Genomic DNA, 72089 nt, shown 5'->3' with positions numbered 1-72089 from the left:
TTCTGACAAGTCCCAGGTCTTTTCACACCACTCGTTTTGCAGATTCTTTAATACTACAGCACTTACGTTATTGGGGTCATTTTTGTGCAGTTTGCAGTTACATGATTTTTTATACATGTTTTTTTTTTAGGTTTGTCTTGTTATTACATCACATTCATCTTTTTCCTCTCTTGCTTTCCTGGAGTGAAGTAAACATATCTCCAAGTCACTCTGAGCTGTCGGCAGGAGAGATGGACCCTCAGGAGCCTCCTAGTCTTCAGAATCCACATGAAGAAGTCCAAGAACAAGAAAGGCCTCCGACAGCAGAGCAACCTGTCCGCCAAAAAGTCCCAGAAGAAGAAGCGATGGTCCCGCAGCTCATCTGTGTTTTTCCTAAATGTGGATTATACTTTTACTGATTGTAATTTTCTTGGTCGATACCAGATAAAGTTTTGGATGACAACTGTCTGGACTTGTGTCTTATTTTACATTTCTCCTTTTTTCTTCTTGCTTCCCCTCCAGTGAGATCTGGCTTAGGTGATAAAAGCCTTTCTCTATCCGGCATTTTTTCAGCAGGCTGGAGAAAGACTTTCTGGATGATAACTTGCCTTAGTCTCAGGTGCCCATACACTAGTTAGCTTTAGACCGGACGCTTGTCCACACAACACATCCCGACTCCCCCATATACATGAATGTGGTTATATGTGTGGGGGAGATGGCCCCATACACAGCACATGGTCGGCTGCTCCAGCAAAAATCCTTGGGTTTGACCTACCTTCCTGTAATATATATGGGGGGCCATTAGTTGGATGTTTGCAGGACCCCTCTTTGTCCGACAGCTTCCCTCCCCCACACATAGCAAGCAGTGTACAGACAAGCTCCCTTCCCGCACATATAGCATATATAGCATATAAAGAAAAAACCTAGAAGTCTGAACTGAAACACAAATTGATGTGCATGCAAAATGTAAATGCATGTTCACACAAGGCCACTAGACAAAGAAAAACCAAAGACAAGCAAAATACCCAAGTAACCGGAAGTGAATGGGTAAATCGCAAAGTGCAAAAATAATAAATAAGGAAGGGTATTTAGTTAACATAATTTTGATAAAAATAATGCAAAAGCTATACCGCCACATCACGGCAACCCTTATGGGACAGTCCTAACTCTAATATTAAAACCTTACCATTTGTCAAGTGACGTACATATGGATAAGGGCAGAGAGACTGACCCCCTAGTAGAAGCATAGACCTGAGGTAGATTAAACATTTCAGCTCAGACAAAGGGTGGCCACACCCTAATATGTACTAAAGCACACTACAAAGAAAAAACCTAGAAGTCTGAACTGAAACATAAATTGCATGCAAAATGTAAATGCATGTTCACACAAGGCCACTAGACAAAGAAAAACCAAAGGCAAGCAAAATACCCAAGTAACTGGAAGTAAATGGGTAAATCGCAAAGTGCAAAAATAATAAATAATGAAGGGTATTTAGTAGTGAAGAGCGAGCACTAAAATGCTCGGGTGCTCGAAGCTCGGGCCGAGCTCGCCATGATACTCGGTTGCTCGACCTGAGCCACGAGCCCAATGTTAGTCTATGGGAGACCCGAGCATTTTTGTGGCGGCATGGTGACAGCATGGGGATCGCCCCAGGAAGCATTTCTGACCCCCAGGTCACTGCTGTCAACAACGTGGCCAGAGGTATTAAGCCACTTTTAAGGGCTCACAATAAAACGTTCAAAAACTAAACTGAAACTGCTTTCCTGTGAAATATGTTAAGGAAGTTCCTTTCCAGAGTAAAGACTTGTGTATAAGGTAAAATAAATAACCAAAAAAAAAAATACTCCTCCACACCTTGGGCTATGTTCACAAGAAGCATTTTTAATGCGTTTTTGCACTTTTGTATTGCTTCAACCGTGACAAATGCATTCACCGGGAAATGTCATTTTAACATTTTACAACCTTATCTGGCCATGTGCTGTGTGACACATGCATACAGTGCTGAAAAGACATGGGGACAGCATGGGGAAGACCCCTGGAAGCATCTCTGACTCCCCGGTCACTGCCTAAAAGGGTGCCCATCAGAAGTCATCCTTGCCGCATCAGAAGATGCAGACTTGCAACTATCCCCGTGCAAGTTGTTGTCCCAGGGCAGGGTTCAATTGTACCTCCCCCATTCCTTGCAATGCAAGCGCAAATATGCAGCCAACCACCCACCCACCCCCAGGCTGCAATACCATACTGCTTGCTTGCACTTGAAATTGGGCCTTTTAGGCATGTGGAGGCGGAATCTGGCCACCATGTCATGGCAGCGTTGGCGGCCTGGTATCCATACTCAGTCCCCAGCCGCCCGGCGGCGGGGTGTCCACACTCGGTCCCCAACCGCCTGGGGGCGGCCGGGTGTCCATACTCGGTCGCCAGCCGTCTGGGGGCAGCCGGGTGTCCATAAACGGTCCCCAGCCGCCCCTATTTCTCCTTGGAACATCCCCCCACACACTTTTCTTAGCCCGGCCTGCTTTAGGGCAGCATTGGACGAGCCCACCAGAGAACCAGACTCCTCCGGTGGGCCCTGGCTTCTCCATCAGGGGAGTTGAGAGTGCCAAGGTGAGGACCATGATGATGATACAAGTTAGCATCTGCTTTGTTTTGTTGGAATGCAAGCGCATGTATGTAGTAGCGGCAAGGCCTGAGGTGGTCAGCGTTTTGGCGCATATCCTACCTCCTCCGAGGATTGCTGGATGTTTTCCTGCTACTATCCCAGTTCTATGACTCCCGTTAAAACAAAGCTTCAGGTGATGAATGATGGATGAGGTGGTGGCAAAGGAGAGCAGGAGGAACAGGGACCATTCACATCAATATCAGGCCAGTCAACCACATATGTCTTGTAGGATATGTTTCTGTAACAAAAGGAGCGGTTTGGCTACACAGTTATAGGGCATACAGTGAGTGCAATGCCTACCAAAAATTTCAAGGCACTCCAATGTACCTTGGAAATGACATGGAGGTCAGAGGGCCTTAACTAAACAGTTTTTTCCATTTATAGCAACTGGGTCTCCTGTACAATGTTGGCCTAAACAGTGAATGGAAGGCTTTCCAAAAATTATGAGGAACTGCAATGCCCCTTGAAACAGACGTGGATTACAGCGTACTAAAAACCTTCTACCCACTATTGGGGAGTGGGTCTCCCTTAGTATTCGCCTTTGCATTGAAAAGCAAAAGCTGACTAAAATTAGGAGGAAATGCAATGTCCATTGGAAGAGTTGTGGAGGTTAGAGGTAATTAAAAACAACATTTCAATGCCCCTAGGAAGAGCTGTGGAGTTCAGAGTGGCTTAAGAAGACTGTTTTAATGTCCCTTTGAAGAGACATGGAGGTCACAGTAGCTTAACAAGATGGTTTTAATGCCCTTCGGAAAAGACGTGGAGGTCCCAGTAGCTTAACCAGACGGTTTGAATGCCCCTCGGAAGAGGGGCTTTTAATGCCCCTTCCAAGAGCCATACAGTACAGCATAGTACAAACATTATTCCCATTATTGGGGAGTGTGTATCCCATAGTCATTGCTTATGCCTTCCAAGCAAAAGCTGCCAAAAATTGGTACGGAGGAACTTGCAATGCCCCTTACAAGAGCCATGCAGTACAGCATATTCCAAACATTATTCCCATTATTGGGGAGTGGGTCTCCCATAGTCTTTGCTTATGCCTTCCAAGCAAAAGCTGCCAAAAATTAGGACGAAGGAGCTTGCAATGCCCCTTACAAGAGCCATGCAGTACAGCATATTACAAACATTATTCCCATTATTGGGGAGTGGGTCTCCCATAGTATTTGCTTATGCCTTCCAAGAAAAAGCTGCCAAAAATTAAGAGGAACTGCAATGCCCGTTCGAAGAGTCGTGGAGGTTAGAGTTAATTAAAAACAACATATCAATGCCCCTTGGAAGAGCTGTGGAGTTCAGAGTGGTTTAACAAGACGCTATTAATGCCCCTCAAAAGAGATGTGGAGGTCCCAGTAGCTTAACAAGACAGTTTTAATACCCCTTGGAAAAGTGGTGGAGGTCCCAGTAGCTTAACAAGACGGTTTTAATACCCCTCGGAAAAGTGGTGGAGGTCACAGTAGCTTAAGAAGACGCTTTTAATGCCCCTCAGAAGAAAAGTGGCGATCCCAGTAGCTTAACAAGACGGTTTTAATGCCCCTTGGAAAAGTGGTGGAGGTCGCAGTAGCTTAACAAGACGCTATTAATGCCCCTCAGAAGAGACGTGGAGGTCCCAGCAGCTTAACAAGACGGTTTGAATGCCCCTTGGAAGAGACGTGGAGGATCCAGTAGCTTAACAAGACAGTTTTAATGTCCCTCGGAAAAGTTGTAGAGGTCACAGTAGCTTAACAAGATGCTTTTAATGCCTCTCAGAAGAGACGTGGAGGTCCCAGTAGCTTAACAAGATGGTTTGAATGCCCCTTGGAAGAGAAGTGGAGGTCCCAGTAGCTTAACAAGACGGTTTTAATGCTTCTCGGAAAAGTGGTGGAGGTCCCAGTAGCTTAAAAAGACGCTTTTACTGCCCCTCGAAAAAGTGGTGGAGGTCGCCGTAGCTTAACAAGACTGTTTGAATGCCCCTTGGTAGAGACGTGGAGGTCACAGTAGCTTAACAAGATGGTTTTAATGCTCCTCGGAAAAGTGGTGGAGGTCCCAGTAGCTTAACAAGATGCTTTTAATGCCCCTCGGAAAAGTCGTGGAGGTCCCAGTAGCTTAACAAGATGCTTTTAATGCTCCTCGGAAAAGTGGTGGAGGTCCCAGTAGCTTAACAAGATGCTTTTAATGCCCCTCGGAAAAGTGGAGGTCCCAGTAGCTTAACAAGACGGTTTTAATGCCCCTTGGAAAAGTGGTGGAGGTCGTAGTAGCTTAACAAGACTGTTTGAATGCCCCTTGGAAAAGTGGTGCAGGTCCCAGTAGCTTAACAAGATGGTTTGAATGCCCCTTGGAAGAGACGTGGAGGTACCAGTAGCTTAAAAAGACGGTTTTAATGCCCCTCGGAAAAGTGGTGGAGGTCCCAGTAGCTTAACAAGACGGTTTTAATGCCCCTCGGAAAAGTGGTGGAGGTCCCAGTAGCTTAACAATACGCTTTTAATGCCTCTCAGAAGAGACGTGGAGGTCCCAGTAGCTTAACAAGACGGTTTGAATGCCCCTTGGAAGAGACGTGGAGGTCCCAGTAGCTTAAGAAGACGGTTTGAATGCCCCTTGGAAGAGACGTGGAAGTCCCAGTAGCTTAACAAGACGGTTTTAATGCTTCTCGAAAAAGTGGTGGAGGTCCCAGTAGCTTAATAAGACGCTTTTAATGCCCCTCGAAAAAATGGTGGAGGTCGCAGTAGCTTACCAAGACGGTTTGAATGCCCCTTGGAAGAGACGTGGAGGTCCCAGTAGCTTAACAAGACAGTTTGAATGCCCCTTGGAAGAGACGTGGAGGTCCCACTAGCTTAACAAGACGTTTTTAATGCCCCTCGGAAAAGTGGTGGACGTACCAGTAGCTTAATAAGACGCTTTTAATGCCCCTCAGAAAAGTGGTGGAGGTCCCAGTAGCTTAACAAGACGGTTTGAATGCCCCTTGGAAGAGATGTGGAAGTCCCAGTAGATTAACAAGACGGTTTTAATGCTCCTCGGATAAGTGGTGGAGGTCGCAATAGCTTAACAAGACGCTTTTAATGCCCCTTACAAGAGCCATACAGTACAGCATTTTAAAAATATTATTCCCATTATTGGGGAGTGGGTCTCCCAGTCTTTGCTTATGCCTTCCAAGCAAAAGCTGACAAAAATAAGGACGGAGGAACTTTCAATAATGGCAACACGGACCACGGTCACCCTGGTGGTATAGTGGTGGTGGAGGCTGAGGATAAGGAGAAGAACATAAAACAGCCGAAATGAGGAAGCGTATACCCATGTGTGGGTGTGAAGCGGTGCATGTGAATACACCTTCCGAAATAACACAGTGGATTTGACTTTATGTTACTCTGCTGTCATTTGGTGGTGATGAGAAGTCTGGCCCAATCCAGCTACTGTTCATTTTGATAAGGGTCAGCTTGTCAGCATTGTCAGTTGACAGGCGAGTGCGCTTATCAGTTATAATTACCCCAGCAGCACTAAAAACACGCACCGATAACACGCTAGCGGCAGGACAGGCCAGGACCTCCAAGGCGTACAGAGCGATTTCATTCCAAGTGTCCAGCTTGGATACCCAATAATTAAAAGGCACAGAGGAATCAAGGAGGACGCTGGTACGGTCGGCAAGGTACTCCCTCACCATCTTTTGAAACTTTCCACTGCTTTTGAGAGTACCCCGCGCCTCAGGGCCTGTAAGCTGGGCAGGTCTCAGAAAACTGTCCCAGAATGTTGACAGTGTTCCCCTGCCTCTGCTGGATTGGAGTTGCCTCTCTCTCGCTTGTACGCCTTGGTTGGTCAACGAACTGTGACCTCTGCCGCTAGCGTGTTCAGATGGGAATTTTTTTTTAACAGTTCTGCAGCAAGGGCCTTCTGGTACTGCCCCATATTCGTAGACCTCTCCACCTCAGGAATAAGAGAGTGAAAGTTTTCCTTGTAGCGGGGGTCTAAAAGTGTCACCAACCAGTAATGACTGTCACCCAACATTTTGACAACGCGAGGGTCACGGTTAAGGCAGAGTAACATAAAGTCAGCCATGCGTGCCAGACTGGTAACGGGCAAGACTTCCGTGTCCTCACCAAGATGACGACTGACCATGCTCTCCTCCTCCTCCTCCTCCCCCCCCCTGTCCTCAGGTCACCCACGCTGAACTGACAGTATGACAGTTGTACAGGTACTACCGTCTACAGCGCATGATACAAGCTCCTGTTCTTCCTCCTCCTCCTCTCCCTCATTGTCCCCCAATGCACGTTGGGATGAGATGAGGCTGGGCTGTGTGTAATCGACCGCTACGGCTTCTTGATCCATTTCATCATACTCTGGCTGCAATGCCTCCTCTTTAATTCTCTGCAGAGAGCATTGCAAAAGACAGACAAGTGGAATGCTGACGCTAATGATGGCGTCATCGCCACTCACCATCTTGGTGGACTCCTCAAAGTTTGTCAAGATGGTACATACAGTACAGACCAAAAGTTTGGACACACCTTCTCATTTAAAGATTTTTCTGTATTTTCATGACTATGAAAATTGTACATTCATACTGAAGGCATCAAAACTATGAATTAACACATGTGGAATTATATACTTAACAAAAAAGTGTGAAACAACTGAAAATATGTCTTATATTCTAGGTTCTTCAAAGTAGCCACCTTTTGCTTTGATGACTGCTTTGCACACTCTTGAGAGACTGCCATAAAGACTGAGAGGAGGGGGCATCTTTGCATGCAGTATGGACAGGGGATTGCCATGCACACACAACAGGTGACACCAGCTGACACTGGTCATGGACCCTGGGGTTCGCCCCACAAAGTCGGGTGCTTTGCTGCCATGTGCCTGATCATGCTGGTGGTGGTCAGGCTGGTAGTTTTGTCACCCCTGCTGATGCTGGCATGGCAGGTGGTACAAATGGCCTTTTTGGGGATATCAGCAGAGTCTTTAAAAAAATTCCTGACTCTGGAAGACCTACAGGTTGTACTGGCAACGTCCCTCGTGTTGGTGTTACGGGGAACTGTTGCCGGCCTTCTGTGTGCGGCCACCACACTGCTTTTTTCTGCCTGTTGGGGTACTCTGCCTCCCTCACCCTGTCTGCTGCTGGCCTCGCTCTGCATGTCCTCCTGCCACATTGGGTCAGTTACTAGATCATCCACCACCTCCTCCTCTTCCACTTGCGCACCACGATCCTCCTCCTCACTTCCTGGCAATTGTGTCTCGTCATCGTCAACCTCTTGTGACAAATTGCCAGCGTTGACTTCCTCTGGCCGTGGCTGTTCAAATATTTGGGCATCTCTACATGGGATCTCCTCTTCCACCACTTCAAGCGGAGCAGGCGAGGGGCACAAATCTGGAAATGGACCAGTGAACAGCTCTTCAGAGTGTCCAAGTGTGGGATCAGTTGCTGTCTGACGACACTCGGCATGGTGGGAGGGAGGAGCATCAGGGTGAGGAGGAGTATGCGGTCGAGACTCATGGCTACTAAGAGTTGACCGTGTGGAAGACAGACCGGAGGTGGTGGTGCCCAGGTAACTGGAAGTATTATCTGCTATCCAATTAATAACCTGTTCACACTGATATGGTGTTGTTCTGTGCTTCCCTAGTAATTCGGTCAAGAAGTGGGAGCGAGAAGATATGGCTGTTGGTTGTGGCACATTTTCACCTTGGCCACGGCCCCGTCCTCTGCATGCACCATCACCAGAACGTCCACTTCCATGTCCCTTGCCACGCGCCTTGCCCATTGTAAAGTAAGTAAAATAGCTTACACTCGCACCATCAGTGGAAAAAGGGTAATAAAGTAGATTAGAACCGTGGAAGAGGAAAACCACAGTTCTATTTCTCTGGCCTACACCCGACTCTTTTAAACAATCTGAACAATCAGGGAGAAACTATTACTGTTTTTCTTTACGGAAAAAATACCAAAAGGTGAATAATAGAGATTTTTTACCGTGGAATGGCAAAACCACAGTTATTGTTTACTGGGGTATACCAGAAAATTTTAAATAGATATATTTGTGTCTGAACAATCAGGAGACACTACTACTGTTTTTCTTTGCGGCAAAAAATGCCAAAAGCAGGATAATAGAGATTTTTTACCGTGGAACAGCAAAACCACAGTTATAATTTACTGGTGTATACCAGACTATTTTCAACAGATATATTTGTGTCTGAACAATCAGGAGACACTATTAGTTGTTTTTTTTTACGGTGACACATATTACTATAACTTGCACCCATAGTGCAAAAAAAAAAAAAACCCTAAAAAAACACAATGGGTTCAACCGTACTCAAATTGTTAACTAGGAGCAATGATTAGTGTGAATAATATAATATTTTGATTGGAGATGATCCAACCTCTGGTTCCACCACTGATCCTGAGAATGAAGGAATGGGGAACCTATCAGCTTTTTTTTTTCCTGCACAGCTGTGCTCCCAACCACCCACAGTGCAAAAAAAAAACCCTAAAAAAACAATAGGTATAACCGTACTCAAATTGATAATTGGGAGCAACGATTAGTGTGAAGGATATAATATTGTGATTGGCGATGTTTCATCCACTGATTCTGAGAATGAAGAAATGGGAAACCTATCAGCTTTTTTTCCTGCACAGCTGTGCTCCCACCCATTGCGCAAAAATACCCTAAAAAAATGCACGTACTCAAATTGTTAATTGGGAGCAATGATGAGTGTGAAGGGATATAATATCTTGATTGGCGATGGTCCGACCTGTGGTTCCGCCACCGATCCCAAGAATGAAGGAATTGAGAACCTGTAAGCTTTTTTTTTCCTGCACAGCTGTGCTCCCAACCACCCACCCATAGTGCAAAAAATAAAAAAAACAATAGATCCAACTGTACTCAAATTGTTAAATTGGGAGCAATGATGAGTGTGAAGGGATATAATATCTTGATTGGCGATGGTCCGACCTGTGGTTCCGCCACCGATCCCAAGAATGAAGGAATTGAGAACCTGTAAGCTTTTTTTTTCCTGCACAGCTGTGCTCCCAACCACCCACCCATAGTGCAAAAAATAAAAAAAACAATAGATCCAACTGTACTCAAATTGTTAAATTGGGAGCGTGAAAAAAATAATGCATCCACTTCTTTCTAAATTAGGCTGTCAGACCCCCAAGAATGACATCCTAGTAATATGCCATGACTTATACCTCTTTAAATGTATGCAAAGGATAAACCTGGATATCCAGGTATACGTTCTATTGATTGATTTCTATAAGGGCCTATTTACACATGTAAATGTGTATCTGCTACGGACATGAATGATCGGCTGCAGCCTTTCCACGTGCCAATTCAATGGATCCGCAAATCACAACAAGTAATTCAAGGAAATGGAAAAGTAAAAAAAAAAATTCTAGTAACATTGCATAGCGTACCGGTGATTGCGCTATTTAACTTGCCATCAGTGATTGACGGCATATAAATGGTTAAACAGCAGTGATTGACGCTTCGCTCTGGCCGCTGCTGTTACAGCAAGATGTCAGCTATGTAGGATGGGGGCTCTGCTCCTGAGCCCACCTGAAACAGCAATCCAATGGACGGTTTCACACACCACATTATCCAGTGGTGTTTAATTTGCTTTTCTATTTAGGAAACAAAACCGTTTTAATAACGTTTTCCTTCTCTGGTATCTAGGAGCCATTTCAGCTATTTGTAAAGGGAATCTGTCAGCAGGTTTTTCTTGGCTATTCTGAGAGCAGCATGATGGGGTGAGCGCCACACTAGGAGTAGGACCACCGAGCCCAGAGCTATTGCAAGACGTGCAGACAATATATACCAGGTATGAATGAATCCAATACAACATTATTGTTACTTGGGAATGAACCTACTTGGATATAATACATCCCTTGATATATATATACCAAAAGGTCATTATCTTGGGAATGCCTATATTGGCTTTTATTATTTGGGATTATATCCTTTTACTATGTGACCTAGGATATACTATCAGTATGCATTAGCACAATTGGAGCTACTACTATTTAGCCCTGGTGTCTCTGCAATTCAAATATTTACATTATACCTCCTCACTATTATATGGTATTACTATATATATGTGTGTGTGCTCTTTTCTTTCCCGCCATGTACCCAAATTGTTATAATAAAGGTCTTTTTTAACACATTGACCCCTTGTCGGATGTACTATATATTGGTTGTTGTTGAGAGCAGCATGATGTAGAGACAAAGACCCTGATTCTAGGGACGTCTCACTTACAGGGCTGCTGGTTGTAGTTTTGATAAAAATCACACTTTTATTAGCAGAAGATTATCACTAGAGGACTAGTAAACCTGCAGCCAGGTAGTCCAACCACGCCCCCCACCACTGATTGGCAGTTTATATACAGTGTACACAGAAAGCGGCCAATCAGTGGTGTGGGTGGGGTTATTATACAGAGCTCAGCATTCAGAGATCTGCATGAGAAAAAAAAAACTGCAATTTTATCAAAATAACACCAAGCAGCCCAGTAAGTGATACATCGTTGGAATCAGGGCCTCGGATTATGCTGCTCTCAAATGGGATAGCAAAAACCTGCTGACATATTCCATTTAAAGGGGCAGCTGCTACTAAATCCAGACATGGTGCAAAATGTAAATTCTGCTGCAGATTTACTGCTGTAGATTTTTAATTCCTAAAAATCCCTGTAGATTCAGAGGATCTCAACCTTTTCAATGCAAATTATTTTCAAGACTTATTCACAGATATTATGAAATATTACAGTAGAAATAAAAAAAAAAAAAGCACAATACCTAAACCCCCTCCTTGGGAAAAATATACGGCAAGTATAAGAAAGACAAAAATTTATTCTGGAGTCATATTGAAGTGTAAATAGAATTGTAACCATACAATGTAAACAGCAGCGAATGTAAGTAGGATCCACTGGATCTATATAAGAGGAACGTTTTCCAAAGCCGATCTTCTGAGCCCACCGCTATGCTGGCTGGACCGGCAATGTGATCGTCAGCACCTGGAATATACGTCACGTTTTACTGCAGCTCATAGAACCAAATGATAAGACGCAGAGCAGTGCGAGGCTTGTGACTGGCTATACACAAAATATACGACATGTTTGATGAATGGCATAAAGGAAAGCCGATGCATTCAGATGTCTCTGGGCAACTATATGTTGTGATAGATAAGTTCCTGTCAGGGTGAGGGGCAGCATCCTATCTGCTCACTCATCATGACAGGTTTACAACATGTTGACTCATGGACGTGATCAGTCAGTCAATCGATGACATAGATGCACGTTCTTGATTCCGACAGGTAGGTCAGAGAAGTCCGTCTCAAACAGTTTACTTTCACCCATCTAGGATGGATGGCTGCTGACATCGTTGGCCATTATGTCCATACACAATTATTATCCCCTAATTGTGATGTACAATACAAATTTATATTGTGGTACCGTGTTAGCCAGAAAATTTGATGGAAATAATTTTATGCCCAAAAATGGCAAAAGTATTCTCGGAGTGATCCCTTTATTGGCTAACCAGAAAAAAATATATATATATGCAAACTTACAGAGCACAGAGGCTCCTTCTTCAGGCAGGATTACAAATGTTATGAATTCATTTGTAATATTGCCTGAAGAAGGAGCCTCTGTGCTCTGAAAGCTTGCATATATATATTTTTTTTCTGGTTAGCCAATAAAGGTATCACTCCGAGAATACTTTTGCCATTTTTGGGCATAAAAGTATTCACATAGAATTATTCACTAATTAAAACAATTTATTTTTGCTAAATAAATGTATACATTTTTTAAAATTTTATTTTATACATTTTCTCAGAGAACCTCTTTAAGAAGGAGATTTCAGAATGGGGTGTAAGACATGTCCAGCTTTGCTTAATTGTCTCACCTTACTGTCCTTGTTGAACTGAGCTCCACTTTGTTCTTGGATGATATTGTAAGAAATGAAGACGTCTAGATGATACAAATCGGGACGTCCGACTATTCTGTCTTCACCCAAGTCCAACACAAGAGATCTAGCAGAAGACTGTAAAGAGAAGACCAGCGTGGTAACGACGCTTATGTCGCTGAATGCTTCTGTACGGGAAAGAAAGTTGTAACCAACAAGTGCACAAAAATCTAAACTTTTATCTTGATACGTGGCCAACTAGAAGTTACTGTGTAGCTCCACACGTCTCCTACATTAAATCTGACACGTGGAGGAACTGCTCACAGAAAAGGCTGAAAAATATTTTTTAGGATTCACACTGCATTAAAAGGGGTTGTCCACCACTTTAATACTAATGGAATATCCTTAGGATAGGTCATCAATATTAAAGTGCCAGGCAACCCCTTTAAGTGAGGCATAATGAATGGTACCAGAATTTCACATAATGTAGCCTTCATTAGGCAGAAGGCCCACTCGGTTATATGAAGAAATCTGGGGTCCCCAAAAGCAAACCCCGTAATCACCAGATTCCCGTGTGGTGACTACTTAATCTGCTTTTTGGGAAGACCAGAACTGACCCCTATATTTAGCCAAGTGGGTCCCCTCAAGCTACATTATCCTGTCTGATGAAGGCTACATTAGCTGAAACATTCTTAATCTTCATTATGCCTCATTTAACGCAATGTGAATCATGGACATGAGAAAAATCAAATTAAAAAATAAATACATTTAAAGCATTTTCTGTGCGATTCCTCCAAATGTCGCATTAATATAGAAAAAATAAAGAGCGGCGTGTTCTACACTATTGCAACAAGCCTCTTTCATCATTTATATCATCATTATAACATCATTTATATGCACCAGCACCATGGAATCAATGGCACTATACAATTAAATAATAATAATAATATATACATCTTCCCACCAGCTTGTTTTCCCTCTATCTCCTCTCTGGATCTATGAAGCCAGAACTGTCAAAGAAGAGGTGATGGTGGAGATGGAGGGGAAACAAGCAGGGGGGGAGGCTTATATAAATGACTGGTCCCGCCGTGAAGCACTGGGCGTCTGTGCTTGGTTTGAACAGTCGTTCTCTGCTGACAGAGTCGTTTACAGAGATCTTCTTTCCCATTCCAACAGCTTGCAAACAACCCACCATGGTATGAAAAAAAAATTAGATCATCATCATCCAGCAAATGTGTCACAGCTGCCAGCGATTGGCTACTGTGGACACATCAAAGCTGTGATGATAAAAGTTGGCAGAGGAGGACCGGTAGCACGAGGTTGGCACAGACTTTTAATAAGGGAAGACTATTGGAAATCACATGAAATACAAAAAGGTCACAATCCTAAACCACATCTGAGGGTCTCACCACTTTAGGTAAAGAGATTTCAGCCACCAGAAAACTTGGGTGTCCTACAGGAGGTTCCGCCACAATCATGTAATCTGGTTTCACGGGTGAACTGATAAAAAAAGGAAGGCAGCAGTATATTGCAAGGGTACACCATCAATTTATGATCTGTTGGGGTCGATCTCTAATATAATAAAGGGGCACTGATGCTGGTAATGAGGAACAGCCCCTTTCACAGTCATTCCCTGCACATTGGCATCATGGCCTCCACTGTGCAGCGGAACGACAGCATAGATCCAGCAAAGTGAATGGGCTTAGCTGCAGTTCTCCTGCATAGTGAATATCCGGGTAGCTGCCCCACACCAGCATATTCTTTAAAAAGGGCAGCGGGGTTACTTCCAGGCTGCAGCCCCCTTATTCTTGGAGTCCAAGAAGTTGGATATCCTATATCTTTTGTAAGATGGGATTCTAAAAAAAGTAAATGCATGCATTAAACCTCAAAGAAACCCAAACCTTTCAACTTCTGAGATGAGGGACTTGCTTGGAGTTAGCTGGGAGGGTCTGTAGGAAAAAAATAAAGAACATAAAGGCATAATAGTTAAAACAAAAACAAAAAAAAACAATGTCCACATTGTTCTTGCACCATAACAAGCCAATCTGCAACTTCCCCCATCTGTTGGGTTTAACCCATCACCACGAGGAGTGGGGCTCCCCCATCTGTTGGGTATAACCCATCACCACGAGGAGTGGCACTCCCCCATCTGTTGGGTATAACCCATCACCACGAGGAGTGGCGCTCCCTCATCTGTTGGGTATAACCCATCACCTCAAGGAGTGAAGCTCCCCCATCTGTTGGGTGTAACCCATCACCACAAGGAGTGGAGCTCCCCCATCTGTTGGGTGCAGCCCATCACCACGAGAAGTGGCGCTCCCCCATCTGTTGGGTATAACCCATCACCACGAGGAGTGGCGCTCCCCCATCTGTTGGGTATAACCTATCACCTCAAGGAGTGGCGCTCCCCCATCTGTTGGGTATAACCCATCACCAAGAGGAGTGGAGCTCCCCCATCTGTTGGGTGTAACCCATCACCACGAGGAGTGGCGCTCCCCCATCTGTTGGGTGTAACCCATCACCACGAGGAGTGGCGCTGCCCCATCTGTTGGGTATAACCTATCACCAGGAGGAGTGGCGCTCGTCATACTTTGTGTCCCTAGGGGAAATGTGGTATTATAAGATATCCAATCAATTGAATGGCTGACTATGTACTGCATGGATGAGCGAGGAACATCAGAGAAGAAGCCGTCGATGCTCAACAGCACCCTACTCTGTCGTCTTTTACAGACTGTATGCCATAGACTTGTACCTTAGAGTTGGGACTTACCCCTATTATGAATCATCGGTTTTGATTTGGTTCTGATATTCTGTTCAAAAATGGATCCCAGGAACTTCCGATTTTTCAGCATTTTCCACTCTGAAGGGAAACCATAGATGATTAACAGGGTCGGACTGGAACTGAAACTCAGCCCTGGCATGTGAGAGGACGCAGGCCCGCCCGACGCGCGTTGAATGTGAAATATTTTCATGAATGATTTGGGTATATGTCACAATAAAAATTGCTGCAAACTGCACTTTATCATCGATAGACAAAAACTGACATAATGTAAAATATAAACTTCCCTCCAGGAAAATGTTAATTTCTTTCAACTGGAGGGACGGACATATTTGTAATATAGAGCTCCAAGTTCCCAAAAACGCTATGCTTGATAGTACCAGGAAAAGCAGGAAAAGTGAATCCTTGCAGATTTGAAGCAGTTTCATGTCTATTCTTTCAGTATTTTTGCAGCGTTTCTAAAGAAAGGGAAAAAAAAATCTCAAAAAATGCAACATCAACGGGATTTTCCTGCCGAGCGACACGTTTTTTGTGCAGAAATGTTCTTTCCTTTCTTTTTTGTTTATATTTTGTGTTATACACTAGTGGCCAAAATTGAGGCAACACTTTCAGTTTTTCACCATCACCAATATTTAATGGAGGATTTCACTGACCTACTTACTTGTACACACGCCCTCTTCTGCCATATGTATTCTATGTTGGTTTATAGTGACCTGGGTGTGGGTTGTAAGACAGATATTGTGCGATTAAAATGCGGTTTTTATATTTTAAAGCCAGTTTGTCATCAGAAGGTAAGCAATTACATGTTTTCGTTCTCAAAGTGTGTAAGCGGTTTCAAGAGACTGGTTCAATAAAGAATAAAGCAGGTAGAGAAAGGAAGAAGGCTACAACTCCTCAGACTGATAGAAGAATTGTTAGAATCGCCCTAAATAACAGGGAATAAACTGCTGTTAACATCAACAAGGAGCTTGTCAACACCGGAGTGACAGTGTCTGATCGGACGGTTCGACGACGATTGGTAAATGCAGGGTTAAGAGCCAGAATACCAGGTAAAAAGCCATTTCTGAATGCCTCACAGCGTCAGAAACGTCTGCAGGGGCCAAAGAACATTGTAAATGGACCATTGAACAAAGGAGAAATGTTATATGGAGCGATGAGACACGCATATCCATCTTTGGCAGCGACGGTGTCCGCTACGTTCGACGACGACCTGGAGAGGACTGGTTGCCAGAGGGTACAATACCCACCATGAAGCCTCCTCTGAGTGTTATGGTAGGGGGCTGCGTGTCCAGAGATGCAGGTGGTCGGCTGCAGGTAATTGAAGGAACAGTTAATGCTGAAAAGTACATCAAGGACGTCCTTCAGCCTAAACTCATTCCTTCGGCACGTGATGTATTTGGTGAAGGGACACCGTTTATTTTAAGATGGAGCCCCATGCCATACAGCTAAAAAATGTCTCTCTTGGTTCAAGGACAAAAATGTCCAGCTATTGAATTGGCCAGGAAACAGCCCAGATCTCAATCCTATTGAGAATCTCTGGGCTCGGCTCAAAAGAGCGGTGTCAAAACAGCGGGCTTCACACAAGCAGGAACTCATTGCAGCCATCATCAAATCATGGCTTCATATCATCACACCATCTGATTTACACAAACTGGTAGATAGCATGCCAAGTAGATGCCAGGCCGTCATCAAGGCCGAGGGCTGTCCAACTGAGTATTAACATTTAGTGTTAGATATGAAAATAGGACAAATCAATGGCTTTTCTCCCACAGTCATCTGAGTGACAATAGTGTCCAATTTGTTGACAAATGAACAAATTTCCTGCTAATATTGTGTTTCTATATGAGATTTTATTTCTACTTAAAAACTTTACTGTGAAATCAAAAACATTCATGAAATTTGTATTTGTATTGGCAAAATGCTAAAAATTCATAAATCTTGGGGGTGTTGCCTCAATTTTGGCCACTAGTGTATAGAGTTCCTCAGTATATTTATATGTTGTCCCCCATCACCTTTTTCATCTCTCCTTACAAGTATGCCTTGTATCTTAACTAAAACATGGTAGTAAGTAGCATATGAAACCCTTTTATAATGGGTAGTGTAGAATCGCTGCATATTTCAGGGTTATGCACTCCTGAGGACTCATTAGTGCTGCCCTCCTCAGGTCGAAACCTGGTTGTGACCTTGTATAATATGGGGCTAGCCGGTCTCACCTACCAGTTTGGGTCACAAACCCTTTTTCGTTTGCTTTGATGATTTACTCATTGTTTATTACGTTTACACCCCAAATCTCTCCTAATCCTGGAGATCAAACCTATGAAAGCAATTTATGAATGATCATAACACCTCTATGAAGGGTAATTATCATCTCCTTCATAAATATACATTTATATGTATAAATACATATGTGGTCAATGCATAGTACTGGCACATGACTTATCACTTTCCAGGACCTTACAAAGCACCAGGAACATTTATAACAAGCGGAGGAGAAGCGATTCTGGCAACTTAATAGGAAAGGATTCTTTACAGTTAGAGCAGTCAGACTGTGGAATGCCAACCACAAGATATAGTAATGGCAGATAGTATAACAGCATTTATAGAAGGGCTGGATACTTTTTTAACAAAACATGACATTGTGGGTTATAAATAATCTAGTAATAGAAAATGTATAACTTTGGAGATAGACCAAGGACATTAAAGTTAAAACTTTTTCAACCTATGTAACTATGCAAGTATGCAGAATGCACATTAGGAAAATGCTTGAAATGCAATTCCCTATAATATTATTTTACAAGTAATTTCCTCTTAATTTTCCGCTTTGTAAAGTGCTAGTTATAAGCCCAATCTATGGATCTAAAAAGTGCAAAACACTCCTGAAACACTTGTACGTATGTTCTATAATCTTTATTTCTTATGGTGCCTAAGGGAAGCCGTAATGATAAGACTCCTGCTTGGTAACAAGTGCAGTTATTTGCCTCCATAATGAAAGTGAATTACCAATGATGAAAGGGTTAATACTTGGACCCTGCATCAGTAACAGCCCTTGTAGTAACCATGACAACTATTGTGAGGGCATAAACAAGTGTCATAAAGAAGATTCCATAAAAGAATGCCGCGCTGCCATGATCAGCGCCATTACTGATGATGCGCCTGAGGACCTTGAGCTTGACCACCCCACGTAATGTGCCAATGTTGGTGTAATTTGGAGGTTCTAGCAGGGAAAGGGGTTGTCTTCTTAGACACCCCGGGGGGAAGGGAAGGTAACAGAGGGGGGGTCCCCAAAACAGGATCCCCTTCTGTTACTATGTACAAAGAGCTGCTCTTCTTTGGGAGTTCATAGATGGATCCTTGACTTTAATGGGTGATAAATTGGGAGGGGGAGGGGATACTCATCCTATTAGGGGTTATCCATAATGAGCAACCCCTGTAACCAAGTACCCAACATCTTGAGAGACGGAGCTGGATCTGTAAGGGAGAAGTGGTAGATCCACCTGGGAAATCAGATCAACTAAATTCGTTCCAGCAATAAATGTGGTGACAGATATCGCAGCCAGATCTCTCCCACATCCAGTTTATCACATTAATAGTCTATATTTGTTATGTCGTTCTCTGTAAATATGTAGAAATTCTAAAACTCCGTCATATATCGGCACTAACTCTCTAAGCCCAAGGGAAGGGCAGCCCTCCAGCCATGGTTCCCTAGAGGTTTCCTCCACAGGGGGTTGTCCTCTCCTGAGAGCTGGAGGGTGACTCTTCGTGAGTCGAGGGTTGTGCCATTTTCGGTGTCATGTAAATTTAAATAAAGTTGAGAACGTTTGACACCTAATTGCAATGATTTGTGTATTTATTTTGTATGTGTCTGATTCATTTTGTTTGGGAGTCGGGGTCCATCACACATCACTGAGTCATACGTCTGGACATCTGCCGCCAGAAGTTTTGCTCCAGGGGTTGCCCCTGCTCTGGGGAGTTTGATGGAGCAGAGAAGACAAGAATTACAGAACTCATCCTCAGAATAAGGACTTCTATTACAGTACTACAAGCAGCTTCCTCGTCTCATTCACACAGTGAGTATTTTGGGCACTAATTTACATCAGTATTTGTAAGCTGAAAACCAGAGGGGAACAAACACAGTGAAAAATAGTAACTGAAACACTTTCACCTCTTCTGTTTTGGATCCACTCCTGGCGTCTGCTAACAAATACTGATGCAAAATATCGCCATGGAAGTTCCCTAAATTCTTACTGACTGATTTGACTGTTTGAGTAGCAGTCAAGCAACAGAGGTTGCAAGCGTTAAAGGAGTTTTCTGGTATCAAAAACCCCTGTCCCCCTTGCCATTTTTCTCTATCCTGAACCTGTGCTTCCTGCCCTGATCTCGGACTGTCTGACCTAGTCCTTGTCTTCGCTCTCCTGAGTCTGGTACCCTGGTACCTCCGGAATGCTGCTGCAGTCCCGGGAACTGCACTGAAGTGGTACCTGGTGTCTACCGGAGGCCCAGTCTATCCTCACCACCAGAGGTTCTAGTGGAGACCCAGTAGACACCTAGTTACAACCCTCCCGTGGGGCAGTGGGTCCATATCCACCAGGGTTACACCCACATAGCAAATGTGGTACCAATATTCAAGAAGGGGATAACATCTGAGCCTGGAATTTATAGGTCGGTAAGTTTAACTTGTACTGTGGGCAACAACTTTGAGGGTTTTCTAAGAGATACTAACCTGGAGCACCTCAATAAGAATAACCTAAACATATGATTATGAGGGATCTGTCCTGCAAACTAATCTGAAAAGATTCTATGGGGAGGTAAGTTCAGGTTGGACCAGGGAAACTTAGTGGATGTTGTCTATCTGGACTTTTCAAAGGCATTTGATACGGTGCCATACAACAGGTTGGTACATAAAAATGTTCAATATATTATATGGTAAACTTGCTCCACGAAAGAACAAGTCCTTGTGTGGTCGATGGAAAAATCAAGGAAAAGATCAGTGATGCGGTCGTTACCTCTTGACAGCTCCATTTCGTACTTGTTCTCTAGTCCCTCCATGGCCACGGTGATAAAAAATTCCCTAAAAAGCTCATTATTCTAATAAAAAAAATACAAAGTAAGGAGCTGACACAAAGGAGAGCAGACAGCTCGTATGTCGGAATAAGCAATTGCAGTTACCGTAATTTTCTCAAAGAAGGTGCCATTAATCACTATGTCGTACGCCGAGCAGCCGCCTCTACCTGTAGGACAAAGTGCACCAGGACTTAGATACTTTGCGGTGCCGACTCAATCCATTGACCTTAGTAGGGCTGCTATGAATAAGTGGTATAAGTTCTTAAAGGGGAATCCAAGTAGTGGACAATCCCTCTAAGTCCCAAATCTAAACCAAAAAAGTTCAAAAGTCAACAACAAGATGTCAAACTTTATTCCGCAGACTGGAAGTGGACCTACCAGAACCTGTGGAGATGGCACCTTTGACCATTGAGGATTAGTAAGTTGTAATACTTGCTATTTTAACCCCTTTAAGGATATCTCTGGACTATCCCTTTAAAAAGAGAAGCGCTGTATTAAAAAAAAACGTACTATTATCAACTTCAACGTGGGGCTCTCCAAGGCTCATGGGGACTCGATAGCCGGAGGGATCATCAGATTCCAGGATGCTGACTAACTCCTGCTCCGTCAGGTCCGGGGCCGCTGGGATCTGGTTCGACTTGCAGATGTTAATAAAGATTTTGGTATTTTTGGATGTGCGAGTTTTAATGCAGAAACCTAACACAGAAATAAAAACAAAAAGTGAACAAAAACACAATAAAATCGGCAAAAGCCAAGCAGCATTTACATGTAATCAACTGCATAAGAAATTATGTGACCCCCCACGTTGGTTGCATCATGTGACCGTTGCAGTCAATAAGACCCCACTGCCCCACTGTGGTATCTGTCACATAATATGCACAAAGTAATCTGGATAATAATCAGAGGACGCCCATCTCACCCGGCTGGGGTCTGATCTCTCTGCTTTCTGATAAGTTCGGTATTCTGCTCTCCATCTCCTGTTTGGCCTGAAATGAGGCAACAAGTGTGAATCAGTGAGTAACATGAACAGGATGGTTCTGCAAACTGATTTTTCCTGCACCAAAATAGTACAACTGTGAGGGGTCTAAAGCCAACAATACACATTAGGTAAATGTTGGAGACTGCCTCGCTCCCGGCAGCTGACGGAGGAGACATTCACCCGGTGATTGCTGGCCTCTCCAATTCATCTTCGTACCTTCATCAGCATCTGTTCATACAGCGCTTCCTCCATGTTTGTGTTCATTTCTGCAGACAGCAGCGACTTGTCAGAGGCCATTTTTTCGGTCAAAGACAGAAGCTCAGAGATCTTGTTTTATAAGAGAAAACCTGAAAAATGAAAATATGTATTAATCTTCTCCACAGACAACGACAAGGGGAGAGTGCGGGAGCCTGACAGCCGATGACATGAGGGGGTGCGGGAGCCTGACAGCCCTCGACACGAGGGGGTGCGGGAGCCTGGCAGCCCACGACAAGAGGGGGTGCGGGAGCCTGGCAGCCCACGACAAGATGGGGTGCGGGAGCCTGACAGCCCACGACACGAGGGGGTGCGGGAGCCTGACAGCCCACGACACGAGGGGGTGCGGGAGCCTGACAGCCCATGACACGACGGGGGGCGGGAGCCTGACAGCCCTCGACGCGAGGGGGTGCGGGAGCCTGGCAGCCCACGACACGAGAGGGTGCGGGAGCCTGGCAGCCCACGACACGAGGGGGTGCGGGAGCCTGGCAGCCCACGACACGAGGGGGTGCGGGAGCCTGACAGCCCACGACACGAGGGGGTGCGGGAGCCTGACAGCCCACGACACGAGGGGGTGCGGGAGCCTGACAGCCCTCGACACGAGGGGGTGCGGGAGCCTGACAGCCCACGACACGAGGGGGTGCGGGAGCCTGACAGCCCACGACACGAGGGGGTGCGGGAGCCTGGCAGCCCACGACACGAGGGGGTGCGGGAGCCTGGCAGCCCACGACACGAGGGGGTGCGGGAGCCTGGCAGCCCACGACACGAGGGGGTGCGGGAGCCTGGCAGCCCACGACACGAGGGGGTGCGGGAGCCTGACAGCCCACAGCACGAGGGGATGCGGGAGCCTGGCAGCCCACGACACGAGGGGGCGCGGGAGCCTGACAGCCCACAGCACGAGGGGATGCGGGAGCCTGGCAGCCCACGACACGAGGGGGCGCGGGAGCCTGACAGCCCACAGCACGAGGGGATGCGGGAGCCTGACAGCCCACGACACGAGGGGATGCGGGAGCCTGGCAGCCCACGACACGAGGGGGTGCGGGAGCCTGACAGCCCACGACACGAGGGGGTGCGGGAGCCTGACAGCCCACGACACGAGGGGGTGCGAGACCCTGACAATATTGGGAGTGGGATTCTGCACACCTACAGTTAGCTACTTATTGTCCTGAATGTAGTAATCACCTTGGCACATTCCCATCTTCTTACCTGTAGTACAGACGCCAAACACCACTACTCTGACTGCAATCACCCAGCTACAGCGTCACCACGCCTCAGCAACAGGGGAGCATCTAGATTGGAGTTGATTTCTTGAGGGGGAGGAGTGATTTCATGGAATCATGATGTCACCGGAAGGGGCGGGGCCTTCTCAGTCCAGTGGACACTATTCCACCTGCAGCTGCAGCAGTGCGCACATTGTGCCGGGACAGGAGGACTGGTGATGAGGAGCTCGTGTTCTGCGTTGTGCTGTGAGGACTGAGGCGGGGAGAACACAATATTAATTATAATAATTTTTTTTAGGCTGTGTGCCCACTATGCGTTTTTTAAGCGTTTCCGCAGTGGCAATTCCGCTGATAGAAGGTCGGCCATGTTCCCCAATGATAATCCGCATGTGCTGTGCACATGCTGTGTAAATTTCCGCTGCGAATTATCATTGCGGAAAAATCCGCTGCACTACCAATTATTTTGCGGAAGCACGGCGCTTTCGCCGCCATTGACTTGCATTAGAACACATGGAATCCGCATCACTGCATCTGTACATGCAGAATCCATGCGCTTCAATGTGCGGATGGTACCCGGGTTTGGAGAAGAGGAGACTCTCCTCCGGACCCGGGTACCATAGAACCTGTAAAAAAAGAATAAAATAAAAAATAAATATTATACTTACCTTCTGATGGCCCCCGGTGTCTTTATCCGATGCGTCCTGGCTTGCCAGCAGCTCGCGATGGTCTGAAAAGGACCTGCCGTGACGTCATTTAGTCATGTGACGGGTCACGCGACCGCTGACGTCGGCAGGCCATCAGAAGGTAATTATATATTTATTTTTTACCATTCTTTTATGGTCACACTATATAAATCCATGCCGGTTGCATGTATTTATATAGTGTGACCAAGTTGTCAAGCACTTTTCAAGTGATGCTAAAATCGCTTGGAAAGCGCTTGTCAACCCACATGCGGAAATGCAAGTGAAGAACGCTTCACATCAGCAAGTCCCAGGCAGGAAAAAAGCATGTACAATCCGCATGTACAATCCACATGCGTTTTTTCTGCCAGGGAGATGCGGAAACGCTCAAAAAAAATCCGGAGCATTTCTGCATCGTGGGCACATAGCCTTACATTAATTGTATGACTCAATATTGAGCACACGTAACCATCTATACACAGCTGGAGGCCGCACGTAGCCATCTATACACAGCAGGAGGCCGCACGTAGCCATCTATACACAGCGGGAGGCCGCACGTAGCCATCTATACACAGCGGGAGGCCGCACGTAGCCATCTATACACAGCGGGAGGCCGCACTAAGCCATCTATACACAGCGAGAGGCCGCACGTAGCCATCTATACACAGCGGGAGGCCGCACGTAGCCATCTATACACAGCGGGAGGCCGCACGTAGCCATCTATACACAGCGGGAGGCCGCACGGCGCCATCTATACACAGCGGGAGGCCACACGGCGCCACCTATACACAGCGGGAGGCCCACAGCGCCCCCCCCAGAGAGAGCAGGAGGCCGCACGGCGCAATCTATACACAGCGGTTGGCCGCACAGCGCCCCCCTCACAGAGACAGCAGGAGGCCGCACGGCGCCATCTATACTCAGCAGGAGGCCGCACGGCGCACCCGACCCCAAAGACAGCGGGAGGCCGCACGGCGCCATCTATACTCAGCAGGAGGCCGCACGGCGTCACCTATACACAGCAGGAGGCCGCACGGCGCCACCTATACACAGCGGGAGGCCGCAGGGCGCCACCTATACACAGCGGGAGGCCGCACGGCGTCACCTATACACAGCAGGAGGCCGCACGGCGCCACCTATACACAGCGGGAGGCCGCAGGGCGCCACCTATACACAGCGGGAGGCCGCACGGCGCCACCTATACACAGCAGGAGGCAGCACGGCGCCACCTATACACAGCGGGAGGCCGCACGGCGCCACCTCCACCTATACACAGCGGGAGGCGCCACCTATACACAGCGGGAGGCCGCACGGCGCCACCTATGCACAGCGGGCGGCGCCACCTATACACAGTGGGAGGCCGCACGGCGCCACCTATACACAGCGGGAGGCCCCACGGCGCCACCTATAAACAGCGGAAGGCCGCACGATGCCATCTATACACAGGGGGCCGCACAATGCCATCTATACACAGCGGGAGGCCGCACGGCGCAATCTATACACAGCGGGAGGCTGCACGGCGCCATATATACACAGCGGGAGGCTACACGGTGCCCCCCCCCAAGAGACAGCAGTAGGCCGCACGGCGCCATCTATACACAGCGGGAGGCCGCACGGCGCCCCCCCCCAGAGACAGCAGGAGGCCACACAGCGCCATCTATACACAGCGGGAGGCCGCACGGCGCCCCCCCAGAGACAGCAGGAGGCCGCACGGCGCCATCTATACTCAGCAGGAGGCCGCACGCAGTCACGCACACACAAACATATACAGACATATACATACACGCATAAACACATTTGAAACATAAAAATACATATAAACAGACATCACACAATGACATCTGCCTGCACACACACACACATACATACATATATATACACACACACACACTCACCATCCCCCGACTCGGCTCCAGCTCTTTTCCGGTGCAGCACTGCAGGCCGGGTGCGCACTGCGTGACGTCACAGCTAGGAGACACGGCCGCGCACAGGGCCGTGTCTCCTAGCAGTGACGCGGCCGGGCCAGCACAGGGAAGTTAACTGCTGCAGTGCTGGCCCGGCCGAAGAAGAAGCAGCGGCTGCGTGCCGCTGCTGGGGGAGCGATCCTGGGCCCCCCCCCCACTGTCTGCCGGTATGTGCCGTGGCGCCGCACATATAATGAGGACAATCTGGCTATAGACACCCCGGAGCCCCCTGGAGGTTCGGGGCCCCGGGCGGTAGCCCAGATCGTCCTCATTATAATCCGCCTATGCTTATATACATGTAACACACACTACCCCCTATTCCTGTGTATTGCTGTAATATGTAACCTATACTCGTTATCCATCATTATAAATTAAGAAGATTTTCCACTTTATCCGATATATCCACACTCAATCAGTAGATTAGATGTCTGCTGAAGAGGCAATACACATGAACGTCTCCACATCATCCTCCCCGACTGTATCTATATGTGCCCCGTGACCCCCGATCAAGTGTCTCCATCACGTGCTCGCAGCATCACAGGTCACATAGTTTCCTCGTAGCGTTGGTGCGCGTTGTGTATCGCGCCACGCCTCCTCAGCACCCATTGGTTGGTGGAGACATACCTCCATCCTGATTGGCTATAGTTGGCCGTTTAACTCTTAGCTCTTTCCGAATGATGCCACCCCCTGACGAAGACAAGAAGCCGAAACATACATCGGGTGGACGCCAATCAGGAGTGGGATCTGCATCTGCTATAGCGTGAGTACAATGCACATGTGGTCACCTTTTCTAAAAACGCTTAAAGTGGATACAAATACATATCTGTCAACAGCACATATGCCCAAGTCAGTGCACTACTCTCTACAGGATTCACACCGACATCCAAATAATAAGGGACCAGCCCTTGTATATATACATATACAGGTGCATCTCACTAAAATAGAATATCATCAAAAAGTTAATTTATTTCAGTTCTTCAATGCAAAAAAGTGAAACTCGTATAGCCATAATCATCAGCATTAACAGAAATAAACAATAACTTTTTGATGATATTCTAATTTAGTGAGAAACACCTGTATTTGTTCACATATGAGATATATAATTTATGTAGATTTATTCTTTGGAGGCACTTGCACTTTATGTAAAGTTTATGATAATTAAACAATCATATGTACAGATATATCTAACTAATGATATGTATATATATTTTTATATACTGGATTAATTTGTGGCTTGATTCTCTGTATTATCCCTTTGCTGTTCTAATCATGATCCATTCCCACTGGTGTTAATTGTAATTCCTGTCTCGACGTCCCCTTTGCGTATAGTTAATTCCCCCCTTTTTTTGCATTTCCTCCTCTTCCACCTGGTTATCAATATAATAATTATGTGCATCACCCACATGCCTGGACTCTTCTGGTCGATGTCTCCTTTCTGCTATATACTAGAGTGGTATACTATGTGCACAGATACATGGAGAGCCATATACTTCTCAGGAGGTGCGCAGCGTCCACCTCCTCACCGCACAGGCCCACAAGCTCCTCTCCGGCAGGAAGAAGATGCATTCAGGCGGCTCCTACCACTGCAGCAGACGGCAGTGCACAAGGATACAGGGTGCAGTGTGGATGTGTCTGCACCACTGGGATGTGGCCGACCTGCATGTATACATATGCCCCTCTGCAGGGGGGACTGGCCCACCGGAGGATCGGGAAAACCCCCGGGTCCCGATGGCCCCGCCCCCTACACCCCTGAACAGAGGGGCCCCCCCCCGATTCGCAGCACTGCCGATATGATTAGTGATGGGCCCTCTGCTTCCTCTGCGCAGCGCGACACTGCCGGCGCGTGCGCAGGAGGTCAGTCTCAGTGTGATGACGTCATTGCTCTGGGACTGCTTCCTGTGCGCGCTGTGGAGTACGGACCCGGCGTCGCTCCAGGCAGCGGCTGCAGCTCATCTCGACGCGTCAGTATGAAACGGGGAGGGGAGGGAGGAAGGGATAGGGGGGAGGGGTGACTGGGAGGACCCCTGGCCGGGGCTGGCAGTAAATACTACTGGGCAATGGGCATGGTTCTCATCAGGAAAACATGGTCGGCGGCTGGAGGCCAGCTGAGCACTTCTCTGACAACTGGGTTCTAGTGTTATTCTGTGCCTGCTCATCTCTGTCAGCCGGCATATTTGTCTGATGGCAAAGATGTAGCAGAGCTGGAGACAGAAGATCCGTGGATTACGTCAGAGCGAGGATTTTGTTTTTTATTAAAGATGGAGTCCCTACATGTGTTTTGTGTTTTATTTTTATTAAAAAATTGTGTTGTGTTTTTTTCTGTTTACTGGAAATTCATGGTGGCCATGTGTAGTTTGGCGTGACTCCATGAATTTCAGGCTTAGTGCCAGCTGATAATACAAAGCTGGTATTAACTCCATTATTACCCAGCGTGCCACCCCCCACCAGGGCCGTTGGAAGAGCCGGATAAAGTGCCTGGAAATGGCGCTACGATGAATGCGCCAATTCCAGGGGTGGCTGCAGGCTGCCATTTTCAGCGTGGGGGGCCCAGAATGCTTGGGCCTTACCATGCTGAGAATCCCAGCCCCCCCGATCAAAATATGGCGGGAGCCCACGCATTTTTTTTTTTTATTATTTTTTTAAATAATTTAAAAAAAACATTGGGCTTTCCTGACTTTTGATCGCCAGTCAAGGTAAAACCAGGCAGATAAAGCAGACAGCTACGGGCTGCCACCTCTATCTGCGCTGAGAATCAAAACTTCTGCAGAGCGCTATGTCATTTTTGTTTTATTATTTATTTATTTTCACACTTCTATATGTGTGACAGTCCCAACAGCCAATCACAGACGCTGACACAGAGAATGGGCGTCTGATTGGCTGCTTGAGTAACCTGAAAGCAGCCCATACATAGTACCATACTAGAATGTATGGGCTGATTGTACATTACTCAAACAGCCAATCACAGAAGCCCATCCTCTTTGACAGCATCTGCGATTGACTGTTGGGTCTGTCACATATAGAAGTGTGAAAAGAAATTTTTAAAAATGAATTTTTGATTCTCACCGCAGATAAAGCAGACAGCTACGTACTGCCACCCCCAGCTGCCTGGCTTTACCTTGGCTGGCGATCAAAAGACAGAGAAGCCGAATATTTGTTTTAAACTACTTAACTTTTTTTTTTCCCGCCATATGTTGATCGCCAGCCAGATAAAACCAGGCTGCTGGGGGCTGGGATTCGCAGCATGGTAAGGCCCAAGCGTTCTTGGCCCTCCACGCTGAAAATCGCAGCCCACAGCCACCCTTGAAAATGGCGCATTCATCATAGCACCATTTCCAGGTGCTTTACCCGGCTCTTCCAGCGGCCCTGGTGGTGAGTGGCACCCTGGGTAATAATAGGGTTAGTACCAGGCCAGCTTTGCCTTATCAGCCGGTACTAAGCCCGAAATTCATGGTTTCACGCCAAATTAGACATAGCCACCATCAATTTCTAGTAAACAGAAAAAAAAAAGACAGAATTTTTTTTTTTTTTTATTAAAAATAAAACACATTTAGGGACTCCATCTTTAATAAAGAAAAATCCTCACTCCCAACGGAATCCATAAGTCTTCTGTCTTCATCTCTCTTAGATCTTTGCCATCAGACAAATATGTCTGCTGACAGATGAGCAGGCACAGAATGACACTGGAGCACTGTTACTGTGTAGTGCAGTGCTATGTTTCTTTTTTTGTCATGCAGTGTAGAAATCTTGGGAAAAGTGTGGATTGTGCTCTGGAAGTGATCAGTTATAGCTAACTATGTTATTTTCTGCAGAAATAAGTCCTGCATAGAAGATGTGATATATCGGTCTGCAAATAAAGAACTTCACCTAGAGACATCACTGGTGAGTATGTGTATTACCTATACACACACACACTGACATTATATACAGAGCTCCTGTGCATAATGACACTGGTGATCACTATTACCTGTACACTGACACTATATACAGAGCTCCTGTGTATAATGTCACTGGTGATCCCTGTGTTTCCTATACACACACACACACTGACACTATATACAGAGCTGTGCATAATGTCACTGGTGATCCCTGTATTACCTGTACACTGACACCATGCACAGAGCTCCTGTGTATAATGTCACTGGTGAACACTATATTACCTGTACACTGACACCAAACACAGAGCTCCTGTGTATAATGTCACTGGTGATCCCTGTATTTCCTGTACACTGACACTATATACAGAGCTTCTGTGTATAATGTCACTGGTGATCACTGTATTACCTCTACACTGACACTATATACAGAGCTCCTGTGTATAATGTCACTGGTGAACACTGTATTACCTGTACACTGACACCAAACACAGAGCTCCTGTGTATAATGTCACTGATGATCCCTGTATTACCTGTACACTGACACTATATACAGAGCTCCTATGCATAATGTCACTGGTGATCACTATATTACCTGTACACTGACACTATATACAGAGCTTCTGTGTATGTCACTGGTGATCACTGTATTACCTCTACACTGACACTATACACAGAGCTCCTGTGTATAATGTCACTTATAATCTCTACATTATCTGTACACTGACTCTATATACAGAGCTCCTGTGTATAATGTCACTGGTGATCACTATATTACCTGTACACTGACACTATATACAGAGCTCCTGTGTATAATGTCACTGATGATCACTGTATTACCTCTACACTGACACTATACACAGAGCTCCTGTGTATAATGTCACTGATAATCTTTACAGTATCTGTACACTGACTCTATATACACAGTTTTTTTACATTTTCATTATCATTCACTATCTGGTGCCATTATGTGCCATGGTCATGGCGTGGCGGTATTTGTCCCTTGTATGTGTTATTATTCAGACAGTCACTATGTGGTGGTAATATGTGGTCTCATGGTGTGGCAGTATATATACCTTGTACTTGGTTGTATTTGATCACTATGTGGTGGTATGTGTTCTGGTCATGGTGTGGCGGTATTTCTCTCTTCTATATGGTATTATTAGTCTAGGTATAGTGGATGGTTGTCAGTCATTTGTTTTTTCGGATATTAAGAATGGGAACATTCTTTATTTGCAATACATATTAAATGCTTGGATGTTTAACCTCTCCCTGTGTTGTGACTACTACACAGCAGCAGAGATTTATTGGTTAATAAAGTTGATTCATTTTGAAAGAGTTTGTGGACTTATGTTATTCCTATATACGGTAACTGCATGGTGCTGGTGGGCCCCAAGATTGATTTTTTCCTGGTGGGCCCCAGGTACTCCAGTCCAGCGCTGGTCCCAGTTACCTCCTCATCTGTCCTGCTGCCGGCTGGGAGTCCTGTACAGTGCAGCATGTAGTGTGATGTGAATGCCACACTATGGAGATGCTGCTCCTACTACTGCCAAGTGAGGATCTCACCTCCCCAGTATGGTGCCCTCAGGAGCTCCCACAGGGCATCACAGGCCTTAGTATGAAGCAATACCACAAGTCTTCTAGTATTGCTTCATACTAAGGCCTGTGATGCCCTGTGGGAGCTCCCTGAGGGCACCATACTGTGGAGCTGAGAGCCTCACCTCATAGGGCCCCATGATCTCTATGTACGATCCCTGACTGGGCCCCATGATCTCTATGTACACCGCTGACTGGGCCCCATGATCTCTATGTAAGCCGCTGACTGGGCCCCATGATCTCTATGTACGCCGCTGACTGGGCCCCATGATCTCTATGTACGCCGCTGACTGGGCCCCATGATCTCTATGTACGCCGCTGACTGGGCCCCATGATCTCTATGTACACCGCTGACGGGGCCCCATGATCTCTATGTACGCCGCTGACTGGGCCCCATGATCTCTATGTACGCCGCTGACTGGGCCTCATGATCTCTATGTACACCCCTAACCTGATTGGCCCCATGATCTCTATGTACGCCGCTGACTGGGCCCCATGATCTCTATGTACGCCGCTGACTGGGCCCCATGATCTCTATGTACACCCCTAACCTGATTGGCCCCATGATTTCTGTATACGCCCCTGACTGGGCCACATGATTTCTATGTACGATCCCTGACTGGGACCCATAATCTCTGATCTCTCATGATTTTTTTTTTTATTAAAGATGGAGTCCCTAAATGTATTTTGTGTTTTATTTTTACTGTGTAGTGCGGCACTATGTTGCATTTTGTCATTTCATGCAGTGTAGAAATCTTGGGAAAAGTGTGGCTTGTGCTCTGGAAGTGATCAGTTATAGCTAACTATGTTATTTTCTGCAGAGATAAGTCCTGCATAGAAGATGTGATATATCGGTCTGCAGATAAAGAACTTCACCTAGAGACATCACTGGTGAGTATGTGTATTACCTATACACACACACACTGACACTATATACAGAGCTCCTGTGTATAATGTCACTGGTGATCACTATATTACCTGTACACTGACACTATATACAGAGCTCCTGTGCATAATGTCACTGGTGATCACTGTATTACCTGTACACTGACACTATATACAGAGCTCCTGTGTATAATGTCACTGGTGATCACTGTATTACCTGTACACTATATACAGAGCTCCTGTGTATAATATCAATGGTGATCATTGCATTACCTGTACAGTGACACTTTATACAGAGCTTCTGCGTATAATGTCACTGGTGATGACTGTATAACCTGTACACTATATACAGAGCTCCTGTGCATAATGTCACTGGTGATCACTGTATAACCTGTACACTGACCCAATATACTGAGCTTTTTTACATTTTTATTATTTTAGCATTATTTGTCACTATGTGGTGGCATTATGTGCTTTGGTCATGACATGACGATATTTGTCCCTTGTATGTGGTATTATTCAGTCACTATGTGGTGGTAATATGTGGTCTCATGGTGTGTCAGTATTTATACCTTGTATCTGGTAGCATTTGATCACTATGTGGTGGTATTATGTGCTTTGGTCATGGTGTGGCGGTATTTGTGCCTTGTATGTGGTATTATTTGGGCACTATGTGGTGGTAATATGTGATCTGGTCACGGTGTGGTGGTATTTCTGCCTTATATCTGGTAATATTGGTCTTGGTAGAGTGGATTGTGGTTGGTCATTTGTTTTATCTGATATCAATAAGGGGAAACCTCTTTATTTCCAATAGATATTAAATACTTGGATGTTTAACCCCTCCCTGCCCTGTAACTATTACACAGCAGCAGAGATGCAGTTACAGAGGTTCACCAGAGAAAGCAAGTTGGCATTTAGTGAGATTTTCACCTCTGTATTTATAAGACAAAACCAGGAGTGGGTGAGAAATGCATAAAACATGACCTCAGATTGCTCCACTCCTGGTTTTGTCTTATAAATACAGAGGTAAAAATCTCACCAAATACTCAAGTGCCACAATCTTCTGACAGTGCGGATTCCACCAATAAATAAGTGATCACCTTCCCAACCTGTGCATCGCTGAGAACTTGTTTTCACCAATAAAAACCCTTTAATGCAAACTACAGTAATTGTACATCGCAGTTCTGGTGAGCGCACAGTGATGGGCAGGAGCCGCCAGTATAATGGGTATAACGGCTAACAGGTATTTGCAAATAGCTGAAGGGTGGGTGGGCCCCTGGAGTCAATGTCCCTGGTTTGCCCCAGACACCCCAGTCCGGCTCTGCCCCCGCCCGCCCCTGATTTGTCACGCACGGACCCGAAGCGACTGTGCACTGCGATACACACATCCTGTTGAAATTTCTGCTGGCGTTTACAAGCCCCAACCCCCCTGGGCCCGGTCGCAGTGACTGCCACTGCGACTGCGGACATTACGCCCCTGGCTACGTGAATCATATGTCCCATTTTGGTGCTCCTCACCATTTGCATGGCACAGTCATGCATGCTTCTCTATCACCATAGCATGCTGCAAACAATCAGGATGGCTTCTGCTACATCTCTATATAAAAAGATAGTACATCTGTATTTCTATGATACGTAGAGTGGATGGAAATCATACATCTTGCTAATATTTATTATATTACATTCATCTGATGCTCTGTAGTAACAATGTAAATTAAATTGGCGACTTAGTGCAGTTCTATTACTATTAGTAAATGTGGCACCTTGTGTTCCACAGAATATCTGAATATTACCTGAATATTTAATCTCAGCTAATGTTCATTTATCTCTTAAATATCATTGGTCAGATGCTGATCACATGACCAGTGGTGGTGCATGCATGATGATTCCATATGAAGTGCACTGAGTGACAGTTGTAAGTGACAGTTGGAATTGACCAACAACAGTGGAGGAGATGTCGGCTAAATCTAAGCAAAGCAATAATATGGATATAAAAGAGGAGGAGATTGTGGTGAACAGAGAAAGAGTGAAGACACGAAGACCTTCCCATGACACATCTGATGATGAGAGGAAGTCTTCAGTCAACAGGACAAAACCACCAGTCCAGAAGAAAGAAGAAGTAGAGGAGAACGTGGTGAGGAGAGAAGCAGCGAAGAGACTAAGACCTTCCCATGACACATCTGATGATGAGAGGAAGTCTTCAGTCAACAGGACAAAGCAACCAGTCCAGAAGAAAGAAGAAGTGGAAGAAAAGGACAAGGTAGAAAGTCAGAAGATGGGAGCCAAGAAGAGAGGAGCCATCTTCATCTCATCAGGGGACAAAAAGGAGAAGAAAAGAAGAAGGATTACATTAGGACAGAAACCCATGGATCTAAAGCAGAAGGCTGAAGAAGCTGCAGGAAGCAGCGGTGTTCGGCCAACCGGCTCCAAAAGCACAGTCTCTGATACCATCAAGAGGAGATTATTATTCCATCAAGTGCTTGGCCGGGGATGCTATGGAACGGTCCTGCTGGCGGAAGATTCATCTACCCGCAAACATTTTGCTGTTAAGATCATCGGCAAAAGAGCCCTGCTTGCTGACGGTGATGAGCGTGTGATGGTGGAGCGACGGGTTTTACAGCTGGCATCTGGGAGCCCCTTCCTTGTCCACGCAGACTTTGCATTCCAGACCAAGGTACAGTATTGATTGCTCGATATTAGGAAATGTCACACGTATCACACACTGCTCTGCCTCATGGACCCCACTGATATCATCTTACATTTCAATATAGCATGTCCCAAGGTAACCGCTGACAATAAGATGAATGTGATGACTATACACATGGGATATTGTGGCCCCTACTGTAATCAATAACATTTATGGCGGGGTTTGGTACATTGGGAATCATTTATTAAAACAGCCTTTTTACTTATCCCAGCCAATCACAGAACAGCTTTTACTTTTCCAGGTCCGTTAAAACAACCTTAGCTGAGCTCTAATTGGTTAGTATGGGCAACTAGTTTTCTAGTGAGCAGATTTATTAATGAGGCCCAATGTACCCCGCTGTATAAATGATTGAAAATATTAGATGTCATCATAGAGGTCAATGAACTGTAGAAAATCACTTGCCCGGACCTCATGTTTCTAATTGGGTGACTGGTAATATTTGTATCATTTACAGCATTAGCTGGGCATTATCTTGTGTGTAGGCATCATCGCCATGTAGTAGTCTCTAGCTCATTTCTTTGACACTGTAGAATTTTACATATTATTATCTTGTATAGACATGGGATTTCAGAATAGATTAAATGTATTTGTTATTTTTTGTTATTTCCTGGATGACATTGTATTTTGTGTATACCATGTGGGGGGACGGGACCCTGTGTACACTATATGTCAGGGCTATTGACTTTTGTGCACTTTATATACAATTTGAGAATGTGTTAATATTTTTGTATACAAGTATTATCTGTATCTTAAAGGCTTTTTTTAATTAATGTTGGGACATTTTTATGCACGTGCATCTACTTGTTTTTCATTGCCATGTTTTCTATGTATAAATATACTGGAATAAAGTACAAAATCCACTGTCTTGGAGTGAAATTTCTTCTAACCTCACCAACTAATGAAAAAGATGGTATCATATTGACCAGGGGCGAGGTGGGTCAGAGGGGCACATGCCCTCCAAGCCGGTGGCCAAGCAGCTGCTTCTTTACAGACTGCAGGGCGGCCCTGTATCTTTCATTGTGTACATGTGCCAGCTGGGCATCTGCAGCCCAGAACAGCCGGCACAGGCCACGTTCTTATGCCTGCCGGAGAGAAGCTTCAGCCGCTGAGCAGTACGAGAGGGCAGACATCTTTGATTCTTGTAAGGCCACGACCCCACTATCAGTATTCGGTCAGTATTTTTTCACAGGAGTTGGTGATAAATGCAGAATTGGTGACTTGTTTCTATTATACCTTTTCTCTGATTGTTACTGACCTGGTTTTGGCTCCCACTCCTGAGAAAATATACTGACCAAATACTGATAGTGGGGCCGTGGCCTTAGCCTGAGCTCCGGATAGTGGTCAGGACAGGAGATTTATACTTTTTGTAGAGTGTGGAAGTGGCAGGACGCTGCTCACCTCCTGACAAGTCCAGGGCCAGATCCTGAATGTTATCTATGGTCGCTCTGCTGAGGATCAGAAAGATTTATTGTAGCAGATGGACCCTTCAAGCAGGTTGGGGTCGTGCTGTCAGTGTGAGATCATCGGCTCTCGATCTGTATGAATGTTCAAATCACATCGGACCTGAGATCGAGACACTTCAGACCTTACTATACAGACCCCTGCCCCAGACTGATCCTGCACCAGCTACAGGGCCAGAGCCGGCATAACCACCCATTGCACCAGGGAAAGTGCCAGGGCCCTGGGCAAGAGGGGGGGGGGGCCCACTCACAGTTGGGGACACTGGAACGCTATTGGGCCTGTGAGTTGGGGGGGCCCAGTGTAACCCCCCCCGTGCTTTACGGTGTTTGAAATACTCACCTCTCGTCATACCCTGCTGGCCGCAGGTCCAGTCTCCTCTGCGTCTTCTGACTCTGTGACGTCTCAGTGTTGAAGAGACAGGACCTGTAGCCAGCAGGGTATGAGGAGAGGTGAGTATTTTATTTATTTTTTATGTATGGAGCCCATTCTCTATGGAGCATTATATGGGGCCCATTCTCTATGGAGCATTATATGGGGCCCATTATTCTGCATGGAGTAATATATGGGGTCAATTATGGTGTAATGAGCATTATATGGGGTTCATTATTGTGTATAGAGCATTATATGGGGCCTATTATTCTTTATGGAACATTATATGGGGTCCATTATTCAGTACGGAGCCCATTCTGTATAGAGGACTATGTGGTGCCCATAATACTGTATGGAGTACTATGTAGTGCCCATAATACTGTATGGAGGACTATGTGGTGTCCATAATACTGTATGGAGGACTATGTGGTGCCCTTAATACTGTATGGAGTACTATGTAGTGCCCATAATACTGTATGGAGGACTATGTGGTCCCCATAATACTGTATGGAGGACTATAATGTACAGTCTAAAATGAAAACTTTTGAATCCCCCCTTGACACGCCCCATGCACTGTGAGGATTCGCCGGTTTCTGAGCTATTATAGAATTTACAATAGATATCACTCATGTAATGTAAGAAGTACCGTATTTTTCGGACTATAAGATGCACCAGACCATAAGACGCACCTAGGTTTTAGAGGAGGAAAATAAAAAAATAAAAATTTAAGCCAAAAATGTGTTCATGATGCACTTTTAAGGGGGAGGGGGTCTTCTGCTGACACTGGTATCGGGGTAATGTCCCCCAATTCTGACAATATCCCCCATCCTGGTAAATATGCCCCCCTCCTTCCTTTTATACGTGGTCCCCATCGTGGTATGCATGGAACCCCTCATCCCTATCCCGGTATGCATGGCACCCCTCATCCCTATCCCGGTATGCATGGCACCCCTCATCCCTGTCCCGATATGCATGGCACCCCTCATCTCTGTCCCGGTATGCATGGCTCCCCTCATCCCTGTCCCGGTATGCATGGCTCCCCTCATCCCTGTCCCGGTATGCATGGCACCCCTCATCCCTGCTCCAGTATGCATGGCACCCCTCATCCCTGCCCCAGTATGCATGGCACCCCTCATCCCTGTCCCTGTATGCATGGCACCCCTCATCCCTGTCCCGGTATGCATGGCACCCCTCATCCTTATCCTGGTATAGTGGTATGTATGGCACCCCTCATCGCTGTCCTGGTATGTATGGCACCTCTAATCCCCATCATGCTGCACATGGCCCCCTCAGCGTTACCCTGGTATGCATGGCACCCCTCATCCCTGTCCCGGTATGCATGGCACCCCTCATCCCTGTCCCGGTATGCATGGCACCCCTCATCCCTGTCCCGGTATGCATGGCACCCCTCATCCCTGTCCCAGTATGCATGGCACCCCTCATCCCTGTCCCGGTATGCATGGCACCCCTCATCCTTATCCTGGTATAGTGGTATGCATGGCACCTCTAATCCCCATCATGCTGCACATGGCCCCCTCAACGTTACCCTGGTATGTATGGCCCCCTCAGCATTACCCTGGTATGTATGGCCCCCTCAGCGTTACCCTGGTATGTATGGCCCCCTCAGCGTTACCCTGGTATGTATGGCCCCCTCTTCCTTATCCTGGTATGCATGGTCCCCCTAATCCCTATCATGCTGCACATAAAAGAAAATAAACACTGATACTCACCTTTCTTCTCTCCTCCAGCCATGCGTGGCTCACAAGGAGAGATCAGCTGCCAGAAGTCACTGCTCCCCATGCCGGGACTGTGTGCGCTGGGAGCAGTGACTTCACTCTCCTTCATAGCCGGCACACACCGTAGCCGCGCTGCCGCTCCTGCTACTGCCGGGCTATCGCGTGTGCCCGCTTATTAAAGGGCATGAATATTCACCCCCTCACCATGCCCATGGGCGTGGAGAGAGGTTGAATATTCATGCCCTTTAACAGCGGGCACAGGCGATTCTGGCAGGAGCCACAGCGCGGCTACACTGTGTGCTGCTAATAAGGAGCATGAATATTCATTTTCTTTAGCAGCGGGGACAGTGTAGGCTGCAGCGGGCGGCTGCTGCCTCCTGTGCCCCGCTCCTCTACTGCTCCACCCACACCCCACATATATATACCCCCCCAACATTTGGACTATAAAACGCACCCCCCATTTTCCTCCAAAATTTTGGAGGGAAAAAAGTGCGTCTTATAGTCCGAAAAATACTGTAAGTGAAATTTTTGGCATTGTACTATATCTATATTTCTCCGCCTTATCTGTGCATCATGAATTGTGGTATGTGTTAAAGGGGCCCACTGAGACTCTTTTGAGCCTACGAAAACCTGGAGCCGGCCCTGTACAGGACATCACAGATTATATCTATACTGCCATCTATACAATGTGATGTCTGGTAGTCGGTGCAGGATCAGTCCAGGGCATATATGATCTAATGTCAGTGCACAATAAAGTACATACTGTACATTGCTGACATACTGTGACTACAGACATCAGATCTTATACAGTATATATATTGCTGTATGTATATACATGTATATGACTGTAGATACCACCAAAATAAAACAATAGGTGCTTATTGACGCTAAAATAAATATTGCAAAAATTAAAAGACAATTCTACAGAGTATAACATTGGAGGACCCCAAGTCACCAACACATGAGTATCACATATATAGAGACAGTAGTGAATATATATATACTAGATGGTGGCCCGATTCAAACGCATCGGGTATTCTAGAATATGTATGCGGTACACCGGGCGCAATCAGCACAGCGGTGTTTAAATTTGGCGCCAATATCGCTTATTGGTCCCGGTCGGGACCAATAATCAGCGAATTGTATTAGTGAGGACCGGGGAGCGGCGCTGCGGGAGATGACCGGCTGCTCGCAGCAGAAGTATCCCGACCGGCGGCGCCGCTCCCCGGTCCTCCCTTCACACTTGCCGTCGGGAGATCAGCGGCCCTAGCCGCTGATCTCCTGACGGTAGCCGCATGGAGGTCAGCGGCGCCGCCGGTCGGGGTACTTCGGCTGCATCGCCGCTGACCTCTGTGAAGAGCGGTGTTTAAATTTGGCGCCAATATCACTGCTTGGTCGCTGCTGATGGCCGCGAACAATCAACGATATTGTCGCCAAGTTTAAACACCGTTGTGCTGATTGGTCTCGGCCGCCGGCCCCGACCAATCAGCGATATTGGCGCCAATTTAAACCCCGCTGTGCTGATTGGCGCAGAGCAGTGTTTAGACTTGGCGCCAATATAACTGATTGGTCGCCGCCGTCGGCAGCGATCAATCAGCGTCGTATTAGTGTGGGCCCGGGAGCGGCGCTGCTTATGCGGGTACTTCCGCTGCTAGCAGCTGGGAGATGACCGGCTGCTCGCAGCAGAAGCATCCCGACCGGCGGCGCCGCTGCTCCCGGTCCTCCCTTCACACTTACCATCGGGAGATCAGCGGTCCTAGCCGCTGATCTCCCGACGGTAGCCGCATGGAGGTCAGCGGCGCCGCCGGTCAGGGTAGTTCTGCTGCGATCAGCCGAGAGATGACCGGCTAGTGCCGGTCATCTCCCGGCTGCATCGCCGCTGACCTTCGTGCGGCAGATGAGCCGCTAACGGCCGCCATCTTTTTTCTGAAATCCCGCGTCGCTGATTGGCCGCGGCCGGACCAATCAGCGACGGGGGATTTTCTAGACAGACAGACAGACGGGATAAGACAATTATATATATTAGATATATGCCTATAACATGGTTGCCAAAAAAAATCCTAATGATTGCACGCATATGTAGCACAATGTGAATGTTAATCTATATATATATAATCGTCTTATCCCGTCTGTCTGTCTGTGTGTCTGTCTGTCCAGGAAATCCCGCGCCGCTCATTGGTCCGCCAGCGGCCAATCAGCGCCGCGGGATTTCTGAAAAAAGATGGCGGCCGTTAGCGGCTCATTTGCGAGACCGAGCTCAGCGGCGATGCAGCCGGGAGATGACCGGCGCGAGGCGCTCATCTCCTGGCCGGTACCAGCTGAAGGAACCCGACCGCCGGACCCATCTGCGGGACTGAGATGCATCCGGGAGATGAGCGGCGCGAGGCGCTCATCTCCCGGCCGGTATCAGCGGAAGGACCGCCGGCGCCGCTGACCTCCATGCGGAAGGGAGGACCGGGGAGCGGTGCTGCGGGTCAGGATACTTCTCCTGCGAGCGCCCGCTATGTCCCGGGTTCTCGCAGCGTAAGTAGCCGCACAGGCAGCGCCGCTCCCCGATCCTCACCAAGACGATTCGATGATTGGTCACGGTCTTCGGACCCGACCAATCACTGATCTTAGCGCAAAACTTAAACACCGCTGTGCTGATTGGTCGCCGACGCTGCCTGCGACCAATCACCGATTTGGGCGCCAAATTTAAATATCGGCCGCGGCCAATCAGCACAGCGGTGTTTAAATGTGGAGCCAAGATTTGTGATTGGTCGCGGACGATATTTAAATTTGGCACCCAAATCGGTGATTGGTTGCGGGCAGCGCCTGCGACCAATCAGCACAATAGTGTTTAAGTTTGGCGTCAAGATCAGTGATTGGTCGCGGGCCAAGACAGCGACCAATCACCGATTTGTGCGGCAGATCTAAATAGGGGCCGCGACCAATTGGATGTCAGCGCCGCTCCCTGGTCCTCCCTTCACACCCTAGCCGCTGATGTCCCCACAGTATCCGCATGGTGTTACAAAGGTCCGGACATTTGTGTTAAAAATCGCTGATTGGTCGCGGGCGCTGCCCGCGACCAATCACCGATTTGGGCGCCAAATTTAAATATCGGCCGTGACCAATCAGAACAGCGGTGTTTAAATGTGGAGCCAAGATTTGTGATTGGTCGCGGACGATATTTAAATTTGGCACCCAAATCGGTGATTGGTTGCGGGCAGCGCCAGCGACCAATCACCGATTTTTAGCACAAATGTCCGGATCTTTGTAACACCATGCGGATACTGTGGGGACATCAGCGGCTAGGGTGTGAAGGGAGGACCGGGGAGCGGCGCTGCGGGTCGGGATACTTCTGCTGCGAGCGCCCGCTCATGTCCCGGGTTCTCGCAGCGGAAGTATCCGCACAGGCAGCGCCGCTGACATCCATGCGGCTAGGGTGTGAAGGGAGGACCGGGGAGCGGCGCTGACATCCAATTGGTCGCGGCTTCTATTTAAAAGTGCCGCACAAATCGGTGATTGGTCGCTGTCTTGGCCCGCGACCAATCACGGATCTTGCCGCAAAAGTTAAACACTACGGTGCTGATTGGTCGCGGACGCTATTTAAATGTGGCGCCAAAATCGGTGATTGGTCGCGCCCTACGTCGGCGACCAATCAGCACAGCGGTCTTTAAATGTGGAGCCAAGATCGGTGATTGGTCGCGGCCGATATTTAAATTTGGCGCCCAAATCGGTGATTGGTCGCGGGCAGCGCCAGCGACCAATCAGCGATTTTTAACACAAATGTCCAGACCTTTGTAACACCATGCGGATACTGTGGTGACATCAGCGGCTAGGGTGTGAAGGGAGGACCGGGGAGCGGCTCTGCGGGTCGGGATACTTCTGCTGCGAGCAGTCGCTCATGTCCCGGGTTCTCGCAGTGGAAGTACCCGCACAGGCTGCGGCACTCCCCAGTCCTCACTAATACAATTCCGCTCCCCGCTCCTCACCAATACAATTAGCTGATTGGTCGCGTGCGGAGAGCGCGACCAATCAGTGATCTTGGCGCTAAAGTTAAACACTGCTCTGCTGATTGGTCGCGGCTGCTGCCCGCGACCAATCACCGATTTGGGCGCCACATTTAAATAGCGCCCGCGACCAATCACCGATTTGGGCACCACATTTAAATAGCGTCCGCGACCAATCACTGATCTTGCCGCCACATTTAAACACTGCTGTGCTAATTGGTCGCGGACGCCAGCCGCAACCAATCTCGCTGATTGGCGCCAAATTTAAACAACGCTCTGCTGATTGGTCGCGGCTGGACTCCGCGACCAATCAACGAGATTGGTGCCAAATTTAATCAACGCTCTGCTGATTGATCGCAGTCGCTGGCCGAGATCAATCAGCAGTATTGGCGCAAAATTTAAACACCGCTCTGCTGATTGGTCGCGGTTGTCGGCCGTGACCAGTCAGCAGTATTGGCGCCAAATTTAAACCTCACTCTGCTGATTGGTCGCGGCCGGTGGTTGCGACCAATCTTCGTTTTTTGTGTCAAATTTAAACAACGCTCTGCTGATTGGTCGCGGTCGCTTGCCGCGACCAATTAGCAGTATTGGGGCCAAATTTAAACACCTCATTGCTGATTGGTCGCGGTCGCGACTAATCAGCGATTTTGGCGCCAAATTTCAACCCCGCTCTGCATCGCTCTGCTGATTGGTCGCGGTCGCCGGCCGCGACCAATCAGCAGTATTGTCGCCAAATTTAAACACCTCTTTGCTGATTGGTCGCGGTCGCGACTAATCAGCGATTTTGGTGCCAAATTTAAACACGCTCTCCAGTCCTCACTACCACGGTTCGCCGATTGGTCGCGACCTCCGCCCGCGACCAATCAGCGCTTTTGGCCCAAAATTTAAACACCGCTTTGCTGATTGGTCGCGGCCCCCATCCGCGACCAATCAGCGATTTTGGCGCCAAATTTAAACAATGCTCTGCATCGCTCTGCTGATTGGTCGCGGTCGGCGGTCGCGACCAATCAGCAGTATTGGCGCCAAATTTAAAAACCGCTCTGCTGATTGGTCGCGACTAATCAGCGATTTTGGTGCCAAATTTAAACACGCTCTCCAGTTCTCACTAACACGGTTCGCTGATTGGTCGCGGTCGCCGCCCGTGACCAATCTCCGATATTGCCGCCAAATTTAAACACCGCTTTGCTAATTGCGCCCGGTCGGCCGCATACATATTCTAGAATACCCGATGCGTTAGAATCGGGCCACCATCTAGTCTATATATAGTTGACAATAACCAATAGGAAATGTAAGTGTTTTTAGAACTACTAAGAAGATAACTTCTTACACTCACAAGCCCAAGTGAGTACACATATATAGTATATAATATTAAGCTCTATAAAGAATCTCCTATAAAATAATACATTCAAAATGGAGGAGCAGTAGTTACAAGGCAACTTACATGTCCAAGTGAGTAAATGTGGGATGTGGTCCTATGTGCACCAATGTACCTTTCGTCCTTGCTTCATCAGGGGCCCCCAAAACATCCATTTTGGATGTTTTATTTTATAGGAGATTCCTTATAGAGCTTAATATTATATACTATATATGTGTACCCACTTGGGCTTGTGAGTCTATTGTGGTATAGCGACAAGCTCGGCTGTGTGCGTAGGTAAAACACAAGATACTGTCTCTTTAAATTCTCAGGTTAGTTTATTTAGCAGTCATAAACTACCCTTGAGTCCATAAATAAAAACACAGCCCATTCAGCTAAAGAGACAAAACAAAATGCAAAACTTTCAGAACTTTCAGCAGAGTCCTTATCTCGGCCAAGGTCTGGCCACTCACAATTAGCTACACACAGGTTCATCACAGCATGTGCTAGCTCCTTCCTGGAACAAAGTTTCCCCAGGTACTGAACACACCTGAGTGTCAGGGCTGACTATTTAAAGCCCAGACACTCCCCTGATTGGAAGGATGGTGGATAACGTTCCACCCTACACTTTCATTATCCACTGAAAACATTCCCTTGTAAATGTGGTTCTATTAACTCTCTCTGCACCTACTTGTGCATGAGAACTTGCATGTTTTCACATCACTGAGTCTAAGAGTCTCAGCGACACATACCTCCCTTCTGACACACTACCAGAGACTTTGTCACACTATGAAGATATCCTTTTAGTAGTTCTACAGACGCTTACATTTCCCCTTAGTTAATGTCAATTATATAGATTAACATTCACATTGTGCTACGTATCTGTGCAATCATTAGGATTTTTTATTTTTGGCAACCATATTATAAATATATATATAATATATATATACAGTACAGACCAAAAGTTTGGACACACCTTCTCATTTAAAGATTTTCTGTATATTCATGACTATGAAAATTGTGCATTCACATTGCAGGCTTCAAAACTATGAATTAACACGTGTGGAATTATATACTTAACAAAAAAAAGTGTGAAACAACTGAAAATATGTCTTATATTCTAGGTTCTTCAAAGTAGCCACCTTTTGCTTTGATGACTGCTTTGCACACTCTTGGCATTCTCTTGATGAGTTTCAAGAGGTAGTCACCGGAAATGGTCTTCCAACAATCTTGAAGGAGTTCCCAGAGATGCTTAGCACTTGTTGGCCCTTTTGCCTTCACTCTGCGGTCCAGCTCACCCCAAACCATCTCGATTGGGTTCAGGTCTGGTGACTGTGGAGGCCAGATCATCTGGCGTATCACCCCATCACTCTCCATCTTGGTCAAATAGCCCTTACACAGCCTGGAGGTGTGTTTGGGGTCATTGTCCTGTTGAAAAATAAATGATGGTCCAACTAAACGCAAACCAGATGGAATAGCATGCCGCTGCAAGATGCTGTGGTAGCCATGCTGGTTCATTATGCCTTCAATTTTGAATAAATCCCGAACAGTGTCACCAGCAAAGCACCCCCACATCATCACACCTCCTCCTCCATGCTTCACGGTGGGAACCAGGCATGTAGAGTCCATCCGTTCACCTTTTCTGTGTCACACAAAGACACGGTGGTTGGAACCAAAGATCTCAAATTTGAACTCATCAGACCAAAGCACAGATTTCCACTGGTCTAATGTCCATTCTTTGTGTTCTTTAGCCCAAACAAGTCTCTTCTGCTTGTTGCCTGTCCTTAGCAGTGGTTTCCTAGCAGTTATTTTACCATGAAGGCCTGCTGCACAAAGTCTCCTCTTAACAGTTGTTGTAGAGATGTGTCTGCTGCTAGAACTCTGTGTGGCGTTGACCTGGTCTCTAATCTGAGCTGCTGTTACCTGCGATTTCTGAGGCTGGTGACTCGGATAAACTTATCCTCAGAAGCAGAGGTGACTCTTGGTCTTCCTTTCCTGGGGCGGTCCTCATGTGAGCCAGTTTCTTTGTAGCGCTTGATGGTTTTTGCAACTGCACTTGGGGACACATTCAAAGTTTGCCCAATTTTTCGGACTGACTGACCTTCATTTCTTAAAATAATGATGGCCACTCGTTTTTCTTTACTTAGCTGCTTTTTTCTTGCCATAATACAAATTCTAACAGTCTATTCAGTAGGATTATCAGCTGTGTATCCACCAGACTTCTGCACAACACAACTGATGGTCCCAACCCCATTTATAAGGCAAGAAATCCCACTTATTAAACCTGACAGGGCACACCTGTGAAGTGAAAGACATTTCTGGTGACTACCTCTTGAAGCTCATCAAGAGAATGCCAAGAGTGTGCAAAGCAGTCATCAAAGCAAAAGGTGGCTACTTTGAAGAACCTAGAATATAAGACATATTTTCAGTTGTTTCACACTTTTTTGTTAAGTATATAATTCCACATGTGTTAATTCATAGTTTTGATGCCTTCAGTTTGAATGTACAATTTTCATAGTTATGAAAATACAGAACAATCTTTAAATGAGAAGGTGTGTCCAAACTTTTGGTCTGTACTGTATGTGCTCATTTCTACAGTGGGGAAAATAAGTATTTGATACTTTGCCGATTTTGCAAATTTTCCCACCTACAAAGAATGGAGAGGTCTGTAATTTTTATCGTAGTTCACTTCACTTGTGAGAGACAGAATCTAAAAGTAATCCAGAAAATTACTTTGTATGATTTTTACATAATTCATTTGTATATTATTGCATGAAATAAGTATTTTTATACAATAGAAAAACAGAACTTAATATTTGGTACAGAAACTTTTGTTTGCAATTACAGAGGTCAGACGTTTCCTGTAGTTCTTGACCAGGTTTGCAAGCACTGCAGCAGGGATTTTGGCCCCCTCCTTCATACAGATCTTCTCCAGATCTTTCAGGTTTCGGGGCTGTCACTGGGCAGCATTGAGTTACAGCTCCTTCCAAAGATTTTCTATTGGGTTCAGGTCTGGAGACTGGATAGGCCACTCCAGGACCTTGAAATGCTTCTTACGGAGCCACACCTTAGTTGCCTTGGCTGTATATTTCGGGTCATTGTCCTGCTGAAAGACCCATTCTTGACCTTTGACCTTTCTCAGAATTATCTCATGAGGCGAGATCTTGCATGGAGCCCCAGATTAAGGAAGATTGACAGTCAACAATCTATTTAGCTATAATATATGACGCGCTCCCTGGGCCGTGGGGTACTCGGTGCAGGGCCGGTCGGTGCAGGGGAGATATCACAGTGGCGGTGACCCGGTCCGTGACCCAGGGCGGTCAATAAAAGGAGATATTTACAGGGGATATATAGTTTTTATATACAGTTCATGACGCCACCTGTGGTATGCGGCTATATGGAGCCGCCGCTGCGGAGCAGGTTCTCTGGAGCTGGTGTAAATGCAGCAGAGTTGGTTTACCCCTCCACAGGTAGAGCTTAGCTCCAGGGCTGTGCTGAAATGTTATGGATGTTGCTGTTGCAGTTGTAGTGCAGGGGGTGATGGCGCGGCCAGAATAATTCACAGAGACAGTGGGGTGCAGTCTTCAGGGCTTACTCACAGTTGTTTAGTTCCTCAGGTTACACTTTCTGGACTACGACCTCCCACATCGCGCTGCTTTCACCAGGCAGGGGTGCAGCAAACTCCCAGGTGTTTCAAGAGTGCCTGACAGGACCCCGTTCTATATGACCTTCTCAGCCGTCTTTCTGCGCTGGCCCTCACCCTTCTTGCCCTGTGCCTCGCCAAACAATGTCCCTAGTCGGTATCCTCGGATCTTTCTGGGCAACCTGGAGTTCCCTGGATCCTATGTGGTTACCTTTTTGGCGACTTGAGTGCGGATGTGGCAACTGCACCCTGAAAGTACAGAAGCCTCCGGTTCCTAGTTGAACTTTGTAATTCTCACTAGTTAGGGGCCGGTCCCCTCTGCGGCTTGATCCCTCCACCGCCTGGCAGATTCGGGCATACAGGTGGCCTCCAGCACTGCCCGTACCCCTGGGATCCCTTCCATGCTCCTGGAGCCTTTCTCCTGCTCCTCTCTCTCTCTCTTCAGTCTTGGGCCTCTCTGGCTAGGCCCTCCTCCTGAGCAGAGCTCCTACAGAGCTCCTGCTCCCAACTCTTCCTCTCACTGAAGAACCCTTCTAGATTGTTCCACCTTCTTTTTATAGCACTTCTTACTGAGCTCCCCTGATTTACTTCCTCCACCCACACCCACTACATGGTTCCTCCTATTTTGGTTCCCCCCACTCCAGCCAGGGACAGGGCTCAGAAGGGAAGCGACGCATCTTGCCCCTCCTGCTGGTCTGGAGTAGTGTAGTGTTGGATGCAGGTGTTAGGGTCCCGGGCAGCGCTCTATCCTTACCTGAGAGTGAGATACCACACCTCTGGGTGAGATGCAGTACCTCTGTGGCGACTTAACCCACAGGGGCGCAACATATACACACATATATAATTCTAGACAATCGTGTTAAAAATTATGGTCGGCTTCCAGAAAAAAAGAGATCTCCCAGACAAGTAAGCAAATGTCCCGGGCACAGCCAAAGTCTACTGAAACCTCTTGAAAAGCTGCTTTTCTAATACTTCTTGTATGAGAACCTGAGATGCTACGTTAACCACTTCGCGCCAGAGCCTGTTTTTGCCTTCGTGACCGGGCCAATTTTTTCAATTCTGACCACTGTCACTTTATGAGGTAATTACTCTGGAACGCTTCAACGGATTCCCCTGATTCTGAGATTGTTTTTTCGTGACATATTGTACTTCATGATAGTGGTAAAATTTCTTCGACATCACTTGCGTTTATTTGTGAAAAAATCGGAAAATTTTGCAAATTTTGCAATTTTCAAACTTTGAATTTTCATGCCCTTAAATCAGAGAGATATGTCACACAAAATAGTTAATAAATAACATTTCCCACATGTCTACTTCACATCAGCACAATTTTGGAACCAAATTTTTTTTTTGTTAGGAAGCTATAAGGGTTAAAATTTGACCAGCGATTTCTCATTTTTACAACAAACTTTACAAAAACATTTTTTTAGGGACCACATCTTATTTGAAGTCACTTTGAGGGGCCTTTATGACAGAAAATACCCAAAAGTGACACCATTCTAAAAACTGCACCCATCAAGGTGCTCAAAACCACATTCAAGAACTTTATTAACCCTTCAGGTGGTTCACGGGAATTTTTGGAATGTGGAAGAAAACAATGAACATTTAACTTTTTTTCACAAAAAATTACCTTAGAGCCAATATTTTTTAATTTTCGCAAGGGTAACAGGTAAAAATGGACTCCAAAATGTGTTGTGGAATTTCTCCTGAGCACGCTGATACCCCATATGTGGTGCAAAACCACTGTTTGGGCGCACGGCATGGCTCGGAAGGTAAGGAGCGCCATTTGACTTTTGGATTGGAAATTTGGCTGGAATCGATAGCGGACGCCATGTTGCATTTGGAGAGCCCCTGAGGTGCCTAAACAGAGGAAACCCCCAACAAGTGACCGAATTTTACAATCTACTCCTCTGTATAAATTAATCTAGTGGTGGGAAAATAAGTAGATAGGTAAATGGTCACTAAACCCATAGATGAATTCCCAGAGAGGTGTCATTTCCAAAATGGGGTCACTTCATGGGGGATTCTGCTGTTCTGGCACTTTTCAGAGGCGCTAAGTACCATAACTAAAGAATCCCCCCTGAAGTGACCCCATTTTGGAAATGACACCCGTCTGGGAATTCATCTATGGGTTTAGTGACCATTTTAACTCAATGGATGATTACCAGAAACAAGCACACAATGGAAGGTTTAGATTCTGGAGAACCCCCCCACCCCTGGAAATTAAGTGAGCTCTACTCGAATGTGTCATTCACTAAATGAACCAAATGTTTGAATGACAAAATGGAATACATTTTTACAGTTTAAAAACGTGGTTCTGTGTGGAAGATTTTAAAGCAGTCAGTGACGCATAAGGCTGGCAATGATGGGCATTGTGGGCAATAGTAGCGGGTATCACGCCTCATTCCTCTCTTAGTACATACACGACATCTTTTCTGGGGGTTCCTTCTCGTTTCCGTTGCTGGAATAAGTGCAATAAAATGACGCTCAGTGAGTCTTTTCACATCCTCAGATTCTAATGGATGAGCGGGGCTAACACTTTCAAAAACAAGATTTTCAATTACCTTTTCTTGATAATCAAGAAAAGGATTGGAATTTCCTGCTTTTTTGTACAACACAAAAGAATTGTATGTGGCCACCTGAAACAAATAAATAACCAACTTTTTATACCAGGTATAGGACTTTCTTGATACCTGGTATGGCTGTAGAACCTGGTCTGCAAGGTCCACACCCCCCTTGTGTTTGTTGTAGTCAATGACTGACACAGGTTTTTGCTTCGGAGTGGTGGATCCTAGTTCTACAGTGGCCCTTGTGGCATCTGTGTGGATCGAGCTGAGGACAAAAATATCCCTCTTATCCCTATACTTCAGAGCAAGCAGCTCTCCGTTGCGTACAGCCCCTGACTGCCCCTTTTGGAACTTTTGGTTGACCAATGGTTGTGGAAACCCCTGACGGTTTTTACGAATGGTCCCACAAGCTCCGATGTTGTGTTCAACCAGACTTTTAAATAGGGGTATGCTGGTGTAATAATTGTCCACATATAGATTGTAGCCTTTTTGAAAAAATGGACTTATCAGCTCCCAAACAATTTTTCCAGATGTCCCCAGATAAGTAGGGCATCCTAGTGGGTTTAGTTGGCTATCTTTCCCCTCATATATGTGAAAAGCGGATGTATATCCGGTTGAACTTTCGCACATTTTATAGAGCTTTATTCCAAACCTTGCCCTTTAAGATGTTATAAATTGCTTGAGGTGCAGTCTTCCTTTGAATTTTTACAAGGGACTCATCTATAGAAATATTTTGTGTTGGGGTGTAGAGCCTTCAGAATTTTTCTGACAAATTTTCAATGATGGGTCTAATTTTATATAACCTGTCATGTTCTGGGGCATTTCTGGGCAGGCATTGACTATTGTCGTTAAAATGCCAAAACCACATGAGCATTTCATAACGGGTCCTAGGAAGAACGACTGAAAACATAGGGGTGGCTTGAACAGGGTGGTTGGACCAGTAGGATCGAATGCTCGGTTTTTTAACAAGCCCCATGGCAAGTGTAAGTCCTAAATTTTTTTTGATTTCCGGGACATTAGTTGGTGTCCATAAATTTGCCCTAGCATAGTAAGATCGGGGATTCTGGCTTATGAATTGGGATGCGTATAAATTTGTTTGCACGACAATATGCTCTAGCAAGCTGTCTGTAAAAAACAAATAAAAAAAATGAATTGGTCCAAAATCTTCCACCTCCACATTTATACCAGGAATGGCGTTGAAATCAGGGCTGAATGGAGCAGCCGAATCAGAAGCCTCCCATCTGGGAAATGCTATATCACGTGGCAAAGCCCCTTGTACACTGGCGTGCGCCAATTCACTAGTAGCAGGGACAGCGCTTGTACTGGGCAGTGTTCCCTGATTTGGAGACGTTTCTCCAGTAGCGCTATTTGCCCCTATTGTTGTACTGGTCCTTGGGCTTGAGGATGGAACAGAATCACTGCTCATTTCTGAGCTCTCAGTGTCGCCGCTACTAAAGCCCTCAAAATCCACATCTCCATCTGAGATTGCACTGTCATCAGTGTCAGAACATAGCAGGGCATACACCTCCTCTGCGGTAAAAGTCTGACGGGCCATTTTATTTGTTTTTATATTTTTTGACTGGACTGGACTGACCGGACTGGACTGACCGGACTGGACTGACCGGACTGGACTGACTGGACTGGACTGACCGGACTGGACTGACCGGACTGACTGGACCGGACTGACTGGACTGACTGGACTGGACTGACCGGACTGGACTGACTGGACTGGACTGACTAGACTGGACTGGACTGACTGGACTGGACTGACCGGACGGAACTGGACTGGACTGACTGGACTGGACTAACCGGACCGGACGGGACTGGACTGACCGGACCGGACTGACTGGACTGGACTGACCTGACAGGACTGACTGACCTGACCTGAGAGGACGGACTGACTGACTGACAGGACTGACTAACCCTAACCTAACTCTTACTTTCTTTTTTTCTACTTTCACAGTGGCAAGGCTGACACAGCTCTTGTCACACTGTTTCTCCTCTGCTCTCTCACTGAGATCGGAGGGGAAACAGTGTATTTATCAGGCAGATCGCCCTCTCTGATTGGCTGGTGTGATGCTGACATCATCGAGACCTGAGCCAATCAGGTCTCAATGAGGTCAGAGGTCACAGCATCAGGATCCCCTCGCTGCTAAGGTATGTCGGGGTCTGGATCACCGACCACTGGTGTCACTATCTTTTAAATGCCGCGATCGCTATGGATCGCTTCATCTAGAAGATAGGAACAGGTTAACATCATGGGGACCTGATCCAATCAGGTCCCCATGATCTCACATGTCAGAGCTATCGCTCTGCACCGGAACCGCAGCGCTTGCAGGACCCTGGGTACAGTGGGCGGTCCTGAACCGGTTAACAGATGGAGCATCATGTCCTTCAGACCACCACTTTTATGGCCTGGTATTATTGTAGCTTGGATTAGGGTATACAACAACCATGCTTTGTGCACTGCAGTCTACACTCGTCCAGTCCAGTCGGGCCTCCCTGACTGTTGGTCAGTAAGATATGTGTAAGTATTTTCTGTATGATATATTATTCTGCTGATACAACTAGTGAGACCTCCGGGCACAAAGATTTCATTCTTTTGTCTGAGTTAAATGCTTTGAAAAGCATGATTCAATCCGAGCACCATATCTAAGGAGTCTCGCCACGTGAAGCTAGTTTCATGAAAACGTGCCTCCATTTTTTACTTATTAAAGTGTTGTACAAGGTCTGACCTCGTGTTTTTACCATAAACCAGAATCATTTTATAATAAATCTGCCAGATGCTGCGGGGGAAGAGATACTGGCACCATGCCTGCCCTGTGCATCAGTAATCACAGGACACCCCTATAAATATCTGACATAAAAGGACATTGAACATTAACTGAACAAAATGTACAGCAATTCTTTCTATCTCTGTATGCCCCTGAAGAAAATCATTCTACTTATCCGCATATTTAAGTGACCCTCCACAGGAGCATCATTATGAACCCTAAGGTGTCATTACAGGGGTCTCATGGTCATCAGCTAGAACATTGAAACAAATGATGGGACATGTGAAATGTAATCCTTCTTACATGGGACATGTAGACCACCTTCCATTTATCCTGTGGCCTATAGTTATACGGAGCTATTCTGTAGTAGGTGTGTAGATATTGTGATCTTTTGGCCACTTTACCTGCATACAAATCTACTTCTGTATTTCTGTGCTCCAGCTCTGTGTGCTGCTTGGTCTGGAATACGTGAGCTGCGGGGACTTTAACACCTTCCTTCTGGAGAAGGGGCGGCTTGACATCCCCAGCGCAAGGTACATTTTATGTTACCTACAATCCTGATCATAACTATAGAAATGTCTAGCATTGATCCATTCACTTCCCTGCTGTATTATCTGCCTTTGGGTTCTGGTGTTTTTAATATAAAAAATACTGTAGATTGCAGCGAAATTAACCAGAACATTGACAGAAATCTGAGTGGCCTCATTATTCTTCAGTGGGATCTGGCAGGATTTGTTGTATGTTCTGCATATGGTCATCTTGTTCTAATCGTCTAGTCAATGTAGATAATATTGGCTGGAAGCAATATCTTTGTGTTTCTTGTCTTCTCCTCGGAAAGTTACACTCATTCATGTCTTTCTGTCAGATTCTATGCCGCTGAACTGGTCTGTGGAATCCAGTACCTCCACTCCAAGGGCGTCATCCACAGAGACCTCAAGCCCGAGAACATCCTGGTGGCTGAAACGGGCCATATTAAGATCACAGATTTCGGTCTCGCAATTGACAACATGCATGGAGACCGAACAGCCACTGAATACGCTGGGACTGCCGGTTACATGGCTCCTGAGGTGGGATAATAGTGCTTTCCTATTTAGTTTTCACTAAAATTACAGTCCATGGGAATGTTAACATTTTGACCTTTTTGTTCTTACTTCCATGATAGATTTTTGCTGGCGAGGAGTATAACGCCGGAGTAGACTGGTATTCTCTTGGTGTCATCTTAAAAGATATGGTTACCAGTGAGTGTACGTTCCATCTGACACTCGATGAGGCGTCCTCCGGCATTGATGACATCATTAAACAGGTCAGTATAGTTCCAGGTTATTAGTACTAGGGGTTGTACAATATTCATTTAAATGGTGAAGTTGTGAGAATGTTTTATTGCCTCTACCGCTTACCTTCATGGGTTTTACTTTATTGTTTTTAGCTCCTACAGAAAGATCCAGCCAGACGCTTAGGAGTCCATGGTAACATCCGAGAGCACATGTTTTTCCAGTGTATTGATTGGGTCTCTGTGGAAGCCCTGAAAGTGCCTCCACCACACATCCCTGTAGTAAGTATATGTCCAGATCACATTGCACCTCTGTTAAGTATTAGTTAGCGCTGACACTTAGGCTGTGTGCCCACGATGCAGAAATGCTCAGGATTTTTTCCTGAGCGTTTCTGCATCTCCCTGGCAGAAAAAAACACATGCGGATTGTACATGCGGATTGTACATGCGGATTGTACATGCGGATCGTACATGCGGATCGTACTTGCGGATCGTACATGTGGATCGTACATGCGGATCGTACATGCGGATCGTACATGCGGATCGTACATGCGGATCGTACATGCGGATCGTACATGCGGATCGTACATGCGGATCGTACATGCGGATCGTACATGCGGATCGTACATGCGGATTGTACATGCGTTTTTCCTGCCGGGGACATACGGAAATGGAGCGTTATTCACTGACATTTCCGCATGCGGATTGTACATGTGGATTGTACATGCGGATCGTACATACGGATTGTACATGCGGATTGTACGTGCGGATCATACATGCGGATTGTACATGCGGATTGTACATGCGTTTTTCCTGCCAGGGACATGCGGATGTGAAGCGTTCTTCACATGCATTTCCGCCTGTGGATTGACAAGCGCTTTCCAAGCGATTTTAGCATCACTTGGAAAGTGCTTGTGACAACTAGGTCACACTATATAAATCCATGCAAACTGCATGGATTTATATAGTGTGACCCGAGAGAGTGGTTAAAAATAAAAAAAACAAATGTATACTTACCCTCCGATGGCCCGCGCTGGCTTGCTTCGCTCGGTGCCGGCACTTTGCAGTGGATTGAAAGACCTGCCGATGTCAGCGTCGCATGACCCGTCACATGACTCTGACGTCAGCGCAGGTCCTTCAATCCACTGCAAAGTGCCGGGAAGCAAGTAGGAGCGCAGCGCGGGCCGCCGGAAGGTAAATATACATTTATTTTTTATTTTATTCTTTTTTTACAGATTTTTTAATGGTGCCTGGGTCCGGAGGAGAGTCTCCTCTCCTCTAGTCCTGGGTACCATCCGCACATTAGAACGCACCAATTACGCAAGTACAGATGCAGTCTTGCGGAATTGGCGCGTTCTAATGCAAGTCAATGGCGGCGATAAATGCAGCATTTCCGCAAAATAATTGGTAGTGCTGCGTTTTTTTCCGTAATGATAATCCACAGCGGATTTTTCCGCAGCATGTGCACAGCACATGCGGATTATCATTGCTGCCCTTCTACCATGCGTTTTTAATGCGTTTCCGCAGCTGCAAAAATGCTGCAGAAACGCATTAAAAACGCATCGTGGGCACACAGCCTAACATTGGAAAATCAACATCATCCAGAGCTGCTGGTCCTGGTCTGATGGTCCAGATCATTTCATATCATCCTTCTCCAGAACGTTTGAGATTTTGGTAATAATTATTTTTTTGTTTGTTTTATAGCCATCTAAAGCTCATCACAGTTCTCGACCACACCATCTGGAGAAATTAGAAGCAGCAGAGGCCAAAAAGTCACCTCTATCAGCAAAGGACCAGGCCATGTTCAAGGGATTTTCTTTTGTCAACTTGGAAACCCTTGACAAGACACCAGCTCCATAGTCACCAGAGCCAGCTGTCTTCCTCAGCCTCCAGTAGACCTTGAAGAACTGAAGATTGGACATCACTTTGATGATCATCTGAAAGCACTGCTGGAATGAAGATGACCATGGATACGACACTGAGGGACCCAAAACACAGACCCCAAAGATGAAGAAGCCAGACAATGTAATCATGCGCTGGCAGTAAGTATAAGCGCCACAACATCTGCGCTTCACTATACTCATAGGCATGTGCAGAACATTTTACACTAACCGGTAATTGTATTTCCTCTTGCTCATGACAGCTCCATCTTTCGGTGCTGTCTTAGGCTAAGAAGAAATAACATGGTGTGCGATGGCCGGCTATTAAGGGGAGGAAGGAGGCCGGATTTTTTTTTTTTTAAAACAAACATCATTGCACATGTCTATGATCATTTTTATCATTACCGGTAGTAAGATTTCCTCACACTCATGAAAGTGCTGTCATGGGTGTTGGGAAGAGGTGTGTGATGGCCGGCTATTAAGGGGAGGAAGGAGGCTGGATTTTTTTTTTTTTTTTTAATTACAGGTGAGCATAAAGATGACAGCAGATCCCAGTGGAGACATAGAAGATAGAGATGCCAGCAGATCTACTCCTATTCTGGCGGTAAGTATAAGCGCCACAACATCTGCGCTTCACTATACTCATAGGCATGTGCAGAACATTTTACACTAACCGGTAATTGGATTTCCTCTTGCTCATGACAGCTCCATCTTTCGGTGCTGTCTTGGGCTAAGAAGAAATAACATGGTGTGCGATGGCCGGCTATTAAGGGGAGGAAGGAGGCCGGATTTTTTTTTTAACTAACATTGCACATGTCTATGATCATTTTTACCATTACCGGTAGTAAGATTTCCTCACACTCATGAAAGTGCTGTCATGGGTGTTGGGAAGAGGTGTGTGATGGCCGGCTATTAAGGGGAGGAAGGAGGCCGGATTTTTTTTTTTTTTTTTTAAATTAGCAGTTAATAATGAAGATAAGCATAGCAATGACAGAGGATCCCAATATATGACACCAAAGACAGAGATGCCAGCAGATCTACTCCTATTCTGGCAGCAAGTATAAGCGCCACAACATCTGCGCTTCATGATACTCATAGGCATGTGCAGAACATTTTACCTTAACTGGTAATTGGATTTCCTCTTGCTCATAACAGCTCCAGTCTTTGGTGCTGTCTTGGGCTAAGAAGAAATAACATGGTGTGCGATGGCCGGCTATTAAGGGGAGGAGGAGGCCAGATTTTTTTTAACCAACATTGCACATGTCTATGATCATTTTTACCATTAACAGTAATAAGATGACTTCTGAGACCCAACAACAAAATTTCCCCAAAAAGTCCCATGTAATAACGACAACATACAGAATTTAACCAAAACTCCTTTTAATGGTTAGAGGTCGGTCACAGCCAAAAAGGACGTGCTCAGCGCGTAACTGGTATAAAACCCGGTTAAGGCACTATTGGCCAGCTGAAACGGGTACAAATCCATATTCCACTGCCGGACTCCCGGCGCATATCATACTTCGTACTGGAGAAAAACATCAAGACAGAGCAAATGACTGCTGCTGTGACTTAAATACAGAACAACCAAATAATACCAACAAAACACACTGTACATGGGAAAAAAGGGGAGGGGTGGTGGGAAACGCAGACTGCGGGTCCCATGCTTGTGTGGAGAGAGGCAGGAAGAGGCAGGTGACTAGCCCAGGGGATGGGGGAAGACTCGGTTACCCGGGCCTTTAGCCTTAAGGAGGTCGCGGTGGTCGGCTCCCGGGCCCGTACTCTGGGGTCTCTCTTTAAAAAGGCGTTGATAGATGTTAAGTTTATAAAAGTTCGTGACGCAACCTTTGGCTTCTGGTGAGGATCACCAGCGCTGCGGAGTCCACTGAGGCCGATGAAAAGGCAGCTGGATGGTATAGCTCCCCACAGGTGGAGCTAGGCCTCAGGGCAGTGTATGACGGGGTATGCAGGACGGAGAGACTCAGCCGCGTCAGAGCAAGAACAGGGACAGACACGATAGTCACTTCAGTACCTTTTACTGATGGAAATTCAGGCACGCCCCGGAGCACTGTAGGGTGAAGAGTGTATGTCCGGATCCTCCCCAATGAGCGGGTTTTGGGCCTCATGTTCCTTGCCTCTGCGTAGTAAGTTTCTGACCTGCCTGGAGCTAGGCCTAACTTTGTCTCTGTCCTGCGCTGGCTGACCTTGTGGTAGGGCCTTCTCTTGGAGTGCACGCTCCCGACCTACGGGGCCTATGTGTCTCCTGGCTCTGGTACGTATCAGCACTTTAGCGATCCTGGGACTTGTAGTTCTCCAGGGATTCCGGTTATATCTTACTGGGTCGGGGATATCCCGGTAAGCTTCGGACCCGGTGTCCGGTAATTTCTTCTTCGGGGTGAGCTAGTTAAGCTCCTCTGCCCCCTATGTACTAACTCTCTCCTCTCGCCTTCGGCCTACTCGGGCCCTCAATAGGCTACTCACACTAACGGCAGCTTGCCGCGCTTCACCGATCTTATGGCGCCGGCACACCTAAGCTCACTATTCTGAGCTACGACTCAACCGGGCTCAACTCTGTATTCAGGCTTGCACTAACTGAATTCTCCAGAGGAATTGCTGAGTCACTGAGCTCCACTGCAGACTGACCTGTTTCTGTGTCTCACTCTGCAGGAACTGACTGCCTGGCTCCACCTTCCCTTCTTTATATATCCCTAACGGGCTCCCTCTGGTGGTCTGAGATGGAAGGTGGAGATGTGTGAATGGTTATGGGGGCCTCTTGTGGAGGAATCCGTCAATACACCCTTCTAGGATCTGTCATACCAAGCACAGCTGGGCTTCACATTCCCCCCTAGTTAATCTCAGCACTCCCGAGCTGAAGTACATTTTATAAAACAATAACAATAGTAAACTTAAGCAATACATGAACAATATTCCCTTTATGGGAGGCACGAATCTTAAACGTTGCATAACAAAACAATTACAGAGTGTCCTCAGAATCCAAGTCTCCTGTGGTGAGGTTCCCAGCAAGGATGTCCATCTCACAAGGTAGAGTACTTTGGTAGTTTTGAGGGACCTGTCCTAAACCTTCTACGTTGGCCCTGGGGTAGCTGCAGGGCATGAAGATCCCGAGTTGGACCTCCAAAAGAGCCACTCCAAACAGGTTTTCCTTCTGAGGTCACCTAAAGGGCACTCCAGGGAGCGCTATTATATATAGTAAGAGTTTTTGGGCTGCACACAGTCCTCAGCCACGAAGTTCTTAGGCAAATAAAGAATTAATGAGAAAAAAGCACAAATGGATAAGCATGCATAAAAATAAACAGTCATGCAGTACATTACAATTTAATATACAATACCCCAGGGGTAACTATATATATTTTCAGAGATTTTTAACTATCTACTGAGTGTACCTAACAGGAGGTTTACCTCTTGTACTACATATTGACCTGCGTAGTGCTGTGGTTGGTGGAGTGTCAGTGTCTGTATCCTCAGTTACTCTACCAGTTCTACATGTAACCATGTTGTAAAACTGCCTTAACCTCTCTCTTGGACTGGCAAGTCTACCATTGGCTGGGCCCTGTTGCTCTGCTCCTGCCGGGGATCCTTCATCCAGGGATACTTCTTGAGCTGGCTCTTCTACAGCACTTACAGGTTTAACTTGCTGTGGAGGGTTTGCTGGCTGTTCATAGAATTGGAGTACTGGAATAATTACTGCACCTCCTATTTGAGGCCAATCCGCTGGGAAGTCTCCTAGGTCAGTGTGGATCACTGCTTCTTTAGGTTCTTCCTGGGTTGTGAGAGGCACTTTTTCTTGGTGTTTCTGTAAGTCTGGACACAACTTTAGGTGGTCCCTGGACACTGTAGCAGATGTTCTTCCTCCATCACGACTAATTATGCATGTCTTTTTGTTGTTAAACCGTGACGGTAACACAGTGTAGGGGTCTTTTTCCCACTGGTCATCAAGTTTGTGGTTACTTCTTTTTCTTTTTAACACTGTTTCACCTGGTGTGAAAGGTTCTGCGGGTGCGTTTTTGTTGTATTAAACTTCCTGCTTTTCTCTCACCCGAGTAAGACTGTCCTTGACACAAGCTTGTACCCTTCTGTACTGCTCTTGTCTGGTTTTGTCCCAGTCCTCAGTGGTCATATCAGCTTCAGGTTCAACAACACCAAGCTCCAGATCCATGGGCTGCTTTCCTGGCCTTGCCCGCATGAGATATGCCGGAGTGCAGTTGGTGGAACTCACTGGTATATGATTCTACAGATCCACTAGGTCAGGTAGTAGGTCTGGCCACTGGTTTCTCTCCTCAAGTGGTATGGTCTTTAGCAGGTCGATGATAATGTTGTTCATCTTTTCGCAGAGACCGTTTGTTTGCGGGTGATACGGTGTAGTTCTTATCTTTTTACACCCGTAGAGATGGCAGAACTCCTTAAACAGCTCAGCCTCAAAGGCCGGGCCCTGGTCCGTCAGCACCTGCTCAGGGTAACCATGGGGTCTGCAGAAATACGCTTGGAACGTCTTTGCTGCTGTCTCTGCCGTCAGGTCTTTGACGGGGGCGACCACCAAGAAACGTGAGTAGTGATCCACCATAGTCAGAGCATAGGAGTACCCTGGCCTGCTGGGGGAGAGCTCAACATGGTCCAGGGCCACGATCTCCAGGGGTCGAGTCGTCTTGATGGGTTGCAGGGGTGCCTTCTGGCTGCTGAAGTCTTTCCTTCTTAGGCCGCAGGGTCCACAGTCCCAGCACCACCTCTCAATGGAGCTGCGCATTTCTACCCAGTAGAATCGACATTTCAGCAGGGTCTCTAGCTTTTTCCAACCAAAGTGCCCCGCCTGATCGTGGTAAGCCTCTAATACCATCTGGATGTCTGTCTTAGGGACTACTATCTGCCATACCATCTCATGAGTCTTTGGATTGACGCACCTCCGGCACAGCTTCTCAGATAAACAGCCGACTTCGCTCATTCCACAGCTGCTTTGCTTGCAGAGACGCATCTTTCTCCAGGGAGGTGTTAGAACCTTGCTGTTAGGTTTTTTTTTCCTTTGCTGGTCACATGACCTTGTTGGCCTATTTAATCCTGCTCCGCCCTTCTGGCTTTGCTGGACTTCATTGTATAACTACTTTCTAGCTAGCCTGTGCTCTGTATCTACTCTGTTAGTTTGCTTGGTCTACGGACCTCTATGTTCTATCTATTTTGTTTGTTCGTCTGTCTGCTACTATTTCTGTTAGGAGGTGTCCCATATTCCTCCCAGTCCTTAGTACTCGTAGGGATTCCCTCCCCACATCTATAGGTCTCCGTACAGACTAGATTAGGACTTTAGCAGGTCTGATCGCAGGATCAGGTTCCCTGTTACATCGTAGGGATTCAGCTGAGTCCTATAGTAGGGACAGATCTCCTCTCTTTCCTTAGCTTTGGTAGCAGAACATAACAGTAAGTCCAGCCTGCAAATTCTCTAAGGAAAGATTTTTTTTTTTTTGTTCCATCATGGTGTCGGTTCAGGATTTGGCTAAACACCTGCAGGGACTCTCTCTGGAAGTGGCCGAGCTCCGTCAGCACGTGAGTAACTGTCCTGGAGCATATTTTTTGGAGCCTAAGGTATGTTTGCCGGATTTATTTTTTGGTGAACATCGAGAATTTTTTTCATTTAAAAATGCTTGCTTATTGTATTTTCGTTTGTGACCCAAGTCCTCTGGGGATGAATCCCAGCGCGTAGGGTTCATAATGTCACTTTTGCGCAAAGAGCCTCAGGAGTGGGCCTTTTCTTTTCAACCTAGTGATACATGCTTCAGATCAGTGGATAGTTTTTTTTCTGCTTTGGGCCTATTATATGATGATCCTGACCGTGTCGCATCAGCTGAGACTGAGTTGAGACGTTTAAAACAAGGATCAGGTAATGTCGAAAAATATTGTACTCATTTTCGTCGTTGGTCCACTCAAACAGGGTGGAACGATTCTGCTCTGAAAAGTCTATTTCTTGCTGGGCTCAGTGAAAGGGTTAAAGACCTGCTAATTGCTTATCCTACACCTGAGGATTTGCAACAGGCTATGCAATTAGCTATACGGGTGGATAGGAGACTGCGTGCAAGGGTTAATGAGAGCAAATCCTCTGCTATGTCAGTTTCTGGTTATGATAATGTGTGTACTAACAGGGGTGAACCGATGGAGATTGGATCGGTGGCACCTCGCTCTCAAGAAAAAGACCGTCGTTTTTCGGAAGGCTTGTGTTTCTATTGCGGAAAATCTGGTCATTTGATTAAAGGCTGTGAGCTTCGTATGAAGAAAGAAAAAAAAATGGTCAGTCACGCCCGTATTGCCTGTTTAAATTCCAAGGGTGTATTTTTAGCTGCTTCCACGATTGCTCAGGAAAAATTAATGGAATTTCGGGTGTTTGTTGATTGCGGGTCTACACTGAATGTAATTGATGGGGGATTCGTGGAAAAACTCAATTTAAAACCTGAACCTTTATCATCCCCCATTGCTGTAGTTTCTGTGGATGGTTCCCCTTTGAAGAATATTACTCTCAAGGTCTGTGAATTTCCTCTCACTATTAATGGTGTTCACCATGAGAAATTGGATTTGGTAGTGTTGAATAACTTGCCTTCTCCAGTAATATTGGGATTGCCCTGGTTAAAATTTCACAATCCTGTACTGGATTGGTCTACCAGTGAAATTAAATCCTGGAGCCATAAATGTTATGACAAGTGTTGTAACGGGCGTATTGCAGCTTTGGATAGGGGAGAATTGCCTGTTCCTATTCAGGATTTTTGGAGAGTTTTTTCTGAGAAGGAATCGCAGGTTTTGCCTCCCCATAGAGACTATGATTGTTCTATTGAATTTGTCCCTGGAGCGACTCTTCCTAAAAGTCGTTTATTTAACCTTACTATTCCTGAGAGGAAGGCTTTGGAGGAATACATACAGACAAGTTTGGCCGCCGGTCACATTAGGCCCTCTAAGTCTCCTGTGGCGGTTGGATTTTTTTTTGTAAAAAAAAAGGACGGCGGTTTACGTCCTTGTCTGGATTTTCGTGAGATTAACAAAATTACGGTACGCAATCCTTACCCACTGCCATTGATTCCTGATCTGTTTAACCAGTTATTGGGGGCCATGTGGTTCTCTAAAATTGACCTTAAGGGGGCATACAATCTGTTGCGCATGAAGGAAGGTGATGAATGGAAGACTGCTTTTAACACTCCTGTGGGTCATTTTGAGAATCTGGTGATGCCTTTTGGTCTTACTAATGCTCCTGCATTTTTTCAGAATCTGATTAATGACATCCTTAGACCTTTGATCGGTAAAAATGTGGTTGTGTATTTGGATGACATTTTGATTTATTCGCCAGATCTGGAGTCTCATTGGCGGAGCGTGCGTGAGGTATTACAGTTATTAATGGACAATTCGCTTTTTGCTAAGCTGGAGAAATGTGAGTTCGCTGTACAGAGAATTAGTTTTTTGGGCTACATTATCTCCAGCAAAGGTTTTGAGATGGATCCGGTTAAGGTTCAGGCTGTGCAGGAATGGCCTAGGCCTATTGGTTTGAAATCGATACAGAGGTTTTTGGGTTTCGCCAATTACTACAGAAAATTCATAAAAAATTTTTCTAGTATTGTCAAACCTCTGACTGATCTCACCAGGAAAGGTGCTGATGCGGTTCAGTGGTCTTCTGAGGCCATTGAAGCTTTTGTGTATCTCAAGGAGAGGTTCACCTCTGCTCCCATCCTTATGCAGCCTGATGTTACTAGGCCGTTTTTGGTTGAGGTTGATGCTTCCTCTGTGGGGGTTGGCGCAGTATTGTCTCAGGATAACGGGGATGGATTACATCCCTGTGCCTTTTTTTCAAAAAAATTTTCGGAGACTGAACTGAATTACGATATTGGTAATCGGGAATTATTGGCTATTAAACTCGCATTTGAACACTGGCGCCACTTCTTGGAAGGTGCGGAATTTCCCGTTCAGGTTCTTACGGATCATAAAAATCTGATATATCTTGATGCTGCCAAGCGCCTGAATGCCCGTCAGGCTAGGTGGGCACTGTTTTTCTCGCGGTTTAATTTCTCCGTTACTTACATCCCTGGTACTAAGAATGTTAAGGCGGATGCCTTGTCTCGCAGTTTTTCTCCCATAGTCGGTGCTGAGAAAGAGGAAAACATTTTACAAGAAGGTGTTGTGATAGCTGCTTTAGACTCCGTTTTGGAAGATGAGATTCTTAAAGCTCAGGAGAATGCCCCATCTAACACTCCTCATGGGAGGTTGTTTGTGCCTGGGACCTTTAGGAGAGATTTGTTTGTTGAGTGTCACGAATCTCGGTTGGCAGGTCATCCCGGAATCTCTGAGACCAAGAGACTGGTGGGTCGCAGTTTTTGGTGGCCTGGATGGCAGAAGGAAGTCATTAAGTGGGTGCGCCAATGTACTATATGTGCTAGATCTAAGTCCTCACATACTCCTGCTGCGGGGTTGCTTTGTCCTTTGGAGGTCCCCAGTGCTCCTTGGACACATTTGGCTATGGACTTTATAACTGACCTTCCCCCCTCTGAGGGTTTTACTGTCATCTGGGTGGTCGTGGACCGTTTTAGCAAGATGTGTCACTTGGTTCCCTTCGTCAAACTGCCCTGCGCTAAAACTCTCGCTAAGGCCTTTGTCAAGGAAATTGTCAGACTTCATGGCGTTCCTACTGACATTGTTTCTGATAGGGGTCCTCAGTTCGTGGCTCGTTTTTGGCGTGCCTTTTGTGACAGGTTGGGAATTTATTTGTCGTTTTCGTCCGGATATCATCCTGAATCTAATGGCCAGACAGAAAGGAAAAACCAGGATGTTGAGCAGTTCTTGCGTTGTTTTGTGGCAGACAATCAAGAGGGGTGGTCTGAGTTTCTGCCACTTGCCGAATTTGCTCTGAACAATCATACATCTTCTTCTGCTGGTTGTTCGCCTTTTTTTTGTTGTTCTGGGAGACATCCGTCGTTTGGGTCGTTCTCCAAGTTGGGATCTGCCGTGCCTGAGGAGGAGAATTTTTCCGGTGATTTGGAAAGAGTTTGGACGGATGTGCGTGGTAATCTTCAGGAGGCCAACAGAAAATCTAAAGACTACTTTGATAGGAAACGACAGGAGGTTTTGTTCGCTGTTGGTGACATGGTTTGGTTGTCCTCTAGGAATCTGCGGTTGAGGATTCCTTCTAAGAAATTGGGTCCCAAGTTTGTAGGGCCCTTTAAGGTGCTTCAGGTTGTCAACTAATCTGCTGTTAGGTTGGAGGTTCCTACCTCCTGGAGAATTAATCCGGTCTTTCATGTCTCTCTGTTAAAAAAAGCTGTTGTGTCGGATGGTGACGCCTCTGCCTCTGTTCCTCCGGTGGTGGAGGACGGGGAATATGAAATTTCTCGCATCCTTGACTCTAGACGGTATAGAGGTAGTTTGCAGTATCTTGTGGCCTGGAAAGGTTTCGGACCCGAGAATAACTCTTGGGTGAGGTCAGATGATGTTTCCGCGTCCAGACTTATCAGAGCGTTTCACAGGAGATTTCCTGATAAGCCTGGTCCTAGGGGATCCGGAGGATCCTCTTAGAAGGGGGGGTACTGTTAGAACCTTGCTGTTAGGTTTTTTTTCCTTTGCTGGTCACATGACCTTGTTGGCCTATTTAATCCTGCTCCGCCCTTCTGGCTTTGCTGGACTTCATTGTATAACTACTTTCTAGCTAGCCTGTGCTCTGTATCTACTCTGTTAGTTTGCTTGGTCTACGGACCTCTATGTTCTATCTATTTTGTTTGTTCGTCTGTCTGCTACTATTTCTGTTAGGAGGTGTCCCATATTCCTCCCAGTCCTTAGTACTTGTAGGGATTCCCTCCCCACATCTATAGGTCTCCGTACAGACTAGATTAGGACTTTAGCAGGTCTGATCGCAGGATCAGGTTCCCTGTTACATCGTAGGGATTCAGCTGAGTCCTATAGTAGGGACAGATCTCCTCTCTTTCCTTAGCTTTGGTAGCAGAACATAACAGGAGGCACCTTCTTGAGTTATCAGCTGTTTGATGCGGCTGACAACCGGGTCGCTATCCTGGGTCTCTTTCCAGCTGTGCTGAGGCAGGGGGTTTAACGTTTTTCCACGCTGATTCCTGGAGGCTCGTTGCTCATGGATCATCCCACTTCGATGAAGGGCAGGTAGCTCAATCTCTTCCAGGTCATCCACTTCTTCTTCTGTGTCTGACTGGTGAGGCATCCTAGACAGGGCATCGGCTTTGGCGTTCTTGCGGCCCGCCCGGTATTTGATTGTAAATTGGTAGTTTGACAGCCGAGCCATCCATCGTTGTTCCGGAGCTCTCAACTTAGCTGTTTCAAGATGGGTCAAGGGGTTGTTATCAGTAAAGGCAGTGAACTTGCTGGAAGCCAGATAGTGCTTGAATCTTTCAGTGATGGCCCAGACCAAGGCCAGGAACTCCAACTTGAAGCTGCTATAGTTCTCTGGGTTCCTCTCAGTCGGGTGGAGCTTCCTACTTGCGTATGCGATCACCTTCTCCTGCCCATTCTGCTTCTGACTTAGAACAGCACCCAGGCCTTCGTTGCTGGCATCTGTATACAGCAGGAACGGTTGGCTGTAGTCAGGGTAGACTAGGATCTCATCACCTGTCAGGATCTCCTTCATCTCCTGAAACGACTCGGCTTGCTCCTTACCCCAGTGGAATGGGGGTTTTTTGCCTTTGGGGGACTGTCCTACCAGGAGGTCTTGCAGAGGAGCTGCTCTCTTAGTGTAGTCCTTTACGAACCTCCGGTAGTATCCTACTAGTCCCAAGAACTGACGCACCTCCTTGAGGTTCTTCGGCTCTGGCCACTTCTGGATGGCTGTGACTTTCTCCGAGTCTGGTGCTTCCCCTTCCGGACTGACAATGTGCCCCAAGTACTGTACCTTTCTCTAGAGCAGGTGGCACTTTGAGGGCTTCAACTTCATCCCATACCGGGACAGTGACTCAAATACCTCTGCCAGGTGTTTCAAGTGGTCCTCGTACGTTCTGGAGTACACAATTACATCGTCCAGGTAAAGTAACACAGTCTCGAAGTTGCGGTGTCCCAGGCAGCACTCCATCAATCTCTGGAACGTTCCGGGGGCATTGCAGAGTCCAAACGGCATACTGTTGAACTCGCAGAGTCCCATCGGGGTGGTGAAGGCCGTCTTCTCCCGATCCTCCTCAGCCACAGCTACTTGCCAGTACCCACTAGTGAAGTCAAGGGTGGAAAAGTAATTTGCAGACTTTAAGGCAGCTAGGGACTCCTCTATGCGTGGTAAAGGGTATGCATCTTTATGTGTAATGCGATTTACTTGACGGTAATCTACACACATTCTCATGCTCCCGTCCTTGTTCCTAACCAGCACTAGGGGAGCTGCCCAGGGACTACAACTATCCCTTATCACTCCCGCCTTCCTCATGTCATGCAGCATTTCTTTTGCCTTCTGGTAGTGAGCTGGGGGTATAGGCCTATAACGTTCTTTGATTGGGGAATGGTTGCCTGTGGGGGTATGATGTTGAACCCCCTTAACCCTTCCGAAGTCTAGTGGATGTTTACTGAACACCTGCGAGTACTCTTGAACCACCCAGTGTACACCCTGTTTTTGGTGGGTAGGAGTGGTGTCCGACCCAACAGGGAGCGGTTGACACCAATCCTCCACATGGGTTGCAGGGTCATTATCCTCCACTTCTTCTGGTGAAGTTAAGGACTCCGCCTCATGGATGCAGTTGTTGTTGACAGCATGTAATTTGGCAACAGTGGCATAACGTGGCAGTTTGACCTCATCTTCCCCTAAGTTGAGAAGATGGACGGGCACCCTCCCATTACGTACATCTACCACTCCCCTGGCAGTTAAGAGCGTGGGTCTGTGCTCAGAGCATAGGGGTTCTACTACCGCCTGGTAGCTCTGTCCTCTAAGACCTATGGCAGCTCTTCATCAGATGAGCATTTCACTCATTGGGGAAACGACAATGGGTATGGGGTCTGTTACCCGCACGTTACTGATTTCACCATCTGTTAACTTTACTTGCTGTTGATACATCAGGACGCGGATCTCCCTCTGCAGTGCCCTCCTCTCTCTCGGTCTGGCAGTGTCGGCGATCTGTTGGAGCAAGAACACAACTTCTCCCAAACAGTTACCAACAACGTTAGTGCCCAATACCATATACAGGTTGCTGTCATCAGGGTTATTCTCCACTACAATTAGTCCCTGGTCCTTCAGCTCCACTCTCCCCACCTTTACAGTCACATTCTTAACCCCGAGTAGGTTAAGGAGGAGTCCATTTGAGGCATACACAGACAGATTTGGAGCTGGCGGACGTAGGTCGTCCATGGACCAGAACCTCTTGTAGAGGACTTCAGGCATGATGGTTACCTGAGATCCTGTGTCCAGCAGGGCATGCGTCGGGATCCCGTCCAGTACAATGGACAGGAAAGGTCTTCCTCCGACGAACCTGTTGTACCAGTCTGATGGGCCTGGTGAGTCTACTCCTGGGTGTCGGCCCTCGGACCCAGGGTTTTCTCGTTTAAAGGACAATTCTGGGCGATGTGTCCGGTCTTGCGGCAGCGGTAGCAGGCTGGGTCCTTTGGTGGACGGCGCTAGTCACTGATCCTCGGCGAGGGTGGTGTTGGTCTCCTCCTCCTTCGCATCCAGGGGACATTCTCAGGGCTATCGGCTAACAGGATCTTCCCTCCTTCCTCAGGCTCCGTCCGCAACTGCAGAGCACTCAGCACAGTGGTCAGGGTTTTACTCAACTGACGCACCTCAGCGCAGACTGTCCAGTTCTTTAGGGGACGTTGCTGGAACTTTAGCTTCAGCAGCCACCGGGGAAAAGGTGGGTGTTGCAGGTACTGGGGTCGCCCCACCCTGGTAACGTTGGATGGCATTTGTTTCCAGGGGCTGCAGTCCTTTTATAGCCATGTCCTTAAGATTGTCAAAGGTAGCTTCTGGATGATCCAGGGACCACCAACGCACAGTCCTGCTCTCCTCTGGAGACCTCAGTCCCCGGACAAACTGTTCCTTCAGCATTTTGTTCTCATTTTCAACGCTGGTTGGACTAACCTGGTTTAGAGCCCGCAGGGCCCCCTGTAGACGCCAGGCGTAGTCCCGAACATTGTCCTCTGGTTGTTGGGAACAGCTGTAAAACCTCATCTGGAGGTCCGCCTCAGTAAGGTCCTCAAAGACAGTCTGTAGTTTTTGAAATATTGCGGACACTGACTCCTGGTCTGCGGCCGACCATGTTTCCACTTCCCGCTCCGCAGCACCGGTCAGCTGTCCTAATACAACGGCGGCTCTTTGTTTGCCGGTCATGGAGTACATGTCCAAGATACCACATATCTTCCGTTTGAATCCAGACAGGGTATTTGATTTGCCGTTGTACTGGGGGAGCCACTTTGCTCCAGGAATGTACGGTAAAGTCATAGGAATTACGGGTGTTACAGGCGCTGCTGGTGGAGCGGCGGCTTCGGCCTGCTCATCATCGGGCTGAACTTCAGGGACGTTGACCGGTAGGTCGGCGTTCTGCTGCTTGTCGGACATCTTGGCACCCCCCTAGTTAACCGTGGCCTACCTTCTGTTTTTTTTCTTCCGGTAGGCCGCAGCTCCGCAGGTGACGGTTGTCTTCAGGACCTTGCGTCCTACGTCAGAGCGTTCAGCGATGCTCCTTACAGGAACTGGCGCTTCTAGCTTTGACGTCAAGGCGTGGGGCGTGTCCGGGGCTTAGCGCTCTTTTGAAGGTACGCCCCTTATTTTCCCGCGGTTACGCCCTTCTTCTTGCTCAACGGCCCAACAATGGCGGCAACTTTCACCACAATTTTACGTACACAGTTCAGAATAAAGGCGCACAGTACCCGGTGGCAACGGGCACAACACTCTGTCGTTGCAGCGGGCACGTAATCCTGTTCGTGACGCCAGTTGGAGATGACTAGCCCAGGGGATGGGGGAAGACTCGGTTACCCGGGCCTTTAGCCTTAAGGAGGTCGCGGTGGTCGGCTCCCGGGCCCGTACTCTGGGGTCTCTCTTTAAAAAGGCGTTGATAGATGTTAAGTTTATAAAAGTTCGTGACGCCACATGTGGCTTCTGGTGAGGATCACCAGCGCTGCGCAGTCCACTGAGGCCAATGATAAGGCAGCTGGATGGTATAGCTCCCACAGGTGGAGCTAGGCCTCAGGGCAGTGTATGACGGGGTATGCAGGACAGAGAGACTCAGCCGCGTCAGAGCAAGAACAAGGACAGACACAATAGTCACTTCAGTACCTTTTACTGATGGAAATTCAGGCACTCCCCGGAGCACTGTAGGGTGAAGGGTGTATGTCCGGATCCTCCCCAATGAGCGGGTTTTGGGCCTCCTGTTCCTTGCCTCTGCTTAGTAAGTTTCTGACCTGCCTGGAGCTAGGCCTAACTTTGTCTCTGTCGTGCGCTGGCTGACCTTGTGGTAGGGCCTTCTCTTGGAGTGCATGCTCCCAACCTACGGGGCCTATGTGTCTCCTGGCTCTGGTAGGTATCAGCACTTTAGCGATCCTGGGACTTGTAGTTCTCCAGGGATTCCGGTTATATCTTACTGGGTCGTGGATATCCCGGTAAGCTTTGGACCCGGTGTCCGGTAAATTCTTCTTCAGGGTGAGCTAGTTAAGCTCCTCTGCCCCCTATGTACTAACTCTCTCTACTCGCCTTCGGCCTACTCGGGCCCTCAATAGGCTACTCGCACTAACGGCAGCTTGCCGCGCTTCACCGATCTTATGGCGCCGGCACACCTAAGCTCACTATTCTGAGCTACGACTCAACCGGGCTCAACTCTGTATTCAGGCTTGCACTAACTGAACTCTCCAGAGGAATTGCGGAGTCACTGAGCTCCACTGCAGACTGACCTGTTTCTGTGTCTCACTCTGCAGGAACTGACTGCCTGGCTCCACCTTCCCTTCTTTATATATCCCTAACAGCTCCCTCTGGTGGTCTGAGGTGGAAGGTGGAGATGTGTGAATGGTTATGGGGGCCTCTTGTGGAGGAATCCGTCAATACACCCTTCTAGGATCTGTGATACCAAGCACAGCTGGGCTTCACACAGGGTCTGGACTTATAAAGAGGGGAAGAGGGAGGAAGAAGAGGATTATTGGGTGAAAGCCAGGAGGAGAGGAGAAAAAGAACATGGGACACACAATTTCACCCCTTCAGCAGGGCACAGCAATCAAGGGGCATTCAATTAAAGATTGACGTGCCCTGCAGACTGCTGAGACCCAACAACAATATTTCCTCAAAAAGTCCCATGGAATAACGACAACACACAGATCTTAACCAAAACTCCTTTTAATGGGTAGAAGTCGGTCACAGCCAAAAAGGACATGCTCAGTATTTAACCGGTATAAAACTCGGTTAAGGCACTATTGGCCAGCTGAAACGGGTGCAAATCCATATGCCACAGCTGGACTCCCAGCGCAAGTCAGACTTCGTCCCGGAAAAAAACATCAAGATGGAGCAAATGACCGCTAAGGAGGAGCGGAGTATTTATACTGCGCTCCGCCCCCCACCCATTTGGTAAAAAGCTTGTTCTATGCTATCCTGGAGACCGGAGAGAAAAATATCCAGCCCTATTTCCGTCAGATGGACTCCATCGGGTAGCATAAGACTGGAATTGTCTCCCTCAAGTTGGTGATGCCTCATGACCACTCCGGCCTTAAAACGGATAAAGCGGGACAAGCGGGCATTAAGCGTGCGCACAGAACGTTCAACTGCCGCCGCATCTCTCGCGCCCTGCCATGCAACACGTGACATGACCTCTGACCAAATCAGAGTAAGCTCTGGAAAAAGTCTGTGGAATTTATCCACGTCGGAGCGCATGATTGTGAGGAGCTCCACTAGGTGAAAGGAGCAGAGATCATTCCCGCCCGCATGCAGGACTAGAATTAAGGGAGAGGAAGCAGTCTGAGCTATCCGCACCACCTCGGGAAGAACCTGAGGCCAGGTCAAGCCTCTTATTCCTCTCAAAAAGACGTTGATGCCGTGGAACCCAAGACCTCTGCCACCTGGTCGACGTTCTGCTCTTTGGGATGCCCAGAAGATGTAAGAGTGGCCCAGTATCCTCACTGTGTGTTTTACACCATCTATGAAGAGATAATAAAGTTAGTGAAGCAATAAATTCGGTCTGATGTATCTTGCAAAACAGGAGGAACGCCATCTACCAATGTGCTGGATCTCGGAGTTAGGCAAACCAGCACGGGCTGCTTCGGTAGCAGCTGCTATCCTAAAGGAGTACGTACCAAATACCTTGAGAGGAAGGCCTACGAAAGCTAAACATTTCCAAAAAAACTAGATTGAAATTGAAAAACCGTAAGAGGAGAACCATCCTCATGTGAGAAAAAGGAGTCACCAGATCGCCAGAACGATAAGTAATTATTAACAAGGGTTAAAGGACAAATAGGACCGGGGATGGTAAGAAGGGGAACCCATGAACAAATACCGGACGGGTCAATTTTCGATTTCCGAAAGTGGATACGGAGACCTCGGTCACAGGGAGTGATACCATCATACTGGAGTCCTCCTGAAGTGCGCTTGGATGGGGACACCAATTCATTAATGCGCAAAGCACCAAAAAAC

The sequence above is a fragment of the Phyllobates terribilis genome, unplaced genomic scaffold, assembly GCF_046119375.1.
Source record: "Phyllobates terribilis strain yellow unplaced genomic scaffold, ASM4611937v1 Scaffold_27__1_contigs__length_16484149, whole genome shotgun sequence".
Classification (NCBI taxonomy): domain Eukaryota; kingdom Metazoa; phylum Chordata; class Amphibia; order Anura; family Dendrobatidae; genus Phyllobates; species Phyllobates terribilis.
Note: the sequence above shows the minus strand (reverse complement) of the source record.